This window comes from Nothobranchius furzeri, chromosome 1 (genome assembly GCF_043380555.1).
Source record: "Nothobranchius furzeri strain GRZ-AD chromosome 1, NfurGRZ-RIMD1, whole genome shotgun sequence".
NCBI classification, from domain to species: Eukaryota; Metazoa; Chordata; class Actinopteri; order Cyprinodontiformes; family Nothobranchiidae; genus Nothobranchius; species Nothobranchius furzeri.
In genome coordinates this window covers 34521883-34592291 of record NC_091741.1, presented here as the reverse complement: position 1 = coordinate 34592291, position 70409 = coordinate 34521883, and the positions used below count along the sequence as shown (strand labels likewise).

At 45.3% G+C, this 70409-nt stretch overlaps 2 protein-coding genes and 1 long non-coding RNA gene across 3 annotated transcripts; 1 reads left to right on the top strand and 2 right to left on the bottom strand.

Moving 5' to 3' along the window:
• Positions 1 to 22760: 22760 nt before the first annotated feature.
• ifng1 (interferon gamma 1) lies at positions 22761 to 26723 on the bottom strand. Its single transcript, NM_001360735.1, has 4 exons — positions 26423 to 26723; positions 25777 to 25848; positions 23411 to 23686; positions 22761 to 23090 (listed from the first exon to the last, which is right to left on the bottom strand). The coding sequence occupies exons 1-4, from the start codon at positions 26540 to 26542 to the stop codon at positions 22950 to 22952; spliced, it is 609 nt and encodes a 202-aa protein (NP_001347664.1). The 5' UTR covers positions 26543 to 26723; the 3' UTR covers positions 22761 to 22949.
• Positions 26724 to 30934: 4211 nt separating this feature from the next.
• LOC139062225 (uncharacterized) lies at positions 30935 to 43507 on the top strand. The gene is made up of 3 exons (XR_011515829.1): positions 30935 to 31038; positions 35591 to 35710; positions 43171 to 43507. It is a non-coding gene; the product is annotated as an uncharacterized lncRNA (long non-coding RNA).
• A 6823-nt stretch (positions 43508 to 50330) lies between these two features.
• On the bottom strand, positions 50331 to 56459 carry LOC139070630 (uncharacterized). Its single transcript, XM_070553255.1, has 6 exons — positions 56237 to 56459; positions 55245 to 55319; positions 52949 to 53064; positions 52611 to 52860; positions 52258 to 52371; positions 50331 to 50980 (listed from the first exon to the last, which is right to left on the bottom strand). The coding sequence occupies exons 1-6, from the start codon at positions 56360 to 56362 to the stop codon at positions 50870 to 50872; spliced, it is 792 nt and encodes a 263-aa protein (XP_070409356.1). The 5' UTR covers positions 56363 to 56459; the 3' UTR covers positions 50331 to 50869.
• Between the last annotated feature and the right edge of the window lie 13950 nt (positions 56460 to 70409).

Here is a 70409-nt window from a genome sequence, read left to right as displayed (position 1 = left end):
GTAGGTGGCGCCAGATCCTACACATAAGGGAAACTGCATTAGAAAATACGTTTAGATCTCATTAGTGTCTCTGTGGAGAAAACGAACGTGTCCACACTAAAGCAAGGATAAAAGTCCAGAAAAGAGCAGAAATGTTGAGAATAAGGCCAAAGAGTGTAAACGTCTGCTTGTTTACTAAACACACTAGATATGGAGACAACGGTGAACGAGTCTGGAAATAATTAAACATTTTGATGAATAAAAATAAGAAAACAACAAGAGATTAAGTCGAAATGTCGACATAACATTTCCAGTAAAAGTTGGAAGTGGAAAGGGAAATCAGTCAACTCCATTATTGTCCTGAACCCGACTCTAAAGGTTCTGTTTTGCACCGTACCCGAGGGTTCTGGGTCAGACAAACGCAACAAAATCACTCTTTTTAATTAATAACAGCTACAGAAACACGCCCTAGCATCCAGGTGGAGCTGCTCCTCCACAGAGACTGGTAAATGACCTGCTTCTAAAGTCCTAGAACCCCCCAAGGTGCTTTACAAACAAGTCATTCACACATGTAGCCCCAGCAGCCCTGGGGAGTGCCCCAGCTTCAGCCTCGGTCTGAGGGTCTCTGAGTTCAGGACCAATGGAAAACTCTGTGTGTGTGTGTGCGTGTGTGTGTGTGTGTTTAAGAGGTGTCACATTTGTGAGGCCAGAGGTTAGTGTATTTTTAGTGACTGTCTTCATCAGGCGACGGCCTCCTGCACGCGCTCAGTCCGCTCCGACAACCTGAAGAGTGTCAGAAGTTTCCAATCTTCCAGCTTCGTTTCCCTCAGAACCAAATGTCTTCAGGATTCGTCTCCTGGAGGTTTATCTGGCAGAAAATGTGTTTTAGTCCAAGCAAGGCTTCAATCATGGACTCTGCTGCCCTCTAGTGGTCAAACACTGTTACAACTTTAGGCCCCTGATCCGAACCAGAACTCCTGAGCTGGCCCCCTACCTCATTCCTCCTCAAGGTCCAGATGTTCCTCTGTTCTTTTGCAGTTGTTTCTGTTTCCTGTCCAAACCTCTGCACAGGGTCCTGACTTCCTTTCCACTAAACACAACATTTTGAGCACAGCTCACTTCCAGCCTGGACCCAGCGTCACCAGGCAACCACCCACTGCCTGTGGGACAATACCATTCTCACCTAAACTTAGAGATCAGTACAATTATGAGTTTTTGTATCTGATGTAAAGACAAATATAGAGACGTTTTATAAAGTTTAGTTTGGAGTCAGCTTTTGTTTTCCTCGACACACACACACACACACACACACAAGATCGTTTGGGTGATGTAGAGAAAGGAAATATAATGCTGTAAAATATTAATATTATTCTTATTTATTATTACTGCAACAATCCAACCAGGCTTGTGTTTACAGAACATGTCCACTAGGTGGGAGAAAAGACCCAGAACCTTTGGAGAACCTGGGTTCTGATTTCTTTGGTTTATCTTTAAGGTCAAAGCTTCAGATTCTGAGTTTTAGGGTTTAAAATGACAGAAAAGGCTTAAAGTGACACGATCCAACGTGTTTTTTCTTTTAACTTCAACCTGCTCCACCCAACGCTGAGCACCCTAACACCTGGTTCCAGAGGTTTGGTGTGAGTTAACTTTTAGTTTAGGTTAGTTTAGTTTCGGTTAGGGTAAGCACGGTCAAGTCTTTAGTACAATAAATTGAGGTCCACCTAAGCATATCAATACAAGTATGTGTGTGTTTTTGTGTGTGCGTGTGAGTGTGTGTAAAGTGTGTAAGTGTGTGTGTGTGTGTGTGTAAAGTGCGTGTGTGTTTTTGTGTGTGCGTGTGAGTGTGTGTAAGTGTGTGTTAGTGTGTGTGTGTGTGTGTGTGTGTGTGTGTGTGTGTAAAGTGCGCGTGTGTGTGTTAGTGTGTGTGTGTGTGTGTGTGTGTGTCTGTGTGTGTTAGTGTGTGTGTAAAGTGTGTGCGTGTGTGTGTGTGTGTGTCTGTGTGTGTTAGTGTGTGTGTGTGTGTGTGTAAAGTGTGTGTGTGTTAGTGTGTGTGTAAAGTGTGTGCGTGTGTGTGTGTGTTAGTGTGTGTGTGTGTGTGTGTGTGTGTGTGTGTGTGTGTGTGTGTGTGTGTGTGTGTGTGTGTGTTAGTGTGTGTGTGTGTTAGTGTGTGTGTTAGTGTGTGTGTGTGTGTGTGTGTGTGTGTGTGTGTGTGCGCGTGTGTGTTAGTGTGTGTAGAACACAAAGGTACGGTCTCACATGAAGTCTGTTTTAACACATTTGCGTGAACATCATCACAGAACCGTGGTTCTGATGAAGATCTGCTGATGTAGTTGGGTCATGGTTCTGTTTCTTGACCCGGTTCAGTCCAAGCTTCAGACAGAAGGTCTCATTAGACTCTCGGAGGCTTCGGTCCTCAGAAGTGTTCTGGTGGACTCGGTGAGTCGTGCTGCAGCAGAACCAGCCCCAACTGGGTCCAGTGCTTCACGGGTAACCATCTCCACTTCGGGTCATTGTTCCATATCTCCTGTTGGTTCAGATGGAACTTTTCCAGTCAGGGTCAGTTTTATGGGTTCACCTGGCGTAAGTGCTCCTCGTGGTGGGGAACAGACTCAAATCCAGCAACAGAAGCACGACGACTGGAGTTAGATGTAAAATACACAAGTAGGGTTAAATGCTTTAGATAGTTTTGGTCAAAAAGAAAAGTGCAACACGTCCAGTCAGAGGAGGACAACCTGCAACAACCAGCCTGCAGAGGGTCAAAGGTCATAGATGGCAAACACATTGATCATAGCAGCTATAGGGATCAGGTGTTTTTGGTGGTTAGATAGTGATCTCTGTGTTTCCTGCTACTCTTACTCTTGTTCAGTGTCTTGGTCTCGTTTTGATGGACTGGGCCAACTTTATCCTTTAGTAGTTTCTGGCATCCAAACTGGGAAACCTGCAGGACCAACAAGATTCCCGACGTCAGCATCAGGAGTGGTTTAACGATAAGGGACGGGTCTACCGGGCTGCATGGTGGGCTCTATGTACAAGTGAGTGAGCGAGTGAGTGAGTCTGGAGTCAGCAGCTGGTGGCTTTGTGGGGCAGCAGCAGCTCAACAGGTTGAGCGGATTGTCCAGTAATCAGAAGGTTGCAGGTTCGATCCCGGCTCCAGACGGAGAATTCTACTGTTGTGTCTTTGGGCAAGACACTTAACCCACGTTGCCTGCTGGTGGTGGTCGGAGGGACCCATGGCGCCAGTGCTCGGCAGCCTCGCCTCTGTCAGTGCGCCCCAGTGCAGCTGTGGCTACATCGTAGGTCATCACTGAAGGTCCAGCAATGGTCAGTTTGACCCTTCAGCATCTGGTCATGAAGGAGACACGAGACTGCACGTGTTCCCTTTAAATCGGCCTGCCTTCATCCCATCAGCTGGAGCTCAGAGCCTCTCTGCAGCTCTGAACACATGATAACGAAACGTTAACAATGATGTTCTCTCCTCAAGGCCCATCCTTATCGTCCTACAGGACTCTTCGTGCCTCTGATTAAGGAACACTCACAGCTCGGATCAGGTGCTAAATCAAAGAATGATTTCTTAAATTAAATATGAACTTCTACAACTTATAAGCTAGATAATCAGTAAATAAATGTTTGTTTATTGCTACTTATAATAATTATAATATAATGAAATGCTTTCATTACTCTGTGCTCAATGATTGAAGGTTGAAATGAATGTTATGTTATGGTTACAGTGATTGCATGTTTATATGACAAGGTCATCACCATTTGCACTCACACAAGAACAAGTAAGGTTAAGTTAAACCCAAAACACGTAAATAGCCTTTACCCCAGATCAGAGCCTCCGGATCAAAGAAGGCGTGTTTCTGAGATTCTTGGTAACATTCCTCAACATGTCAACCTCTGGTTGGCTACACAAATCATATCATGAGAACATTAAAACCAGATTACTTGTGTTTTTCCTCAGTTCTAGAGAAAGCTTCAGACCGGCCATCTGAAGCAAAACCCTCTTTAACCATCAAAGCTTTTGACACCTCATCAAAATCTTTTTGCACCTGTGAAGCTGATACAACAACAGTTCCTGCAGAACAAGCTGATATTGACTGGACCCCATAAGAGTCCCAGACGCGCGGTTCCATCCGTCTGTCGTGACCCGAGACATCTCTGGACTGAAGGGTCGGTGCCACGGTATTCATCCGACCTCTCTGACCCTCAGATCCACAAAGAGGGTATACGAGAACGGGTGAAGTAGACACACAGATAGCATCTGATGTGTTTTTGATCATAATCAACTTCATAGCTTAAGGCAAACCAAATTCTTTTACATCCAGAACTCAGCTCTCTTAGACACGGAAGTTCTGATAACATCGCATTCACACACAGGTTCATACATCACATCTAGTTCCATCCATCACAGTAAATGTTAGTTAACCTGTCATGTTTTAATTGTTGGTAAAATAAATTCTTACTTTTATAAACCTGACTGTTTTCTGAATCAAAACGAAGTGTTTACAATTCCCTAATAAATAAACAATCCTAGAATCTTCTGATTAAAGCCCAATAAAGACCAGCCAGGGTCATATTCTATATTTAGATAGAGTATCACAGCTTATTGGTCATAAGTAGAGGTTATATATATATATATATATATATATATATATATATATATATATATATATATAATCAAAGTCATTTATTGTCATTTCTACCACGTGTGCAGGACATACAGAGAAACGAAATTGAGTTTCAGTACACACAATTCAGAGATCAGACATACGTGGGTAAGACACATAACAAGAATTGGTGACTGTGGTCATTCGCAACATGAGTCGCGCTACCTTAATAGATAGATGAAAAGGGTGTTACATGAGGATAATTGGGGGTAGGTAAAAAGGCATAGCAGAGTTAGCCCCAGCGGGGAGTAACTATTATACAAAAAAACTCCTTAACATGGAAGCACAAACAGCACAGATACAAAACATCAGAGTCCGATGGGGAGGCGGGGTTGGGTGGGTTCCTGAAGCCTCCAATGGGAGCTGCCACTGCGGCGCATCGACCAGCTGCAGACCAACAGGTGGGAGGGAGAGATAAGGACCAGAGAGCACATTGAAGTTTCCCGCAGACGTCTCAATCTGAAGGAAGAGGGTGAAGGTCGGGACACAGCATCTGTCGGCATTCCTCCTTTCGTAGGGGTGAGTTGAAGCAGCCTTGAGAGGCTGCCATGGCGTCAGATAAGGATAAACATGACTTTATATATATATATATATATATATATATATTATTTATATATATATATATAATATATATATATATATATATATATATATATATATATATATATATATTGCGCTCTTAAAGCACCCAATTTACCAAACCCTACATCAACATCAGTGTGTGAACGGATGAATGATGCACTGTAGTGTAAAGCGCTTTGGAGTCCTTACTCTGAGAGGCGCTATACAAGTGCAGGTCATTTATCACTTGAGCCTGAAAGCTGCAGCACAAACAACCTGATCTGTGGGAGGCCATGCTGCCGCTTGCAGACATGCAAAAACTGTTTTGTGTTCTGCTGCAGCACCTGCACAAGCTGCCCCCCCCCCCACCACCACCACACACACACCACCACCACCACCACACACACACACACTGAGAGAAGCTACAGAAACAGAGGTGGGGGTAAAAGTTAACTCCTGTCTCTCTGTTATGGTTTCCGTCTTGGTCCTGCTGAAGTGCTCTTGTGCAGCTCAGTGGCCCTTTCCCCGATGATGAATGACATCCTGTGTCAGTCTCAGCTGCAGCCGCCTCGTTTGACATCTCTAGAAAACTATTTTTATCTCCTGACTGAGCTGATTTCTCCTCACTGTTGCTCACAGACGTTTCAGATCCTGCGGTTTTGCTTCTGATTCTGTTTTGGACCAGATCGAGTCTTTAAACGATCATTTGTCCAGCAGCTGAGAGGCGCATTGTTGTTGTCTTTTGTTTCCTTGGAAACGATGAGTAAACAAGGGTTGGGCGATACGGCCTCAAATCAATATCACGATATTTTGAGCAGTTCAGCGTGAAAACTATAAAACGACGATAACTACCCGGACAGCGGAAGTGAGAGGGAACAGTGGCATTTGGTTCAGGAGGATCCGGTTCCCATAGCAACTCATCAACCACTTGGAAACACAGCTTCTGCCCCACCCACTGCTAACAACCTCCCAGCCATACATCAGAAATTAGCTCTAAACTTTTCACACAGATTCACTCCCACAAAACACGACTGGAAATGTTTCTTCTTAAAAACACATTTTGATGAACATAAACTAACTCTTCATTTGAAAAAAGAACATTTCTTTCTCTGCACACACTAACTTCACCCAAACACTGGACGTCTGACTCAAAGTGAAATTATTCTGTCCAAAAGTAGAACTTCTTTTCACTTCACAAGACACATTCAGCCAATCAAAGTTCACCAGGTTTCCAAATCCCGACAATTTCGGTTTTGGAGGTAAAACATGTAATCCACCGCTGTTGCACGACATTTCCGGGTTGTGAACTGTATGTCCACGTATAACGCGCACATTTCAAAGCATTCCAGTAAAAAGCTGATTACTGTTTATTTCAGGAGGTGCAGCAGAAATAATGTTTACAGGATGACATAACAGAAAAAGTTCTACAGTGTTGCTTGTAGTGAACAAAATATCAATGAAACAAACAAGAGCAAAAAACAAACAAAAAAAAAGGAGCACAGAGCGCAGATAGAAAGGAGGCAACTACAAAACGCACTGAATTACTGCGGCTAATCTCTGCGATCTTCAGGGTTAGGCCACATAATTTCATCAACGTCTTCCAAAGCGATGCACCTGGGATAAAACTGCCTGCTATGTCGGATCCACCTGTGGCAATAATCAACCGTGATGTCCCTGCAGCCAGCATCCATAGCTTCCAGGAGGGACATGTGGTCATGTGGCTGATGGTCATGAACCTTCCACCTCCATGCAGAAAATAACTCTTCTATGGGGTTGAGAGAAGTATATACTCTATACCTGGACATATAGCTGTTGTAGCTCCATGACTCTGTCACTGTTCCTCTCGGTGGAGAGCTGCTGTGTTTGGACAATGTCCCTGTAATGGTTGTGAAGCTGATGCTATCAATATTGTCAAATATCTCATGGTCCTCCACTATTCTAGTCTGAATTTCATGCAGTTTTATTGCATTATTTGCAACTGGCATTTCCACTATGGCAAGCTCTTGATCATTCCTGAGGAGCTTTCCTCTTCCCCCAGAGGGTGGACGACGTAGCGTTCTTTAGAGGGAAGCAGCATTACTGTATGGTCTTATTTATACTTTGTAGCGTCCAGCAATGGCCAGTTTAGGTACAGCCTGACCTTCTACCGTCTATTCAACATCTGGTCAGAAAGGAGACACAACAGCGCTTGTGTTTCCGTTAAATCTGTCTGCGGCACACCAGCTGGGATTCAGACTGTACTAGTCTGAAAGATAAACAATAACTGTTTCTCCCAAGGTCTCATCTGTCTCATCTGTCTGCCTCCAGAAGGAAGAAGAACTCCAGTTCTTCATTCATCCAAAATCGTTTACTAAATCAATATGAACTCCTTAATGAATTATAATCTAGATAATCATTAAATAAACATTTGTCTATCACTACTGATGATAGCTATAGTATAATGAAATGCTTCATGAATCTGTGCTTACTGAATGGATATTATGTTATGTTTGTATGTATGTGTTTGAGAAGGTGTGTTTCTGGATGGTTTAGTGGATTTGGAGAAGGCTTATGACCGTGTCCCCAGGGGCACCCTGTGGGGGATGCTCCAGGAGTATGGGGTGGGTGGCTTTCTGTAAAGGGCCATTCAGTCCCTTTACCAGAGGAGCGTGAGTTTGGTCCGCATAGCCGGTAGTACGTCGGACCTGTTCCCGGTGAGGGTTGGACTCCGCCAGGGCTGCCCTTTGTCACCGGTTCTGTTCATTACCTTTATGGACAGAATTTCTAGGCGCAGCCGTGGTGTGGGGTGTGTCGAGTTTGGTGGCAGGAGAATCTCGTCTCTGCTTTTTGCGGATGGTGTGGTCCTCCTAGCTTCATCCAGCTCTGACCTTCAGCGCTTGCTGGGTAGGTTCGCGGTCGAGTGTGAAGCGGCTGGGATGAGGATCAGCACCTCCAAATCTGAGACCATGGTTCTCCACCGGGAAAAGGGTGGCTTGCCAACTCCGGGTCAGGGGAGAGGTCCTACCTCAAGTGGAGGAGCTTAAGTATCTCGGGGTCTTGTTCACGAGTGAGGGTAGGAGGGATCGGGAGATCGACAGGCGGATTGGTTCGGCGTCTGCAGTGATGCGGACGCTGAGCCGATCTGTCGTGGGGAAGAGGGAGCTGAGCCAGAAAGCCAGGCTCTCGATTTACCGGTCGATCTACGTCCCAATCCTCACCTATGGTCATGAGCTTTGGGTAATGACCGAAAGAACGAGATCGCAGATACAAGCGGCAGAAATGAGTTTCCTCCGTAGGGTGGCCGGGCTCAGCCTTAGAGATAGGGTGAGGAGCTTGGACATTCGGGAGGGACTCGGAGTAGAGCCGCTGGTCCTCTGGATCAAAAGGAGCCAGTTGAGGTGCTTTGGGCATCTGGTCAGGATGCCTCCTGGACGCCTCCCTGGGGAGGTGTTTCGGGCATGTCCTGCCGGCAGGAGGCCCCCGGGTCGACCCAGGACACGTTGGAGAGGTTACATCTCCAATCTGGTCCGGGAACGCCTTGGGGTCCTGCCGGAGGAGCTGGTGGAGAAGGCCGGGGAGAAGACGGTCTGGAGCTCCCTGGTTGGGATGCTGCCCCCGCGACCCAGACCCGGATAAGTGGAGGAAGACGACAACGACGACGGCTTCATTAATCTGTGCTCACTGAATGGATGTTATGTTTGTCTACTAGACTGCAATGTGTTCACCATGTTTTGACGACAAGGTCCTCACACCTGCTCCACACAATAACAAGTCCGGTTAAGTTAGACTACAACACGTGACTTGTTTTCTTTACCAGTCAGGACTTCCATTTTAAAGAAGGCATGTTTCCGAGTTGTCTTGGTAACATCTCTCAAACCTGTCAGCCTCTGATTGGCTGTGAAAATCATAACATAAATTCTTTAAAACTAAATCACTTTGAGTGATTTGCCAGTTCTAGAGAAAGCTTCAGACCGGCCATCTTTAGCATATCTCTTTAACCATCAAAGGTTTTGACACGTCATCAAAACCTTTTTGCACCTGCAACGCCTGCAAACAGTTCCTGCAGAACAAAGCTGATGTTGTTCAACTCCTTAAGAGTTATTCCTGAGACGCAAGCTGATTCCAACCTGTGCTGCCTGGTGGCATCTTTTGGACTGGAGAAGTTGGTGCTTGCGGTCAATCTACCGGACCTGGGTGCCCCGAGGTCATCCGACCTCTCTGACCTCCGGATCCGTGATGAGGATCATCAAAGGGTGAGGTAGAACACAGAGAGATTGCGTCTGAATGTGCTTCTGAAGATAACATCAAAGTTTAGAGCACACCAAATTCTTTTTTCATCCGGAGACGCCGCTTTCCGAGATTCGGAAGTTCTGACCAACACGGCATTTACATTGGCTCCATCCATTCACAGTAAATGCTTAGTTCACTTGTTGTGTTTTAATTGTTTCTAAAATAAATTCTTACTTTTATAAACCTGACTCTTTTCTGGATCAAAACGGAGTGTGTATAATTACTTAATAAAGCAAAAATCCTAGAATCTTCTGATATTTACAATAAAGATCATACAGAATATCAAATAAGTAATACACATTTGCCTCCGCAACAACTTCAAGTGACAATAGAAGCAATCCATTATAAATGCAATACTTACCTGTTGGTTTGTTGAAAGATGCGTACAATGGAGGCAACCGTTGACCGACTCAAATTGTACTGCACTCTTTCACCAGCCTCGGTCAGTGATGGTGGCACAAATTACATCACTGACTGCTGTTCTTGCAGCCCTTGGAAGGCCACCACCTCGCTTATAACGAGTAAGTCTCAACACTGACAACAATGTACTAAAACTATAATCAACATGCATAAACAGACAGATCGGTCCAGCCCACTTACACTGGGGGGGGGGGGGGGGGATTGGAGTCAATCTGAATCTGGGGGGGACAGGTCCCCCCCGTTCTCCACCCTATCTGCGCACCTGGGTGTAACATGTCCTGCTAGAGCAAAATGTCGTGCAGTCTGGCTCACTGACATCTTGTGTTGTACAGTGTTCCACCTTTCAGGAGTTCTCACGGTGTGACGTGAGCAGTCCTGTGCAACAGCCAAAAAGGCTCAGTGTCGGGGCTTAACCTAACTCTTCTTCTGGTCCCTCCTGGTTGTCCAAGCACCTCCCCTTGTGTCCAAGGCAGACAAAACTCCTTTCTGCATTCATGATAAGTTTCTGCCCGGTTCATGACCATCATTGAGGATTAGAACGATCTTCAGTTCTATTTCGTCTAGTCTTAGCCCTTAAGCTAGCTGCTATTGGAAGGATGATCTCCGCATCAGCCAATCATGAAGAGCTTAAATGTACGCCCACCAATAGTGGGCCCCCTCGTGGTATATAACCGCAGTGACCCCACTGCTCACCTCCTTTTTCTCTTCATGCCAAGCTTGAGAGCTTTATTAAAGAGCAAATATTATCTCAAAAGAGCAAATTATCCGAAGACGACTTACCAGCCATGTCCAGCGACACCAGACCCTGCCCGACCTGCCAGACGGGCTCCATTTCCAGCGGCGACCTGCACGCTAAGTGTGAGGTCTGTCTCAGGGCTCACCACGCTGGCCTGGCCTTGACCCCGCAGGCCTCGTGCCCGTTCTGTGCCGCTCTGCCCGTGGCGGAGAAGATTCGCCGGGTCGAGTATTTCACTCCCGCCGCCGACGAAGAATTTCCGGTGGCTGACTCCTACCCGCTGGACAAGGCTTTGGTTTTCTTCGACGCCGGTCAGGAGCCGGCTGGCTTCAACCGGCTGGATGACGTCACTGACAGCGAAAACTACGATGAGGCGGCGTCCCTCCTAGACATAACGGAGGTCGACGAGCTTCGCTCAGCGGGTCCTTCTGCCCCAGTGGCTTCTCGCTCCTCCCTGCCAGCAGTAAGAGCACTGCTCCAGGAGCTGCCCGCCATCATTTCTGCGTCAGCAGCCCGCAAGGGGCTAGCTGTGCCAGAACCGGCCCTGCCTGAAGCGGATGATTTGGCGGGAATTTTCGGGGCAACTCAGACACGCTGTCCAGACCCTGTCTGGCCGCGCTTCCCCGCTGCTATGAGCTGCTGGTCTGCCGCCTTCTCCGAGCCTGCCAAGCTCAAGGCGCCAGTCTCCACATATGCGCCCATCACCAAGGTCGAGGGGTTTTCCGACCAAGGCTGGCCGTCCGTTCCTCCACTAGAGCCGGATTTGGCCTCGCTGTTCGGCGCCAAGAACCACCTCGCTGGCCCGCGAGCTGTTCCCGCTTCAAAACATGACCAGCTGCTGACGCGGCTCACCGACCGCGCACATCAGTGTGCCTTTCAGACCGGCGCTGCAGGGAATAACATCGCCCTTCTTGCCTTCGGCGTCTCCAAGATGATGGAGGAGCTGGAAGCTCCCGAGGAGTCGAAAGCCGTCATAACTAAGACTGCTGATGCCATCCTCAATCTGTGTGCTGCTGTGCTCACCGGTTCTGCTCGCATCGCTGCCTGGCAGACCCTCATCCAGCGAGCGATCTGGCTGAAGGCCCTGCCCTCCATTCCGGAACATCTGCAAAGGGAGATGCTGGATGGCCCCATCACCACCGATGTTCTGTTTGGTCCCCATCTTAGGGGCGTCATTGAGAGGGCTCAGAAGACGGCCGAACTATCGGCTACGGTGCGAGACCTGGTCCACCCTCGGTCAGCCTCGCACTCCGGCCGTTCAGCCAGAGGATGGGACGGACGGCGCGGAAGCTTCAGACGTCCAGCTGCACCGCCCGCTCCACGGAGCCGGCCTCCCGCTTCGGCTCCACATCAGCGGGACCAGCGAGATGGCGGACAACGGTTCCGGCGGGGCCAGCAGACGCCGTCTTGGCAGTCCCAGGTGCAGGAGCCTCACCGAAAGCAGCCACGGAAGTGACTCTTTGGGGGGAATGTGTGTGTTACTGATTGTTCTGATGTTGTTGGTTTTGAAATAAAACCCAAAAAACGTCACTCAAAGAGCTCAATCCTACAGTCCTCCACAGAATCCTCTGCCGAGTTTTCACACATGTTCCCCACACCAAGCACTGCTGCACGCACACATGTTCCTGCAGGTAGTCATAATACACGGCCAGCCGTAAGGGTGCGCTCCATTTGCGCTCTGGCCCCAGCATCCGGCCAGGCCCAACTCGTCCCGCTCTCCCCACGCCGTTGGGTGGGGCGGGATGTCATGTCGCTGTCTCGACCACGCGCGGCGGCACAGTGCGCGGCTCCATCCGCTAGCACTCTGTCGCCCCCGTGCACAGGCCCGGCTCCCACTCGTCCTTCACTCTCGGACTCCACGCTCCGCGGTGTGGACCAGCCTGTTCCAGCTGTTTCACACTTGCCCTTTCGAGCGCAGCCCTCCATGGGTCGCCCCCAGTTCTCTTGTACGGGCGACGGCGGTAAGGGCGCATGCACAACCCTCAGACGTTGTTCACGTGACGGCGCACACGCGTCCACTGTCGGAACGCGCGCACGAGTGGCGCCGCCTTTGCATCATGAGCAAATGGATTTCGGACACCATTCATTGCGGTCACACACTTCATTTTCAGGCCACTCCACCTCCCTTCAACGGGGTCGTGGAGACGACGTTCACATCGCAAGTACAGTCTCAGGCGCTAGAGCTGGAGCTGCGGGAACTTCTGTCCAAAGACGCTATTTCCCGAGTCCCTCGCGGACAAGAACTCTCGGGTTTCTACTCCCGCTACTTCGTAGTACCGAAGAAGTCGGGAGGAATGAGGCCGATTCTCGACCTGTCCCTGTTCAACTGCTCCATAGCAGTAATGCATTTCCGCATGTTAACGATGAGACAAGTCCTGGAATATGTGCGCCCCGGGGATTGGTTCACGTCAATCGACCTGAAAGACGCATACTTCCACATACCAGTAGTTCCAAACCACCGGAAGTTTCTGCGTTTTTCGTTCAAGGGAGTTCAATATCAGTTCAATCGCCTCCCTTTCGGCTACTCGCTAGCCCCGCGCACTTTCTCCAAATGTCTGGAGACCGCGCTGCAGCCACTGCGCACGGAGGGAATGAGGGTCTTATTTTACCTGGACGATCTTCTCCTGTGCGCTCGGTCCGAGGACGAGGCGTCACAGCAAACCAGGAGGTTGACAGAGCATCTGTCAACCCTAGGGTTTTCTATAAACTGGGAAAAGAGCTCCATCCTTCCATCCCAGTCGATTGTGTATCTCGGGGTGGAGTTGGACGCCTCCCTAATGAGAGCACGTTTGTCGCCTGCAAGAGCGGCAGATCTCTCCACGGTGATCTCCCGTGTTCAACCCCGCAAGATCGTGAGAGCCCGGTTAGTCATGAAACTCCTGGGCATGATGTCCGCAGCCCATTCAGTAGTGCCGCTAGGTTTGCTGCGCACGAGGCGCTTGCAACGCTGGTTCGTCCGCCTCCGGGTACACCCAATACGTCAGAAGAGACGTATGTTGAGGATTCCCCCTTCAGTGGGCGGGGACCTCGCTCACTGAAGGGGGAATCCTCAACATACGTCAGAAGAGACGTATGTTGAGGATTCCCCCTTCAGTGGGCGGGGACCTCGCTCACTGGGGGAACCCCTGCATCCTCTCACGCGGGGTTCCCATCGGACGTCCTGCGTCACACGTATCTGTGTTTACGGATGCGTCACTGTCGGGGTGGGGGGGCACGTGCTTGTCCCACACGGTGGCAGATCGCTGGCCCTCCCACACGCACGAGCACATAAATGTGTTGGAGCTTATGACAGTGAGGAATGTGATCAGACACTTCGCTGCCCTTCTCGAGGGCCGTCATGTCGAAGTTCACACAGACAACCGGGTAGCGGCAGCCTACATAAATCGCCAAGGGGGAGTTCGATCCCTCCCACTGTTGCGTGTCGCCACAGATTTACTGTGTTGGACACATGTCCACCTGCTGTCCATCAGAGCCATCTACATTCCGGGGGTACTGAATGTAGCGGCAGACATCCTGTCGAGAGGGGGACCCCGCGACTCCGACTGGCGTCTACATCCTGCACTGATATCACAGATCTGGATCAGGTTCGGGGAACCGTCTGTGGATCTGTTCGCGGCTCGCGATAACGCTCAGTGTCGCCTGTGGTTTTCCCTGAGTCCCCGGGACGGACCCCCGCTCGGGGCGGACGCCTTCTCACACCAGCCCTGGCCTCGAACGCTCCTTTACGCGTTTCCACCAGTCCCTCTGATTCCCCGTCTCCTGGACCGAATTCGGTCGGAACAGCTCTCGGTGATTCTGGTGGCTCCCAGGCGCGTGTCTGCGTCATGGTTTCCGGACCTGCAAGCGCTAGTGTCCGGCTCCCCGTGGAGGCTCCCGTGGAGGGCGGACGCCCTTCTCCAGGTGGATGGGATAATCAAACATCCTCCAGAAATAGGACAACGGCTGTGGGTCTGACCGCTGAGCGGTCACGCTTAGAGGCTTCTGGGCTGCCGCATGATGTGGTGGCCACGATTCAGAGTGCGCGGGCGCCCTCTACCATTGCCTCTTACGCTGCTAAATGGGCAGCTTTCCAGAACTGGTGCGCAGAACGGAATGTTCAAGCGCTCTCCTGCCAGCTGGCGGATGTCCTATGGTTTCTGCAGATACTGATGGACAGGGGCCTCGCATTCAGCACTGTTAAGACATATGCTGCAGCTATCTCATCATGTCATCAGGGTTTTGGAGATAGATCTGTTTTCAATCATCCCCTCACAAAACGTTTTCTAAAAGGTGTCAGAAGGAACAGACCTGTGTCCCGCCCGCTTTTTCCCCAATGGGATCTAATGGTGGTTCTGCACGGCTTATCTGAAGCTCCATTTGAACCCTTGGACCAGGTCTCACTCAAGTTCCTGTCGCTTAAAACTGCATTGCTGCTGGCGTTAGCATCAGTTAAGAGAGTGAGTGACCTAACCGCCCTCTCAGTGGCTCCCGCATGCCTCAGGATCCGGGAGGATGGCGGGTCTGCTGTTTTATGCCCCAACCCAGCCTTTGTGCCCAAAAGCATTAATGATTCCTTCAAATCCAGGTCAATTTCATTGGCTGGACTTTTTCCTCCTCCCCATAATTCTGAGGAGGAGGCGGCTTCTCACCTTCTCTGCCCGGTGCGCGCGCTTGCACGATATGTGTCACGCACTTCAGGGATTCGTCGCTCACAAAACCTGTTTGTGCACTACAGGGAGTCTTCCCTTGGTCAGGCGCTGTCGGCCCAGCGCCTTTCACGCTGGCTGTGTGACGCCATTTCCCTCGCTTACACATCATCAGGGCGGGATCCCCCTGAGGCACTCAGGGCTCACTCGGCCAGAGGGATTTCCTCTTCGATGGCGCTCCTCAGTGGTGTGTCAATGGAAGACATTTGTCAGGCTGCTTCATGGGCTTCACCCTGTTCCTTCACTCGTTATTATTTACGAGATGTGTCTTCAGGTTCCATCACTCATTCAGTGCTTGGACCCCAGCAGGGTAAATGAGTGCTTATGGCACCTCATTGGCCTTGCTGAGATGGATTTTATCCTCTTGTGGATGATGTTTTTTAGTGGGGGCCCCTCTCTTATCGTGCCTGCCTCAGTCTTTAGGCCTGGTCTGAGGCTGAACGTCCCCCACTAGAGGAGATTTGATTGGGTGTGTCCATTGGTTGTGTTAACCAGTGGGGCGTAAACCCATCCAGCTGCGCTTTATTCCAATAGCAGCTAGCTTAAGGGCTAAGACTAGACGAAATAGAACGTTGGTTACGTATTGTAACCCCAGATTCTATGAGTCTAGTCGCAGCCCTTAAGCCACTGGCCCCACTGGTTATGATGGAATAAGAGCCATTGGAGGTGAGCAGTGGGGTCACTGCGGTTATATACCACGAGGGGGCCCACTATTGGTGGGCGTACATTTAAGCTCTTCATGATTGGCTGATGCGGAGATCATCCTTCCAATAGCAGCTAGCTTAAGGGCTGCGACTAGACTCATAGAATCTGGGGTTACAATACGTAACCAACGTTCAGCATCCACGTCTCTGCAGAAGCTACTCTGATCTCTAGCTTCCTTGAGTTTGGAGGAACTGGTCCACATCCCAACTTTCTCAGGAACGTAAAAAAAATATTTGTGTAAAACTTGGAAAATCTTTTCAACTTTTCAACCAACTCGGTTTGTGACAACAAAGATCATTGAGTTATTTGTAGTTTCCCAGGTCACCTCCAGCAATAATAATGTGAATATGGTAAAACACCTACATCTATATAGAGTCCTAGAACTCCCCCCCCCCCCCCCCCCCAAGGCACTTTACAACACCACAGTCACAAACACACATTCACCACCAGTCCTTATAACCACCAGCAGGTGAAGAGGATGACGTGCCTTGCCCAAGGACACAATGACAGACTGAGGGGGTGTGAACCAGCAAACCTGCAAAAGTGCCACAAAGATTCTAACATGAATATCTGCTGGATATTAAATTAAAAGTGCTTGAGGACTGAACCCTGGGGAGCTCCACACGCCCCGTTTTCACTTTGTAAAAAACCCGAAAAACTCAAAACAAACTATTTTATTACACACACACACACACACACACACACACACACACACACACACGCACGCACGCACATGCATGCATGCACACGCACACACATGCACATGCATGCACGCACATGCATGCACACGCACACACACACATACACGCACGCACACGCACACACACACACGCACATGCACACACACATACACACGCACATGCGCACACGCACACACACACACGCACACGTACACATATGCTCACGCACACGCGCACACACACTCACATACACACACATGCACACACGCACGCATGCACGCACATGCACACACACGCACACGCATGCACACACACACTCACACACACGCACATACACACACGCGCACCCACACACACACACACAAATGCACACACACACACACACACACACACACTCACACACACATGAACATTCATACACACACACATGCGCGCACACACACACGCACGCACGTACACATACACGCATGCACATATACACACCTGTGCTTACACATGCACACACACGCACACACACACATGCACGCATGCACACACACTCATACACACATGCTCACACACACACACGCACACACACACCTGCACACATGTGTACACACACTCACTCACACACTCACACACACATGCATGCGCACACACACATGCATGCGCACACACACACATGCACACACTCACACACACACACACGCACACAGAAGCACACACACACAAACACACACTTTCTGACTGCGGTGGGGAAGCACAGCTCGAGTTCTTAGAAGTCACAGCCTCACACACAAACACACACAGCACTGCATTGTGGGTAAGGGCAGGACTTACTGTAAGACACTCAATAGGGTTACCATAAGTGATGTCACAGGAAATGATGCCACAGCTGTAAGTCTGAGGTCCGCAGTCTGGCCTTTTTGAAGCTGCAGAAACTCCTGAACCAGTGACTCAGGCAGCAGAGGGCCACGGACACAGGCTGCTGGGTTAATATAGGATCTTCTGGAAATGCTTACCTCTTTATCAAATCATCACACTTTCTTCAGCAACTAAGATCAGAGCTGCTGGTTAGGTGTCAGCCATCTTCCTTCTTCCTGGTTCTGATGAAATGATGATCGCATTGTCCCGATGTTCTCCAGAAGACTTTAAATAACATCTTCACTGGAAGTTGAAAACATCTAAAACAGAAATAGAAAACACGTCTTCGTCTTTCATTCTGGAGTCCACCCCAAAGTCCGAAACAACGATGTGTAACAAGGTCCATCACACACAGCTTCACATTTAGATACTCCATCATATCGTTGCTTCTTCCAAGTCGACTTTGATGGATTGTTTTGCTCCCGTCTCATTAGCAGAGTTTAACAGGATTATTGGTGCCACGTCAATCTCAAACTGTTGTTTCGACCTTCTGCCTGCATCCATGTTAAAAGCTGTCCACCCTGTCACTGACCATGGATTCACACCATCATAAGCACATCACTGGCCTCTACTGAGAAAAGCAAAGCCGAACCCTTCAAATTTAAGTGATTTTAGACCTTACCTTTCCATTGTTACCATTTCTTACTACAGTTATTCAGAAGGTCGCTGCCAGACAGCTCAGTACCAGTTTAGGTAAACATGATCTAGTTTTAGTCAGGTTTCTGAAAAGGCTTCACAACAGAAAAGTTAAAGTCATCATCACCCTCTGTTGAAATTCATCTCCGCATTTGATCCATCCCCGTGGGGAGTGGTGAGCAGCAGCTGTGGAGACGCTAGGGAACCATCTCCAGACATTTAGAACATTGCATAATGAAGACCCTAGTGACACTGCAGACCTACTGACCCACGATGGGCCGATTATGTCACTAAAGTTGGGCAGTCAGGTGTAACGTCCAGAAAAGGGCAATTTTGACCAACATAGTGCCCTGCATAGTGACCTAGATAGTGCCCTGCATAGTGACCTAGATAGTGACCTACATAGTGACCTGCATCTGCATAGTGACCTACATAGTGACCTGCATAGTGACCTACATAGTGACCTGCATAGTGACCTACATAGTGACCTGCATAGTGACCTACATAGTGACCTACATAGTGACCTACATAGTGACTGGTCATCTACAGACATAATTCCACTATCTAGGTAGATTTTGTGTTCTATCTTCTAACACCCAGAACATTCTGCAGGGCTTGTTGACGGTCCATGAAGACAAGATTGTCAAACTTATCTCAGACTGCTGGATTTCACTCTCTGGATGAAAAGTGAACTTTTACAACTCATAAGTTAAATAATCATAAATAATCATATGGGTGAATGAACCAGATGTTATATGAAATGTTTGAATAATGTGGCGTCCTGAATGTCCTGTTTATGACCTAAAGGTCATGATCTGCTGCGTCTGCTCGAGCAGAGACATAAAGTCTCTGACAGGCTAATCTACATGAGATAGTGGCCAAGGTCTTTCATGCACTCTGCTCAACTGAACTGCTTCACCTCTGTTACAGCTCAAGACGAAGATGAAGAACTCTCTTTTGATAAACACATAATCAACAATTTGTTATTACCAATAATAATGTGAGTCCAATGTTCAATCAATCTGTGAAATGACAATGTTATTACTTGATATTATAATCCTGTGATCAGTAGTATTTTACAAGTTATTATAATCCTGGACATTTGCACTAGACACTGATGACACATAATGCTAAAGTCACATGACACATTTCCTTTTGTCTGATCCAATCAGAACCTTCGTTCCTGGCTAGGCGGGGTTATCTGTGGTGTTTGTATAAACCCTCTTTTGCATGTCAGGTTCTGATTCGCCAGTAAACCAAAATATGACAATTATAAAAACTATCCCACGCCACCTTTTCTTTAGTTCAAGCGTTCTAGAGAAGTCTCGGACCGGCCATCCGGACTTCCTCTTCAGCCATAAAGAACCTCGACAAGCTGGATAAAATCTGTTGCACCTTACACCTGACCGCAACGGTTCCTTCAGAATAAAAGCTGAACCTCACGACCCCTTCAGGCTCTCGGAGACGCCAGTGATAACCTGTCGTGACCTGGAAGCATTCCAAGACTAGTTTGGTCGGCACCGCTGCTTTTCTACCGGCTTCGGTACCAAGGAGGGTCCAAGAGGACCTCGGCATTCTGGATCTAACGGAGGCTTCCCCTGGGGTACGTAGACCGACAGACGGCGTTTCATGTGTGTTGTAAATCTCCGACTAAAGTTTAGAGCGAAACATTCACTCCCACTCAGAACTAACTGCTTCTCCAGATCCGCTGGTTCTGAATAACATTCCACACACACACACACACACACACACACACACACACACACACACACACACACACACACACACACACACACACACACACACACACACACACACACACACACACACACACCATCATCATTCATCTCGTCTCACTCCACGTTAGTCCATCAGTACACAGAGCGTTAAAGTTAGTCTTGTTTAAATTGTGTAGAAATAAATTTCTTAACTATTATAAACCTGACTCTCTCTCTTTACTTGGAGTTAATACGAAGTGTCGCTTAATCCCTGCAATAAAAAGTTCTGATCTTCTGGTTAAAATAGTCAAAGATCCATCAGATTGATGTTTCATATTTCTATGGAATCTCACATTTTATGGTTCATAAGTAAGATGTAAACGACCCATTCTTTACAATAATCTGTGCCTAATTCAGTGAAGTTGAAGTTATAATGACCCATTTATACCATATGATCAGTACTATTTGATTTAACAAGTGAATCATTATCTACACTCATACACGATGTTCATTAGAAGCAAATACAGGTTAAGGTCACCTCACATGAAGTTTAAAGATTCTTTATCCACAGAACTAGAACAGCTTGTATCTGGAAGGTGTGGCTTTCTGGGGGATGTTTGGTAACGCCGACAAACGTGTCATATTCTGATTCACAGAAATCAAAACAGGTGGATTAATAAAACTAGAGTGGCTTCCCGAGTTATTCCGTTTCGAGCGGAACTCCAAAGTGGCCAATTTGGAACCGGCCTCCTTGAGACACCTCCCTCTTGGACGCACAGTCAGTCCTGTTGGCACACTGCCAGCTGACACAGCCACACGGCTCCTTAGGAGCACATCCGTGTTAGACACAGCGAACCTTCCTGTCTGTTGTGACCTGGAAACATCTCTAGACCGGACTGGTCGTACTGTGGTTATTCTACAAACTTCGTTGCCTTGAGGTCCACCCGACTTCCTGACATTCCGGATCTGCTGGGGGTCTCCATCAGGGTTTGTAGACTCAACAGACTGTGTCTGATGCTGTTTCATTAATAATAAACTCTCTAGTTTATAGCAGACCAAAATTCTTTAACACCCAGATTTCACAATTTGTTTCAGATACAAAGGTTCTGATAAACAACTAGCTTACACCACACCACCTGCACATCACACTCCATCACCTCATATCCACTCCATCACATCTCATCATTCATAGCTTGTCATGTATAATCATTAGTTTAGAAAAGAATAAAACTCCTTTTTAACTAAATGCTGACTCTGTCTGGATTAATACGAAGTGTGTTTATGATCCCTGAATAAGCAAAGAATCCTAAACTCTTCTGATTAAACATTCAAAGATCAATCAGGTTGATATTTCATATTAATATGGAATCATCACATCTTATTGGTCATAATTAAATATGCAGTCGTTACGCTATAAAGTGTGACGCTACACAGGACCTGTTGGTTGTGCACCAGGGTGAAAATAAGGGGCTAGCGTGCATTTTCAGCTTTGCTCCTGCGCCACGGGATGCCATCCCAGCAACTCTAAAGTGGGTAGACGCAGTGGATCATACATCATTTTACAACTGGTGGCGCAGTTGTTAGCACTGTTGCCTCGCAGCACGAAGGTTGTAGGTTCGAAACTCGGCAGCAGCCTTTCTGCGTGGAGGTGCGTGTTCTCCCCATGCATGCGTGGGTTTCCTCCGGGTACTCCGGTTTCCCCCACAGATCACAACATGCCCTATAGGATATAGATTGTAAGTCGCTTTGGATAAAAGCATCTGACAAATAAATAAACAAATAAACATAAACATACAACTGCTTTTATTTGATTGTTCTTATTCCTACACTGTTTCATTGAGCCTGCTTATATAACTCCTGTCTGTTCTTTACTAATAGTGTTACTTACTTACTACCCATCTTTCACTTTTTATACTTTCTGGAATTAGTAATGCATTTCCATACCCCCCCCCCCCCCCACACACACACACACACACACATCTTCACAGAACAAAAAAAGTCAATGTCAAGTTCACTCAGTTTTATTCAGCCAATCAATAAATACACAATAAATAATCAGTGAAAACAGCATGACTCATCATTAAATAAACGTTAAATATTAAATAAATATCGCAAAACTGAACCGAGTCAGTGACATGAAGGAATCGTGGACTAGTGCAGGTCTTCTCCTGAAACAGAACCTCAGAGCTGGACTCAAATGTTCAGAGATGGAAAGGAAGTTAAACTCGTGAACTGTAAACGTCTCTTTGGCACCTCAGAGAAAAACAACAAGAGACTTGAACTTTTTCACTCAAACTCTGGCCCCGCCCACCCGTCCAACAACATCCAGTCACAATAAAGCAACAATGATTTGCATTCGTTGTAAAAGTGAAATAAAGCAACAATGATGAATATCGTCTCTGTGAGTTTCTCCTTTTGAATCATCTGCAGAGTCGATGTTTCATGTCGAATTAAAAATCAAGTATTTCCAGGTATAGGCTTAAACATTTTTATCTGATAGGGCCTATGGTTAAAATCTGATGTTAGCCCAGATCTGGAAGAGTAGGGGAGTAGAGGGAGGTGGAGTTTACAGTCGGTAAAGACGGCTCTCCCTTGCCCTGCCTCCATCTAAAAGGCTTGGTTATCCAGAGTTATCTCTGCATTTATGCTGCTATAGGCTTAGACTGCTCGATGCGACCTGCTGGGTTCCTTATATAGGAAACTTGTAACTGATTGGCTTAATGACCTGACCTGTATTGGAATGTTTACTGTGTGAAGGTCCTTGAGACGACTCTGGTCGTGATTTGGCGCTTCATAAATAAACTTGAATTGAATTGAAGTCCAAGTGATATTGAGTCTGTAGAGTAAAAATAACCTTATTAATTTTTGCAAAAGTACCATATTTATCAGGCTCATTAATGTATCAGAATCCATGAAATCCAAGTAGAGATGATGTCTTTCTTTAAAAGCTGACGTCCTTATCCTGCTGGCGTTGCCTTATGGATCCGAGTCTAATCCTTCAGTCGAAGCTTGGTCCTCGCCTGACGCCGCCGCCTTCTCCTCTTCATGATGTTATCAGCCAGCGAGCTCGCCTCCTCAAAAATCCATGGCAGTTCCCACAATGCTTTGCTCTGGACCCTGGTACTGTTTGTCTGGAGAAGATGGTTATTTCAGTTATTAGAGACAACAAGACATGAAGACATGTTGAAGACTATTCCCAGTCTTTTAGGCGGAGACACAAACGTTTGTCAAGTCGTTTATTGAGCTTTGCCACTATTTACTTCAAAACCTCCTGACCTCCATTTAAAAACGTTCTAAGTTAGGATCCTGGTATGTGACTTCCTTCGTGTCCTCTCTAAGGACCGTAATGCTTCCCCATACGCTTTCACCAAGGCCTGAATGAGTCCTACTTCTGGGTAAAACCTCCTTCATGGAGCTAAACATAAACTTCCAGAGACGGAGGTCTACGTACCTGAACATGCCGAAGGCCCTGGAGTCCATGCAGGATCCTCATCTGCTCCTGATAGCGGTGTTTCTTCAGCTCCTGGATCTTCCTCAGGATGTACTCCAGCTTTGGTCTGACTCCGTCTGTGGCCTCTGACCTTGAAGAGCTGGAGGTGGCTGTGACGGAGGAGGAGTGTTTCTGTTTGCTCGTCAGTGGAGGACTTGGAGTGGGCAGCTGCCTCAACATGTGTCCGATCAACTTCTCGTACGCCTCCAAAATACCTCCCATGTACAACATCCTCGACTGAAAAACAGAACAAACGTGAATTTGGTTCAGCTTGAACCCAGAGTGTTGATCTTTTCTTTGTGTTTCACAAGCTCTTGGAAAACGGTTGATAAATAACTTGGTATTGTTCTGAAAAACATGTTCAAGCCCCCAATGTGCAAAGAGCTTTTCACCCAGAGGAAAAACTCTGTGGTTGAATGAAGAGCACTGAGGGCCTAAAAGGGGAAGGCCACCCACTCACCGTTAAACGTCAATATCAAACTTCTGTTTAACTGGCAAACTCGTTCTCGAGCCGGCTTTCAACTGAATTTGGTCAAGATCGTGCATGTCTGAAAGTCATTTTTAAAAGTTAAGCCCGATGAAAACTGTAGGTGAGTTTCACTTTGAGTCAGGGGGTCTTAAAGCCTCGGAAACAGGAAGCATCCTAGCATGCTAATAGATTTTGTTTTCATATAAACCGTTGCTTGTTTCCTCTTAGGGTGTGTAAACTCAAATGAGTCACAATGAACCTTTGGAAGGGAAAGAATTCACAACCGTGTGGTTGAGTAAAGGAAAAGCTAGGTGGAAAAACCCTGAAAGGTCATGAGATAAAACTGCTGAAGGAGGCTGCTGTAGTCCACATCATCAGCATGACTACATGATGTACCTGTCCAAAACCTGCTAATGGACCTGAGCGACATTCAGCAACAGAACCAACAAACGTGTTTTTACGTGTTTGCTTCTCACGTCATCCTTCAACACCACCTTCTAAGACACGTCTAAATGAAGCTTCAACATCTTTCGACAATGAGATGTTTAGTTTTGGACCAGGTGTAAAGTTATTCAGGTACACAATCTAAACCAGAAACAGATGAAAATCTTTGGAAGAAACTTGGGAAGACAGCCGCTGAGAACCACGTGAAACGTTCAACTGAAACCAGCTGCTTGTTCAGCACTCGAAACCGGGTTTGGATCACAGCTGATGGCAAGTGAAAGCATCTTGTGGAGTTTGAAAGTCATAGCAGAAAGGCTGCAGAATGCAGGAAAAACCACATAAACCTCACAGTAAACAGCAGGGCGATGTTTGAGCTGCGACAGAAACCGGAGGGAAAGCTAACTACCGTCTGAGTCAGCACAAGCTAGCGTAACAGCCTAGCTAGCACAAATAAACCACTGAATACTTCCACTTTCAGCAGACTCACAGTCTGAACACTGTTCCACCTAAAGTCACCTTTAAACCGTAAATCTTAAAATTTGCTGGTTTTCCTCCATTAATGTAACCCCATGCAGTTAGCCTGCGTTAGCATGATGCTAAAAACACGTAGAGACATGTTGGGTTTAAATGTTAGAGATGATGTCTCTGAAGCTGAATGATTGTTAAAGTTGTTTACTTGACATTAATGACATCGTTTCTGTCGCCTCGCCTCTGTCGGTGCGCCCCAGGGCAGCTGTCGCTACACTGTAGCTCATCACCACCAGCATGTGGATGGATGACTGATTCACTGTAGTGTAAAGCACTTTGGAGTCCTCTGACCCCTGAAAGACACTATACAAGTGCGTGTCATGTATCATTTAGGTGCTTTAGTGCCGTTCCCTCCGGCCACCACCAGCAGGCAAGGAGAGTGAAGTGCCTTGCCCAAGGTGCCTATCTCCAGAGGTCAATCTGCAATCAGGCTGGGTACACCCTGGACAGAGAGCCAGTCCATCGCAGGCCAACACAGAGACACACAGGAAAAACAATCATGCACACACACACACCTAAGGACAATTCAGACAGACCAATCAACCTAACAGTCATGTTTTTGAGAGGAAGCCGGAGTACCTGGAGAGAACCCACGCATGCACAGGGAGAACATGCTAACTCCATGCAGAAAGATCCCAGGCCGGGAAGCGAACCCAGGACCTTCTAACTGCAAGGCAACAGCTCTGACCACTGCGCCACTGCGCAGCCTTATATTATTACATTATATTATATTATATTATATCAGTATTATATATATATATATATATATATATATATATGTGTGTGTGTGTGTGTGTGTGTGTGTGTGTGTGTGTGTGAAGTCTGTAGTCTAACTATTAAACATAACATTTCAGAGTTTTTCCCTGTTAAAATTTCTTTCAGTTACCTCAATCTTTCCTTTCAGAGGCTCCCTGGAGAAGACGTGTTTCCCATCAAATTGGTCTTGGTTTAAAATGGTCTGTGAAAAAACAACAACAACGTTAATTAATGTTTCCACTCTGGTTTAGCATGAACTGGCCTTAATGATGCTTTCAGGGACAGTTAGCCAAGTAGGTGATGTGTTTAAAGACAATCGAGTTACCATTAGGGGTGCCTTCGGCGACCATCTTTAATCTGAGGTTCATAGTTTCTGGCAAGGTCTTCAACAAAATAATCTGAGCTAAATAGTAAACATGACCAAAGCATAACTTGTTCCTATCACTTTATGGGAGAACAACCAACACTTTTTGGTGCATTCAGGAATGCTCATGGAAGAAACAACTTTTAAACTCAGATTATGGATTAGCTGTTTGAGGATTTTTATAAAGTAAAATGAAGATGACATCTTTTTATAGTTTGGATGCAAGAAAACAGAATAGTTCTTTTACATGGTGGCAGATGTGTGTGTGCGCATGTGCATGGATATGTGTGTGTGTGTGTTGAGTGTGTGTGTTTGCGATGAGAGCATCAGGAAACAGAAAGTGAGCACCAGAACAAAGAAAGTTACTCAGAACTCTATAGAACAGGTAGATCTGAGTCCCAGTAATACTCACGTAGTACTTGTTGAGGTTCTGCAGAGTCCTGTTCATGTCCTGAGGGATGTAGGAACCGCTGACCTGAGACGCAGACAGCCAGACGGACAGACAGACCACCAGTCTCATCACAGCAGCCATCGTTTTTCCTCCCCGAGCTCCTGTCGGCCACGTGTGCTAGGCGGTTTTCGATCCCTGTTGGAGCGGTTCTGAAGACGCTCTGCCACTTGTGTGTCTCTTGCCCTGAAGTTCGCTCAAACTGTCTGACTCTTCGTGAAAGCATTAATTTATATCAGCGTGAGAGAGAGAAGGTGCGCGACGCAGAGATGCAGCAGTGATCTAAGTGTGAAAACTGTGGTTGTCAGTTTCCTTTAAATCACCAAATTTCATAGAAGTGGGTGAGGGGTCTCCCACTCACGCATGTTAAACAAAAATCATTAACTAACTCGCTGATGACTTCCACTTCACCCAGGTGTTTTATTGGAATTTCTCATTACACAGTTGTTGCAGGACTCTTACAATGGCTGACGGTTAGGCTGCAGCCTGCATCAGAAATCATCAGATGCAGCAGAAACACAATGGAAACCATTACCAACCCAGAACCGTCTGATGAACTTCAGGTTTAGCCGGGAACTCTGATGAGTGTCTGACCGGACGCTAAAGCTAACTCCACCTCACTGGTTTCTTCAGAAGATGCAAAGTTGTAGAAACTGCCTAAAGTCTTTTGAGGCCACAGGAAGCCACAATCTGTAAATATACATAAAGATGTACATGTACATCTACATGTAAATATACATGTAGATGTACATCTACATGTAAATATACATGTACATCTATATGTATATTTACATGTCATGGTGATGAACGGTTCTGGTTCTGTCTGGCCATTGGTCTTGGGGTGGTAGCCAGAGGAAAGGCTGGAGGTGGCGCCCACCAGACGACAGAATGCTTTCCAGAGTCGGGCAGTGAACTGAGGCCACCTGTCAGTGACAATGTCCGATGGGAAGCCGTGCAGGCGCGCGATGTGCTCCAGGAACATTTCGGCAGTCTGTTTAGCAGTAGGAAGGCCCTGGAGTGCAACCAGGTGGATGGCTTTGGAGAAACAGTCCACAATGGTGAGTATAGTGTCAAGGCCATCCACCATGGGGAGACCGGTGACGAAATCCAGACCCTCATGCGACCAAGAACGTTTGGGAACGGGCAAGGGCTGCAGGTCGCCAGTGGTGGGCCGATTGGAGGTTTTGGACCTGGCACAGACCTCTCAGGCAGCAACGAACTCCTCCATATCCTTGGCCATAGAGGGCCTCCACAGGGACCGCAGGAGCAGTTGTAGGGTACGAGTGGGTCCAGGGTGCCTGGAGAAGGGAGAAGAGTGAGTCCACACCAGGGCCTCTGATCTGCAGGCAGAAGGAACATACAGGCAATTAGTAGGTGTTTCAGGGGGAGCAGGTTCCCCAAGGACAGCTGCTCTGATCGAGTCCTCCAAGGGCCAACGTAAAGGGACCAAGAACCGTTTGGCAGGGAGTACATGGGCTGGATCAGGGTCCGTGGGAGCCGACATGTGCTGTTGAGCGAGGGCATCAGCCTTAGCATTCTTAGATCCAGGGCGGTAGGCTAGGTGGAAGTTGAAAGGTCTGAAGAACAGAGCCCAACAGGCTTGGCGGGGGTTGAGCTGTTTTGCGGTCTGAAGGTGGATAAGGTTCTGATGGTCCGTCCATATACGAAAAGGCTCAGCGGTCCCCAGAAGCCGGTGACGTCATTTTTCCAGTGCCTACTTTATGGCCAGAAGTTCCCTGTCGCCGACTTCGTACCGTTCTTGGGTTGGAGTGAACTTACGGGAGAAATAGCAGCAAGGGTGGAGCTTGTTATCAGACCCCCGTTGGGACAGGACCACTCCCGCTCCAACCTCGGAGGCATCCACCTCTTAACTTTTCCAGTCAACTCCAGGGTTGATTTCAAGATCCTGGTTCTGGTCTATAGGGCCTTACATGGACAAGCACCATCTTACATTGGTGATCTTCTTAGTCCCTACACCCCCAGCAGGTCCCTGAGGTCCAGTGACCAAAGCCTAGTGGTTGTGCAGCACCAGGCTAAAGGTCAAAGGTGACAGATCATCTGCTGCTGTGGCCCCCAGACTCTGGACCTCTCTCCCCCTGAGCCTGAGATCAGTGGGCTCAGTGGTCTCCTTTAAAAAGCAGCTGAAGACTCACTTGTTCAAGCTGGCTTTTGTATGACCTTCTTCACCTCTCTCTCTTTGTTCTGCTCTCCCCACCTATTCCACCTTCCTCAGGATCCACTGATTTCCCTCTTTCCTGTTCACTCTCTCTCTTTCTTTACATTTTTAATCACAGTTGTCTATTTTTTGCTCATTTTAAATATATTTTTAACCATTATCTAACTTCTTTTTTATATTTTTTCATTTTTTGTTTTTGTGAAGTGCCTCTCTGTTTTTATCTTGAGAGGCGCTAGAGAAATGATATTTTCTTCTTCTTCTTCTTCTTCTTCTTCTTCTTCTTCTTCTCCTGCAAACCTGTAATTGAATTAAAAGTTTCAGAGCATCAGAAAACATTTAAAAACACAACAGCTGAAGTTTCGTTTACCTTTTAGAACCACATAAACATGATAAACATGCTGCTGCAGCTCTTTCTGGCCACAAATTTCACATTAAAGCTAGTTTGAAAAACAACCTCAGTAGTCAGTTTCTGTTGAATGTGAATAAAGGATGGACACATTTATATAATTCAGACTGCCCCATCCTTTATGGAAGTAAGGATGAAAACGGCTTCTTCACATTCACCTGGACATCAGAGCTACATAAGCTATTATTGTGGAACAACTACATGCTGGAGGCAAACTGAAATGGCAAAGGCTACTTCGAGGTGTTGGTGCTGATGTGTACATGTTGTCTAGAAGCCTTCCTGGGGTGGTGTTATGGGCATGTCCGCCCAGCAGGAGGCCCCTGGGTTGACCCAGTACACGTTGGAGCATGCGCATGTCCAATCTGGCCCACAATCTCCTTGGGGTCCTGCCGGAGGAGCTGGTGGAGGTGGACGGGGAGAGGGCTGTCTGGGATGCCCTACTTGAGGTAGGCCATACCGTGAAGTACGATGCGATCCAGCAAAGTGCAATTCCAGAGATCCCAACGCCAATTTTTCTTTATTGAAGCAGGTCACTGCACATGCCACAACTGCTTATTAACATGATAACTTTCCAGAAAACTCATCACACCTTTGCAAAGAGAAAACACAATAACAGTACAGATAACATTGAATTATGTGGACAACAGCCTAAGCATTCATGGAAAATTAACTGTTCCTCATTCAGTTTAAAGGAAACAGAAATACCCGCCTCTGTGCCTGACTCTGTGCAGTAGAAGTGAAAACTCCCTGGAAACAGAGATGAAGCACTGGGCAGCAGAAATATAAATGCAGCTGATGTGAGGGTGTGGTAAAATACCTGCTGCATGTTGCATCAAGAGCAAAGAGGAAATCCAACCACATCAAAGTGTCTGGGCTTCACAGAAAGTGTTTTATTGTAAATGAGCTGATGCATGAAAAATTAAACTACAGGTAAACACAAAAAGTTAACAAAAGTTACGTGCTGCATCACAGTTTTACAGAAAACACTGAGACTGCAGAACTTTTAGCCATTCTTTAATAGTAATCCACATAGATTATGTTTTATTGATAATAAATATGCTGCTGGTAATAAAACATGACCTTGCAGGTGAATGTTGTGTAGTGAATAGAGTTGAAACATCCTCCCCAAAATAAAAACCAGTTCAGTTTTGTGCCTGTGATACTACTACCTAATACTTTCACTGCAGAGGCATTGTTTATGTTTGCATTTTGCAACTATTTTTATTCAAAGCAATTTAGTCTTACTTGCAGCTGATTTCGGACCTATGACCATCTAGCTGTGAGGCAACAGTGCCACTAACTGCACCACCATGCAGCCCAAAGACTGCACCTAGAATTAATTTGGGGCAATGGCCATCAACAAGAGATAAATCTGTTCATGAGGGTAAAAAATATTTATTTTCAAACTTAAAACAATCCTACATTTTTATTTACCTCTTCCCAGGGTTTACAGTCTTTAAAACACCTTAAGACTTAATGTGCCTAATGAAATTATGACCTCATTTTGATACTTGTCCGACCATTCGAAAATCATCTTCATATCAGGCTATTTGTTCCCTATTTTCTGCTGTAACAGCGCATTTGCAGAAACTGTACGGCATACATATTACAAAAAGCTGTAAATAAATAAAAAATACAAATTAAAAAGGTAAAAAATAAGCTTTTTTCCTCACAACTTGAGAGGACCAGGTGAAATTAAGTGGATGAGGGGGGAGGGGTGTCTGTTACACCAGTTTAAATTTAAGCCCCTCCTAAATATGACAAAACTGTAGCTGTTATATTAAATCACTGGTATACCTAGTATATGTAATGATTTTACGTTCGGTAAAGCAGTTTATGTTTTCAGCAGAGAAAATGATAATTGGTTTGGATTTAACCCCCCCCCCCAAAGTGGACCGTACCAACTCAGAACTGTACAAATGTCGGTCCAGCAGGCGTCGTGTTACATTTAATTAAGACGTCAATTTTTCTGCGGGAAAAGGGTAAAATAGACTCAGAGTAAGTAAACAAACAAACGTTTAAACAATATAACTTTCAGTTGTACTTTTAGAATATCTCAATTCTAGGCCGTGTCGAAAAGGTAAAACTAGCTAACGTTATTGTTAGCATTAGCCAGCTGTTTGCTATGATTTGGGTTTGAAATATTAAGAGACAAAACGAATTCATCAAGTTGGAAAGCTTTAGAGAGGAAGCCGAATAATTTCGATAAATAATAATAAACACTTACCGTAAAATAAATTTGATCCGTTTTCTATCTGATTTACTTGCACATTTTTCTCTTGTCATGAAACTGAAGTTGGCTCGTGACTGGGGAGTCCATCTTGGATCAACTCCAGCGTAGTGGCGCTAGTCCGTCCTGTTCTGCGTTTGTGGCAAATAAAATAAATGGATTCTGACATTTTTAATCCTTCAAACTTTCAACAAAAATAAATTAGAAGTAAAAAATGTCTTTAATTGGCTTGTACACCCAGTTTTAAACCCAAAAGACAACTTAAATTAAATTAGAATTAGATTTGCTCTCTACGATTTATTGTGAAATATAATATATTCGAAAGTTTAATGAAGACAATTTTTTGTGGTTTCCTTTTCATGCTTCTGCTTCAGTTCAGTTTAAAGCACTGAATTGTTTCTCTTTTGCTTTAAGTGTAAATTATTATTTAATTTAATCCATTTTAAAACAAACTACGTGTTATAGTGTGTAACCCCTACTTCTCACTGGAAGCATCAGGGGCGTGGAACGGCAGCGGAACGTAGCTGTTTCAAATACAATCCATTATAGCCTGTGGGGTTGATTCACACCTGCTACAACACAGCAATTTCAAGGAGCATCCCAGAAGCAGCACGCCGCACCGCTAAAGTTAGGAATGGGTTTTATTGTCGCAAGCCACTTCTTAGACATGTAAATTTCTACGGTTAACAGTAAATCACATAGGTTTCAGTGTAAAACGTCCAGCAATTTTCTAAACAATATCGATGTAGATTATGTGTGACCTATCAGCTTATTTTCGAGAAGTGCAACAGTGTGCTTTTCATGGGTTTAATTCTGGCGGTGGAGAGAAATGTTATGTCATCAAACAGCTATAGAGAGCCAAAGTCTCCTCCCTTTCCGGTCGGCTCATGGGTTCTCGGAAGAACAAGAAAATGAATGCAAGTCAACGAGGCTAAAAGAGTTTTTTTCTAATCAAATCATATCAAATCAACTTTACTTATAAAGCGCTTTCACATGTCCAAAAGGACAAACAAAGCACTGTACACCATTAAAAACACAGCAATAAAAACAGACATACATAAAACTAATAAAATACCATAAAACATTCCCAAGTACAGTTTTAGCAATCCAGACCGGTCTTGTTACTGCAATCAGATCAGATAAATAATCAGAGTGAAACTATTTTCTAATCCGCTTTGCCGCATGCCCTGGATCGCACATATGTTGTAATTATATTTAAATGAAAACTAATGATGGGTGTTTGGACCACGCCAGTCACGTACTTTGTGATTTATCAATTTGTAAACATTTTGCTGTTAGCATGACTACAAATCCAACATTGGCACGTCGCATATACTGTATGACGTCACCACAGAATCTCCTCTCCCCTAGTGTAGCTGCTACTTACCACATGACCAGATTTATGGTGGTTCTGTCCTCCTGAAGGAAGGATTTAAAGTTTGCTGAACTTACAGCCATTTTCCCTCAGTTTTCTCCGTGTCTGGTTCGATCGTCACTTTCATGAAGCGCATCTATAGTCCTGGACTTATTTTCACACAAAACCTAAATTAACGTTTCCCCCTGTTCAGAAATAAGCGGGTTCATGGTTTCAAAATGCGTCTTTAAAATCCACAGACATCATATTCCACATCCATGGCACAAAACAAGCGGAAGCAGAAAATAGCGTTTTTAGCTCCATTGTGTTCATTTCTTCCGGAGACCCGTGGTCCAGAAGTAGATGGGTGTGACTTAGGCTCCTATAAGCGTGACTTCCTTATTTTTGGTTTAATGGCAGCCTGCATGAACAAACAGTGACCTTTGAAGGCTTGAGGGATCTTGTAATCTTGCGAGTAGGGCTGTCGCGGTTGAGGAATTCCCCCTGCGGTGATTCAGGGTGGCTTAATATTGCGGTGTGCGATATTATTGCAGCCCTTTTTTTATTGCAGTACTATCTAAACATAATGTTTACACATTTAAAAAAGGTTAAAAATTGCCGTGCCTTCTTTTATAACACTTTACTGAATGCAGCTCAAAGGCAGTAACAACTCAGATCGCAGTAACGTTTGTTTCTCCGACAGTCGGAGTCCGACTGAACTTAAAAACAACAAAATTCAGGAGAAGGTTAAACTTTTAAATGCAAATTTGGCTGCAGCATCTAACAAATAAGAAACAAGTCCCCATTTTGTTTAGTTGTTTAAAATCAAGCATAAAAAATAACATGTACCGGGCGCGCGCGCGCCAGGGGGCGGGCGCACTATCATTTCACTTTCACACACGAATGACGGTGATTTATAGCTCGGTCACGTCCTTGTTACCCACAAGGAAAACCAGCATGTTAACCATATACGGTTTGAGAGAGGATCTGAGAGGGGGGGCAACATTTCCAGCAACACTGAAAACCTTCTCGGATGGTGCTCTTTTTGCACTAACGCACACGTACTTGTGTGCGACTGGCGAGCAAAGGGAATCTCTCCTGGTTGTTGCTCCACCATGTCAGGGGGGTTTCTTTAGGGTGGATGCGTTCCTCCTGCAGGTAGCGAGTGAGCTTCAGCTCGGCTCAAACTCTCTTCGGGACGGTTGCAGAAGCAGTGCTTGTCCGGGACTTCAGCAGGTCTCCGAGCGTTTATTATTATTTATTTTTGCCGCTGGTGGCAGCTCTGTCTCGGCCAAGGACTCTGGCTGCGCAGCAGCTGACGTACTGAAAACCAAAGTGCTCCCAAAGGAGCAAAGTAACGTTTGGTTTTGATACCAGTGCAGCCATCCTTCTCAACATGCATCATTGAGTTGAACCAAGTTCAGTAATCGCGGTGGCGCATGATGCAGCGCGGTGGGCTTCTTCATATCGCGATATTTCATTTTTGCGGTTACCGCGACAGCCCTACTTGCGAGTCCAGCGATGTGGACAGTGGAGAAGCCGCTCCTCGGCTGAGACTCTCCCAGCGTGTACGGGCTTGCAGCAGAGCTTGAGAGTAAACCGTTCCGCTGCTGTTCGGCACCACTGATGCTTCCAGCATGAAGTAGGGGTTAGGCTTGGTTATCTTTTGGTGTTTGGCTTTTTTAAACAGGCCTATCCTAACTTAGGCTTGATCAGATTTCCAAAGTGCAGCTCGTGGGCCATTTGTGGTCCTCTTGAGTGATTTGGAGTGACCCGCGGTTGCAACTCAAGAATGGTAAAATTCGGCCACCCCAGCACAGGCTTGTGATGCTGATAGACACATTTTGATATTTTTACAGTATTTTTCTAACTAATGTGAATTCTAACTCTAATACAGTAATACAGTAAAATTGATTGCTTACCTTATTGTCAACAACGTAATTAGCTGTGTTCTCTGTCCTTTTCCTCCCTTTCAGGGCACTCATTTTTTCTTTTTTGCCAGCCGTATCCTACCTGTTATCTGCACTAGGGGGCTAAACTACATAACATTAGCTGTTAGCAGCATGTCCGCCTGGCTGCTACTGTGCCATGTGGCTCTACCCCAGCCACAGATTGGTCCAGCAGGGAGCAACTCAGGCCTAGTCCACACGTAGCCGGGTCTTTTAAAAACAAATATCCGCCCCTCCAAAAACGTGCATCCACACCACCTCGTTTAAAAAAAAAACTCTGTCCACACGTACCCGGATAAATACGTTGTTAAGGACATGCCAGACCTGTAGACGGCAGTACTTCCCCCGTTCTTAACCTCGTCCTTCGTCTGTGGTCTTCCGCAAGGAGCAGTAATTCCGCTTGCAAAAACAAACGAGCAAAAAGCGCTTGGACAATTGATAAGGCGAGCGCAGCTCTGAGGGCATCCGTGCTGTCGGCTAGTGTAAACACAGGTCGCACACGTGATGTCAGCATTTTTTTGTCGCGGAAAGTGACGTTGCGGACCTTAAAACTCCGGTTATGTCCGTCCACACGCAGACACCCAAAACGGAGAAAACGCAGATCTTCACTTTGGCCGGAGTTTTTAAAAAGATACGTTTTCGTGTGAAAAAACTCTGTTTTCATGTGGATGACAGGCCAAAACGTAGAAAAATATCTACGTTTTGGCAGATCCCCGGCTACGTGTGGACAGGGCCTCAGTGTTCCTCATGGGCTCAGCCGTGGCGCTGCGATGCTGAAATTCCAGCGCCACGCCCACGAGCACATATGGGCATTTATGTTAAAAAGTCTGTTCCGGTTTTTCTCCTGAGGATGGGAGGGAACGAGTAGAGCCTATTCAGTTTTATAATCTGTTGTTGTTTGAAAACCTTTTAATGTTTCTGTTGGCGTTTACACAGAATTCAGTTTTACCTCTGCTTTTATTTAAGACTACAGACCTGACAGCTGAAGAAAATGTGTTGTGCTTCTGTTACAAACAGCTCCATGGTCTGTGGTAGGTGGTGAGTGAGGAGAAACCATTGACCTTTGGCCTGTCTGAAGGACGCTTGCATCAAGTTTGAGCTGAGCAGGATTGAGACACATCAGGAAGAGGATGAGAGGTAAGCTAAGGTGATGATAGTCATCTGCTAGGATGTGTGGGTTGTCCCTTACTCCAAACGTTGGGCTTTCACAGGAAGAAGTTTTTCTGTTTTTAATAATTCATGGTAATGTTTCTGCAGCCATCAGCCTGAACTTTACTATCTCAGAGCTGAACTTCTAATAAACATCTAGGTAAAGTTCTCTCACCCTTGAAACTCTGCTTTAGTGTATTACTGTCCCAAACGTTAGCTTTAGCTTTTGAGGATGGCGACTGTTATCAGGTTTAGGCTTTTGACATGCAGTAAGTAGGGATGGGTACCTTTGACATTTGAATCGATCCGGTACTAATTCCCGGTACGTAGGAATCGATACCGGTACTTAACGGTACCAATTTTCGATACTTTTGAGTGTTTAATATTTTAATTTTCTTTTATAATCAAATATATATTTTTCTCAATATATAACCATATTTGATAAATATCACGATAAATAACATACAACTGTTTGTATTTTAACATCGTCCTTGTAGTTTTATAAGCTGATAATTAAACTGAAGCAAACATCTTTACTGTGAACTAAATTTACTGTGTATCTTCATTCCTTTTGCCATCTTTTTTCTTTTGATTTTTCCTACTGGGAAGTTAGAATTTCCGAGGAGAAAGCGAACGCACCATTAGCTGATAACATTGGTAGCAATGGAAGCTAAGATATCAAGCTAACGTTATCTTAAACAGTTTATTTAGCTGCTGGAGCAGATTAAAACGATGATGCCTCACACTTAGATCGCTGTCGCTGGTTTCATCTTCACCCAGTCACCCGTCGCATTTAGTAAAGTGAAGCCAAACTTTAGAGCGTGTTCATGTTCTTCTAGTCGGAAATTCGGAGTTCCGAGGAGAAAGCAAACGCACCATTAGCGAAACGGAAGCTAACATATCAAGCTAATTATATTTACCTACCGGAGCAGATTAAGATGAGGATGTCTCACTTAGATCGTTGTCGCTGGTTTCATCATCACCCAGTTACCCATCACATTTAGTGAAGTGGACCCAAGCTTTAGCGTGCGTTCTTTCTACCATGCTGCTCTGTTTACAACTGGCTCGCAGGGACCGACGACATAACGCTCTTGCGCATGCGCAGCTGTCTTGGCAAGTTCTCGTTATGAAGGACGGGTACCGAAACGAGGCACCGTTTGAAATTACGTGAATCGGTGCTCAGTCGGTACTGTGGAATTCGGTCGGTATCTTAAAAAGTACCGAATTCGGTACCCATCCCTAGCAGTAAGGGCTACACAGTGGGGCATTTGGCCCTCTTACCAAGACAGTTGCAGGTTCAAAACCCAGCTTGCACACTGTTGTTTGTGTTTTTTTCTTCAGAAACTCCATAAGTATATTTTCATTAGGTCAATGAATGAATGAAATACGTTAAAAGCACATATCTTGAGACTGGATGACAGCTTTGATCATCTTTTCAGCTTGATTTTATTTGGAATGGAGTGGAAAAATTACTTTATTTAACTTTGAAATGAACCCTGAAGTTGACTGGCAGCCAGTGAAGCTGGAGGAGAAGCGGGGTGATGTGGGTGTGTTTGGAGGACTTGGTCAGAAGCCGAGCACAGGCGTTCTGAACCACCTGTCGACGGTTCAGGGAGGTTCTGCTCAGACACGTGAAAAGAGAGTTACAGTAGTCTAAGTGTGAGGAGATGAAGGTGTGGAGAACTGTCTCAAGTTCAGAGCGGGACAGAATGGGACTCAGCTTAGCAACGTTCCTGAGATGGAAGAAGGAAGAGCGAACAAGAGAACTGATATGAGAATCCAGGGTGAGAGCTGGGTCAAAGGTCACACCAAGATTCCTGACGGAAGGTTTGGTGTGAGAAGCAAGCTGACCAAGAGAGTCTCTGACTTTGGGAACCAGCTTGTCTGGGGCACAGATGAGGATCTCAGTCTTATCTTCATTCAGCTGAAGAAAGCTCCCACCATCCAGGCTTTGATAGAGTCTAAGCAGGTGTGTAACAGCTGCAGCTTAGACATCTCATGGGGCTTAAAGGAGATGTACAGTTGGATGTCATTATATCAACAGTGTTTAAAGGGTTAGTTAGACAGGAAATCACACATGGTCAGTGTAAAGCATCTGGTACATTTCAAAATAAAAGTATTGCAGAGCTACAATTTCTTAAGCATGTGAACAATATGTCATTACCAGTGACCGAACAGCTTCTCTGCATCCTTTGAGGAGAGCATTGATTATATATCCTGGTGGAGGAGAATCACAACACAGTTTATGACCCACACGTACGTTTTACAAAGGCAACACAAAAAGGGAGAAGACATGGACCAAAATATCTAGTTATGGGGGTGGATGATGGGTTTAAAATACTTATACTAGAAATAAAGTTAATTTAAAGCAGACAACATCAATTCTCTTGTTTTTGTGATGTCGCGAGCCCAGCTACATGGACCGCAGCACAGCAGATCCGTATCTGACACACTCCTGGTGTCAAATGACATGCTGCAGAGCAAATCCAGAAACCGTGCTGGTGCACATGATGTGACCTGGGGTAAGAGTTGAGCTCAGAGCACACTGAGAGGTGATAACTAACCAGTTATTTGCAATTTTATATTCCTGTTGATTTTTATACTTGAACTGTGTTTTTTCAACAAGATGGAAATCTTTGGTTCATGAAGCCTTAGGTGTGTGTTTTATTTGATTACGTGACTGAATTTTTCAGCTACCTCTTAGAGGTGGAGGGTAACACTTTAGTTTTACTTCTACCATGTGGGAATATTAAGATTTTAATTCAGAAACTTTTTCCAGTTTCTTTCTATTAGAACATTTGGTCTTCATAGCACAAAACACCTGTGTTTTTGAAACAAGGAAGTGTGAATGGGTGAATAATTCACTGTAGTGTAAAGCGCTTTGGAGCCATATGGCTCAGGAGGAGTTATACAAGTGCAGGTCATTTGTCATTTCAAACAGTCATCTTTAGCATTTATGTGTAAATTGTTACCACTGTAAGGTTCAGGAAAATTTTGACAACTCATCCTGAAAGTTCTTGAGAAGGGCTTGAGTTTGACTTAGTGAAAAGTGTAAGAAACCTGAGTTTGGCCAGGTGTTAAGTCCTGGTATCGGCACTTTGAGGGGATTTTTCACCCACAGAAAAGAAAAATTGCACAGAAGTGCATAAATTAGTTGGAAGAGGGTTGTATAAGGTTATATCGAGTTTTCTAATATCATTGTTGACTATGACGTCAAGAATTGTCTTTTTAATCAGTGAATGGTGACAGCCATTTGTATAGTAAACACACTTAGACCATTAATATTTAAATACATAATGATGAAAACCATCTGACCAAAGGCGGGACCAGAAAACCTAAGGAAGACTTGATGATAAAACTTTGATTTAGCTGCTAAATGAAGCAGCTCACCGATGGGAAAAGCTGAAACGATAAAATGTTAAACTAGCTGCAGAGATATCTGCTAATTCGGTCAGAGAGCACAAAGATGTTCTTCATTTCCATCCATCAGCAAGATGAGTCAGTTTTTCTAAACCTTGGAGAAAGGACACTTTTTTTCAGCCGTCATCTGTTCTTTGTCTGAGAGAGAAAATTCCCATCGTCAGACTGTACACCTGAGGCAAAATGTGGTTTAACACGCCATTCAGCTTCTGTTCAGTGTAGGTAGGTGTCAAGAGAAGGGAAAGCAAAGCATCAAGTTGTTTTTCCTATAAAGTTGTCACGATCCGAACTTGGAAGACCCGTGATGACGCCAAACACAGTAAAATAAAAAGTCTAGGGCTGCAGCTATCGAATATTTTTGTAATCGAGTACTCTATCGAATCTTTTATCGATTAATCGAGTACTCTAAATTACTCTTTTGCGTTTTTAAACCATTATATCAAATAGCATGTTATAAAATATGAAAGACCTCTTGAAATGAGAAAGCAGTTGCCAGTTATTCAAGTTTTATTCAAAATTAGTTTTCAAAACTTCGGCACTTCAACTTTACCTCACAGTAAACAAATGCGAGCGGCTGTGGCCCAAACAGCACCAGAACCGCTCACGGCGCATGCTCAAACATGGCTCGCCAGCTGTTTCCCTATTAACACACGTTCGTTTTAATTTCTACACTTTTTTTTGTCTCACTAACAAGGATTGTCGAAAGCATGTTTGCCGTGGTTATGTCAAATTATATTGATCATAAAACATTTATTTACTTTCATTCGTTTTCCTGCGCCACTCATAAATACCCGCGTCCTCCTGCAGCAACCCCGAGGGACAACAGACATCAATAACAACACAGTAAAAAGTCAGACGTGTTGTAAAAACAGCTATTTTTAGCACATTTTAAGACCGACGTGTTGCTACCAGACGTACGGTGTGAGCTGAAACTGAGTGCTACAAATGAAAAAGTCGCACAGCATCTGCAGAATATATAGAAATACAGGCTAACATGCATTATCTTGTAGAGGCTCCGAGTCCGCTTGCAGAAGTGACATTTACATGTGGATGTTTCCTGGTCAGGTTGCAGCATGGAGGATGTGGTGTTGTGGTAGGCTACATACGTTTTACAGTATTTATACTGGACTACGTTTTCCGCCTTACGACGTGAAAAATGGTCCCACACCTTTGACATTTTCTGTCTTTTTCGCCCTCCACCGGGGTCCACGTTGTCCGCCATGGCTTAAGAGAAAGTTGAGTTACATTCGCTACTTGCGTGTGCATTCAGTGCAGTGTGTATGTGCGTCACTTATTTCGGTCCGGGTGAAACATGACCACGGGCGATTGTAAAGCCATGAATTAATTAAACATGAATTAAACGAAGCTTCGAGGCAGAGAATTTGACTCGAGGATTTTTTGTACTCGAATTATTCGAGGTACTCGAGGAATCGTTTCAGCCCTAAAAAAGTCTTTATTAGGAGTGGAGTTACCAGAGGTCTGAGGTGGGAATTGTCCGACAGGGAAATCCAAAAGGCAAGGTCGGTGACTAAGCAGGATCAAAGCCAGAAGATCAGAGATGCTGAGGAACAGACAGGGAATTCCAAAAGGCGAAGTCGGGGACAGAGCAGGGTTCCGGATCTTCGATGGCAAGGTGAGTAATGGCAGGAGAATTTACTGGCAAGAGGCGTTCAATAATCTGGCGGTGACTGGGCGCTAGATGGTTCTTATATAGCAGGAGGAACAGGTCTGGTGAATGAGGCTGATGACAGAAACAGGTGACAAGAATGGAGTTGATGAGGTGCAGGCTGAGGTTGCTAGGAAAACTGGGCTTGGCTGGAGCTTGATGAGGGGACCAGGTGTGCTGCATGAAGGCTGAAAGATAGGGAGTCGTGACAGACCCCCCCCCCCCCCCCCCCCCCCCCCCCCACACACACACACACACAAGGGCAGATACCAGACGCCCACAGGAAACCAGAGCAGGGCGAGAGGAGTGGGACCAGGAGGGAGGGCCAGAGCAGGGCGGGAGGAAGGGGACCAGGAAGGAGGGCCAAAGGAGTCTGGTGGGCCGGCGACGGGGAACCCGGAGATGGGACTGCGGGAGTCTGGGGATTGGGGACACTGGAGGACGAGGACAAAGAGGGGACTCTGGACGAGGACGAGGAAGGGACTCTGGACGAGGACGAGGAAAGGACGAAGAGGCCGAAGACCCTGCAGGAAACTCTGGAGACTGAGGGGACGGAGGAAACTCTGGGGATGGGGACACAGGAAACTGGAGGATAAGGGGACTCAGACTCTGGAGGATGATGAGGAAATGAAGTCTCTTCAGGCCAAGGGGACGAAGAGGACTGAGGATGGGACGAAGACATGGACTCTTGAGACTGTGGACAGGACGAAGATGTGGACTCTTGGACAGGCTGAACGGGAGCCTCTTGGACGGGAGCCACTTGGACAGGCTGGACCGGAGCCACTTGGACAGGCTGGACCGGAGCCACTTGGACAGGCTGGACCGGAGCCACTTGGACAGGCTGGACCGGAGCCACTTGGACAGGCTGGACCGGAGCCTCTTGGACAGGCTGGACCGGGGCCACTTGGACAGGGTGGACCAGAGCCTCTTGGACAGGGTGGACCAGAGCCTCTTGGACGGGAGCCACTTGGACAGGCTGGACCGGGGCCACTTGGACAGGCTGGACCAGAGCCTCTTGGACAGGCTGGACCGGAGCCTCTTGGACAGGCTGGACCAAAGCCTCTTGGACAGGCTGGACCGGAGCCTCTTGGACAGGCTGGACCGGAGCCACTTGGACAGGCTGGACCGGAGCCTCTTGGACAGGCTGGACCGGAGCCACTTGGACAGGCTGGACCAGAGCCACTTGGACAGGCTGGACCGTAGCTGGACCGGAAACGGGGCTTGGCTGGAGCTTGATGAGGGGACCAGGTGTTCTGCATGAAGGCTGAAAGATTGGGAGTCATGACAAAAGTAGGGAAGCTTTATTTATATTAACCAGAGTGGCACATAGAAGCAGAAATCAACATCAAAATTTTATTTTTTTAAAATACACAAGTAAACACAAATGTCATGACTTGAGGTATGTGTTTAATTCAACCAGTTCCACGAGTCAGTTTCTAAAAGTCTTGGGTTAAAGTAAAAGTCTTTATTATAAGGAGAACAAAAAGAGCACAGGGAAGTCCTGTGGGGTAGATCGACCTTAAAAAGGCGTTTCATGCTAGAAAACCCTCAAATTAAGCTGAATTACAACAATTCTGCAAAGATGAGTGGGCCAAAATTCCTCCAGAGCGCTGTAAAAGACTCATAGCAAGTTATCGCAAACGCTTGATTGCATTTATTGCTGCTAAGGGAGGTCCAACCAGTTATTAGGTTCAGGGGGCAATTACTTTTTCACACAGGGCAATGTAGGTTTGGATTTAGTTCCCTCCCTAAATAATAAAATCCATAATTTCAAAACTGCATTTTGTGTTTACTTGTGTTATCTTTGACTAATGGTTAAATGTGTTTGATGATCAGAAACATTTTGTGTGACAAACATGCAAAAGAATAAGAAATCAGGAAGGGGCAAAGAGTTTTTCTCACCACTGTACATGGACAATTTGTCCTGGATGCTGGAGGCTGAGTCTGATATCACAGATTTTGTTTAAAAGAAAAGTTCTGTAAGTCGGTGCATAACTCAGCAGTGGGAGTAAGGCCAACAGACTCAGTTAAAGATAGTACAGAGTTAATTGTGCCATACAGTTTCGACTGGTCTCCATCCTTAGATCCTTAGGGAACAGTCAGCTGGTAGAAACCCGGGTCACAACCAATCAGGGTGAAGCTGCTTTTAGCTACTATGCTGCTCACAGACGGAATCAGCGTCCTCATCGATCAATCAAGTTTTATTTATATAGCGCGTTCCTCAAGTGTGCCCAAACTCTAGTAACGTTTAAATCAAAATAGAAAACCATTTTGATTGTATGCGTGGCTCTTTTATTGTGAAGGAAACATCAGAATGATCATTTTTATCTTTTATATGTCCTCCTGCCCTCTTTACTTTCAGCATGCAGCAGAATTACTAGAGAAGGAAATCAGCGGTTTGGGGAAAATCCGACAGGAAGTTGGAGGCTGGGGTGATACCGCCTTAAACAATTACAGGTAAACAACACGTGCTCTCCTCCACTTTCTATCACTAAAGTGATTTAAATAATAAGTTTACAAAACAATGGAAAGTATCAATGTTGACATCATTATCTTTAACAATAATAATAATCATAAAAATAATAGTAGAATTACTGAAACAGTCTCTTGGGCAGCAGTGAATGTTTTTTTAAACATATTTTTATACTATTTATTTGTATTTTTACTCAAATTTCTGCACATTTGGACATATTTTATAAACAGAGAACATATTAAGCTTCCAAACTTTGTTGCTAACTGATCAGAAGTGGGTTAGATAATAATTAGTGGCTGGTTTATTCACAGGATGCTTCAGAGTCCAAACTCGTCACCTCATCATAAAAACTTTTATTGTTACATGTTTATCTTTGTCCATTCGTTTATGTGGGGACACTCTTTTCTAAACAGAGGAATAAAGTGATTTTTTAAATTTTCACCAGACTTTAACCACCCAGCCCACCTCTGAAACTTTCATTACATCATGAACCAGGGGGGAAATCCCTTCCTGTAATTGGTGAATAGCTGGGGAACACGCTGATGTAAGAGTGATGTCACGTCACACCCTCTGTTCAGTAATTCCACTCAGAAATGATTTCCTTCCCTTTTCTTCTTTGGCTCATCACTTTTTGTTTTCTGCTCATCTATGAAATCAGCCTTTTGTTTCATTAGTTTAAAATGTAGGTCATATTCCCATTTTTAGTGCTGATGCCTTTCTAAAACGAGCAAATGTTTACTTTTGAGGCTCAAATGAAACTGAGAAAAGAAATAAAAAGCTAATCAACTTAACCAGGATCAATTCGTTCTTATTCAGTTAACTCTTTCCTCTCCTAATTAATTATGATGAAAAACCAAACGTGTTAAACAAGCAGTTGGGGAGATGGCTGGATATTTTAACATCACTGAATCAACTCGTAGGTCAGAAATTCATAAACTAAAACAAAAGACCAATAATAACATTTATCTTTAGCTATGGGTTACTGGAGTTTGGTAAAAATGATAATCACGATTATTTAGATTGAAATCAAGATATTGATTATTCAACAGGATCGTTATTTAGCATTAATAACACATTTATTGAACATTAACAGTGGCTTTTAGGATTCCAGACTTCCAGATTTTTGAAAAATTGTTCTCGCATGGGAGTCAAAAGTTAGACTTCGTCTTGACATCAAAAGTGCTAATACTGATAATAATAAAAGACAGATGTACAATGGAAACACTTGTGATAGAAAACTCAGTAGTGAAATAGCAGTGTGATACTGCACAGCCAAAAAAACATATCACCATCAAAAATAAACGTCTCACACTTAATATTTGGTTGGGCTGCCTTTAGCTTTGATTTCGGCGTACACTGGCTGTGGTGTAGTTTCTATGAGCTTCTGCAATGTCACCAGACTTATCTCCGTCCAGTGCTGCATTAATTTTCACCAAGATCTTGCATTGATGATGGCAGAGTCAGACTGCTGCACAAACCCTTTGTCAGGACCCAGGGCTGTGGGTTGTGTGTATATTTCCTAAAAGGAACTAAAGGAGTCAAGGAACCAGCCACTCAATGCCAAAGCTGGCGCATTCAGCTTCTCAAACCTGCCTGGCCAGCTCTCTACCTCACCTCCAGAATTACAGCTGTATAACTTCTCTGGCTCCTTGGATCACCTCCCGTCCCTCCATCCTCTCGTCCTCCCATGCGTCTTCTGCCCACCCTCCAACGCTGTAAGCCATTTCCTCTTTCATTATCATCTTTCTCCTATTACCTGTTGCTCACCTTTAAGTTACTCTCGTCCCTGTGCCTGCCCGGACCTCCTCATCTGCCCACGACCACGGTTCCATATCACCTCTCCAGCACTCTCCTGCCATCTCATCCCAGTCAGAAACCTCATACTTATAATTCTATTGTCCTTCTCATTCCATCACCTTTACTGTTATTCGTTCCAATGGTCCATTCTCTGGCTTCTGAACCCAGCTTGTTACTAACCAGCCCTCTACCAGTTCCTGACATTGAAACTTTTTTTTTTATATTCTTCCTGGTCTCCTGAGAGTTAAGCTTGTGGGTCAAATGCATTCCAAAAACAGTGACAGCCTTCCCCAGCACATCCCAAACACTCTCAATGGGGTAAGTCTGGACTCTGTGGTAGAAAATCCATGTGTGAAAATAATGTCACATACTCCTTGAACCACTCTTTCACTGTCTGAGCCCGATGAATCCTGGCATTGTCATCCTGGAATATGCCTGTGCCATCAGGGAAGATGGAATAACCTGGACATTCAGTACATTCAGGTAGTCAGCTGACCTCATTCTTGGAGCACACCCTATTGCTGAACCTAGACCTGACCAACTGCAGCAACCCAAACCTGCCAACCTGTATGCATTTTGCGTAGCCAGTGCGCAATTTGGCATCTAATAATGCTGGTACGACTCACCCCTCTAAACTACGCAAAAACTCAACTCAACTCAACTTTATTTATAAATCGCGCCTTACAGGCAAAAAGATGCCACCAAGGCGCTACACTGATCAAATAAAAACATAAAACAGTAAGTCCAGAAAATAAAACATTGTATCACACGATACAGATAAAACTAGTGAGTAAAATCGCTATAAGTAAAACAAAAAAACTAGTTAGAAAGGTTAAAAGACAGGTCATAAAAATATGTTTTTAGCCTTGCCTTAAAAACTGCAACAGAGGTGGAGGCCCTTATGCTGAGAGGAATCTTATTCCAAAGCTTAGGACCTGCCACAGCAAAGGTCCTATCACCACGCGTCTTTAGGCGCATTCTTGGGACCGAGAGGAGCATGAAGTTCTCCGAGCGGAGTGACCGTGAAGGGGTGTATGGTTGAAGTAGTGACACCAAGTAAGGAGGGGCTAAACCATTTAACGTTTTAAAAACTAGTAAAAGTATTTTAAAATGAATCCTAACATCAACGGGCAGCCAGTGAAGCGCAGCCAGGACAGGAGTTATGTGGTCAAACTTGCGCCTGCCCTCTAAAAATCTGGCAGCAGCATTCTGGACCATTTGCAACCTGGCTATTGAGCCCTTGCTCACACCGAATAGAACAGAGTTGCAGTAGTCCAATCGCACCGTAATAAAAGCATGGACCACCGTCTCAAGATCATGACGTGACAGAAATGGTTTGATCTTTGCCAGCCGGAGCCAGATGAGAGGTTGGACGGGGAGACTCTTCCGGATCGCTCCAGCTTCATGGGCACCAGACTGGCTGTGTGCTCCCACGGAGCTGGCCCACGGCGTGGGGAAGGATGCCGGGCTCCACCGCAATCCTGTGTCCCAGGACGGAGCCGCGAGCTCGCCGCTGCCCCGGCTTGGCGCACCTGCTTGGACCCGCCCCCAGTCAGACCAACAGTCCCATCTCCGGTCCAATCCGTGCCTCCGTCATCTGCAGGCAGAGGAACCACGCCCACAGCCCAGCTGACAGAGCTTGCAGGTCTCAAGGCGGAGCTTGGCCGGATCAGTCAGCTGGTCAGCCTCAAGGAGTCCCACCTGGACACCCTGTCCTCCCCGAATCACCAGGAGAGGGTTTCAGTTCAGCCCGCAGCTCCCTCATCTCAGAGCCAGAGGAGCAAGCCTGCAGTCCACCCAGCAGAGCTCGTCGGTCTCCGAGCTGAGCTGGCCCAACTCCATCAGAGCCTCAGTCTCCAGGAGCTCCAACTGGACACTCTATCCTCCCTCCTCTCCCCGTTTCTTGCACCACCGGTTCAATCGCATCCTGTTCCAGTGGTGGTCCCGGTGGATGCACCACATCCTGTTCCCGTGGTGGTCCCGGAGTTCGCACCGCATCCTGTTCCAGCGGTGGTTCCGATGAATGCACCACATCCAGTTCCCGTGGTGGTCCCGGAGGTCACACCGCATCCAGTTCCAGCGATGGTCCCGGAGGTCGCACCACATCCGGTCCAGCCTGTCCAAGCGGTCCCTTCTGCAACAACTCCTCCTCCACTTCAGAAGCCGGCTGTCCAGAGGCCGGCGGTCCAGAAGCCGGCGGTCCAGAAGCCGGCGGTCCAGAAGCCGGCGGTCCAGAAGCCGGCGGTCCAGAGGCCGGAGGTCCAGAAGCCGACGATCCAAAAGCCGATGCTCCCGGACCAGAAGTCGACGGTCCAGAAGTCGACGCTCCCGGACAAGAAGTCGACGCCCCCGGACCAGAAGTCGACGGTCCAGAAGTCGACGGTCCAGAAGTCGAGGGTCCAGAAGTTGAGGGTCCAGAAGTCGAGGGTCCAGAAGCCGACGGACCAGAAGTTGACGCCTCCGGACCAGGAATCGACGCCCCCGGACCAGAAGTCGATGGTGGTCGACACCTCTTCCAGTCCTGTGGTCGACGCCTCCTCGTGTTCTGAGGTCAATGCCTCATCCGCTCCTGAGGTCGACTCCTCATCCGCTCCAGAGGTCGACGCCTCATCCGCTCCGGAGGTCGACGCCTCATCCGCTCCGGAGGTCGACGCCCTCTCCAGTCCGGAGGTCGACGCTCTCTCCAGTCCAGAGGTCGACGCTCTCTCCAGTCCAGAGGTCGACGCTCTCTCCAGTCCAGAGGTCGACGCTCTCTCCAGTCCAGAGGTCGACGCTCCCTCGTGTCCAGAGGTCGACGCTCCCTCGTGTCCAGAGGTCGACGCTCCCTCGTGTCCAGAGTTTGACGTCCCCAGTCCAACGTCTCTGCTGTCTCCAGTCCTGTGGTCGACGCCGTCTCCAGCACAGAGGCCGACGCCGTCTCCAGCACAGAGGCCGACGACGCCGTCTCCAGCCCAGAGGCCGACGACGCCACCTCCAGTCCAGAGGCCGCCGCCGCCTCCAGTCCAGAAGTCAAGGACGTCTCCTCCGGCGTCCCTGCCTCCGGTCACTGCCAATCCTGCCCTCATCAGGCGCGGCCCCCCAAGAGTCCATCCTCGTCTCCTCTGTCCCAGACGCAGGCCTCCTACAGCTCGTCGTCGCCTCCTCCTCTGCCCCAGACGCAGGCCCCCGAGAGCCAGTCGTCATCGCCTCCTCTGCCACAGACGCAGGCCCCCAAGAGCCCGTCATCACCGCCTCCTCTGCCACAGACTCAGGCCCCAAGAGCCTGTCGTCGCCTCCTCTGCCCCAAGTGCAGGCCCCCGGACTCTACTGGTCCCTGCCTCTTCTTCAGCGGGCCCTCGGTCCCTCTCGGCCCTCCCTCCGGGTCCCCTTTCTCTCGCCCTGCTCTATGTTCCTGTGGGCGTCTGGAATCCGCCCTTTGAGGGGGGTACTGTCACACCCTGTCCTCTCTCCCCTTATGGTTTAGTCTTGTCAACATAAATGCAATTTCGAACCTTTAAATTTGGAAACAAACTTATTTCTGCACTAACACTGAATGTGGAATAAGCAAATGACACACGAGCAAGTCAGTTTTAAATAAAAGGCATCAGTGGTATTCATTACTTGTGGTATAATCAGCATTTTTAAAATCTATTCAGGATTTATGTTTTCTTGTTTATTCATTTTTCTTATTTTTTATTCTCCTTTTTTCTCCTGTAATACGTGTCATCGCTGCTGTGACGTCTAGCTTTCCCCACTGAGGAACAATAAAGGGATTTTCTATTCTATTCATCTATCTGCAGCCTTTCCACTTCCTGTTTACTGTAGGTTAAATCTTTTCTCACGGGCCAACAACAACATAAAAATATCATTTTATCTTAAATGAAAATGCAACATCTCACCTGTTAACTTTCATGTTTTGGAGCAGAAAAAGAGCATCAAACCAACATATTTAAAGCTCAGTTTGCTCCACTGGTTTACTGTGATGCTCACCTGTTCCAGCCAGATACCTGCATCATGGGGTTGATCTGAGCTGAGGAGGAGACTCCTGTTGTTTTGTTCATCTTCATCATAATAATGACAACATTAGATGACAACAGGTGCTCACATAGGTTTGTGCTGATGAACATGTCTGAGCAGCTTGACCACGTTGTTGTGTGTCGGGGAGGAAACACAACGACAGAGCCGTGCTGGTTTGAGCGTGTCGCTGCTCGCTGGAGTTATATCAGCTCTGTCTGGACGTTAGTTGGAAACTTTCTCTTTCAGTCGTGAACACATTACTGAGCGGCTAGAATCTCCGTTTCTGGGCTTCAACGTCAGAAAACAGCTGAGTGAACTCGGCGCTGAGTGAGAGGAGTGTAGTTTGTCCGAGACAGCGGAGCTGCAGACACCGGCAGCAGGCGCTGGAAAAACACAAAAGAGGGGGCGCGTCTGCTCCACGCTAATGACGCAAAGCATCATGGGAGTTGTAGTCTTTGCGGTAAAATCGGCCAGTGGGCTAGTTTTAATATATTTTTGATATTTATCTCGCGGGCCACATAAAAATGCTCCGCGGGCCGCATCTGGCGGAGGAGGAATGCCGGGACCGCAGCAAACAGAGGGATGAAAGTTTTCCCAAATCTACTGCCTCGGAGATCTACGGATCTCAAAGCCTGACGAAGATCCAGAAGGGTGAGTCGATCATAGGTAATACTCGAACTAGAAACCACCAGCAGACAGCTTGGGAACAGAAGAACAACGAAATAATCAGGAAGGGTAGACGGCAGGCCAAAATCACAGGCGCCATCCTGAAAAAAGGTATGTCCTTCATTCTCCTCCACCTCTTCATGCAGTTGCCACCACTGGACCATGCTCTAAACCCACATTTATCATCATTTCCATCCACGAATAAAACATTTGCTCCATATTTTTGTACTCGTTCAGTCACGGGTAAATAAACGCTTATGTTTACAGACTTTATTCACTATGTTGTGTTCTTCAATCTGCCACAAAATATTGCTTTACTCTTTGACGGGGCAACGGCGGTGCTGTAGACGAATTTACAGGAAGCGTCGTCCTCACCAATCACAATCTTGTCACTTTTGACGAATAGTTAAAAGTTTGGGCATGTCTCCGTCACCCTCTGCCATCCTGTAGGAGATCTCTTGTGCCGACCACTAATGGCGTTGCATGCATAAATGAGGCTTTAGTCTCTCACTTGCTTCCCTAATCTAGACATACATAAAAGTACCTCTTTGTGTTTGTAATGTGTCTCATAGGTTCTCACACTTCGTCCCTTGGTTGGTTGGAGGAGTCTTGAGTTTATTAGAGCTGACAAGTTACGAGACTTATTATTTTAATGTGAAGAAAAGAGGTTTTGTTTTTGTTTGACAAAAGAAGGTATTTTGTGGTTGTTGACTACAGTTGTTTGTTTGTTTCTTAGTAACGGGTACGCTGCTTCATCATGATCAATATAAAATACAGGCTGGCTGAATGGCAGCAGCAGGATTCCTAGTCTGAGTATATTTATGATGGGAAAATTCCACAAGAGTATGATTCAAGTGGTGCTGGTTCATGTTTTATTGAAATAGAAAGTTAATACGTTATTTAAATACACATAAATAAATTATTACAGAAATAAATATAACCCAGTTAGGTGGAGCACTGTAATGATATACGGCAACATGTGGAAGAATAAATTACTGTGAAAATGACCATTAAAACCTGAAGCAGCTTAACACAGTAACAAATAAAAAACTTCTGTTAGTAAATAAACAGTTAACACGATGGAGTTAGCTCCTGGTTTGTTCCCAGGGTGCTGGAGTCAGAAGGACTGTCATGCTGCACAATCAGCCCTGGCATGATGAAGAGTTACAGAAGCTGCTTGGTAGACCTCCAGGAACTCAGCCAGAGCCCTTTTCTGCACCAGCGGCTCATCGCGGGTTTCCTACAGACAGAATACACCCAGTTAGTACTCCCCTATTTACTTTTCACTGAAATCAGATAGTTCATGAATGAAAGTGGTATTGGTGGGAAACATTTTGCCTTGCTCTGTGTGCTTGTTGGCAAGATATCTCATGAAACACTATTTTAACTCAGAAAGGAATTATTGGATGAACATCTACAGCTGTTCAACTCAAGTCCAGTTGGTCATTAATATGAATCAGCAAGAACAATGTTAGCCTGGTTCCTGGTGACTGCCACATCAAACCAACATTAGCAAACACTAAAACGTCTCTGACTCGGTTAGATTTAAAGGTATGGAGTGTTTTGGTGGCTGAGGCTCATTCACAGTTTATCCTCTCCATGATTACATAAGGCGTGAGATCACACATATCTAAAAGATTTGATCTAAATCATTTTTATCTGTTGGTCTGTTTGGTTTGAAAGGAAGAAGATCACAAATGAAAGGCTTTCAAAATCTATGACATAAATAAACTTGCAATAATGAAGTTTAAGTTAGAAAATGAAAGATAAACCATCCAGCTACGCTTTACTCCTGGTAAACTTCTGCTCTCTGTGGGTTTAATCTATAAATTCAGCTGGAAAATCGAAGGCCTTCTAGCATGTGTTTGCTGCTACAGGACGGCTTTTTAAGTCCGCTAAAATCCAGGGTGTTTCTCAATGCCAAGGAACCTCGCCTTGATGTCTTGGCCCCGCCCCGGTTGCCTAGGAGATACGTCATCGGGAGCCGCCAAGACGTGTTCCAATGTTCATGTTCTACCGAAGCGTGTGTTCTCTGTTTGTTAGCCGTTTAGCTAGCTGAGCGAGGATACACGGGAGGTGTCTTGTAGCCTAGCCTTGGTCAAAAATTACCCACAATACACCGCTGCATTTTCAAAAGGATGGCGGATCAGAAGCCGGCAGCTACTTCGGGGACAATTTTCAAGTTTAAATGTAAGACAACTAATTTAAAATGTTTTTTTTTAGATCCAAAGAAGTTATCTATGGTTGGTTAATTGCCTAGTAGTTGCAGCTTCGGTGGCTAGCGGGTAGCAACTCACTTATATATTTAATTTAATAAGCATATACACAATTTAAAAAGTAAAAGCTTGTTATATATTTATATTGAGACTAATACGTATAAAATATAACGTTGTCTCCCGTGTCATGTGACATTACGTGACCGCCGTGGAAGCCGTGGTCACGTGATGCAAGTCTGTTCCATTTAACCGTTTTCTTTGACCAAGGAAGGACCGCGTCCTCGTAAGCAAGGCGCCTGGCCTCGCAAGACATCGCCTCGCAAGGCCAGGCGCCTCGACATTGAGAAACACCCTCCTTTCCCAGTGAGAATGACCTGCTACATACCCATCCTGTTTGTGTGGTGCTGTAGTTTGGCTTTTACGTCACAAGGACTTAAATTTTGACCGAGTTTGGATAGAAGAGCTGCTGACTCTGCACTTGAACTGTCACTGCAAAGATGTCATGAACCAGTTTGACTTTTTAAGTGCTTATTGCTAAGACAAACGAGAAGCTAAAAGGGTCGTTTACAGTTTTCTCAGCAACAAACAGTAAGGTTTACAGTGATGTGAGAAAACAAGACTACCTGGGGCTTTGGAGGGTGAAGAAGACGTTACCTTGATTTCATTCAGCCTGCTAAAGGCATGCTCTCTGTCGTGATTCACATGATTCAGATGTTCCTGCAGCTTCTTCATCTTTTCTTGGAGAATGATCAGATCTGTCCTTAAGCTGGACCTCTTAGACTCATCCACTTGGTCCAGCAGGCTCGACGCCTGGGAGAAGATTTGCATGTAGACTTCCAGAGTGGTTTTCATCAGCTGTACACCAGATGCATGTTTCTGTGGACAGTCAGGATGCAGGGATCGCCTTAAGTCGCAGCAGAACAAAAAACGGAGCAAAGACCAACAGTCTTGTAAATTAATTTCAGAGAACCGTCGACACGATGGCTGAATACGTGGTAATAAATGGATAAACCAGATCTGATGATATCAGAAGCGTTCTCGTTGGTGCTGGTCGGGTTGTTTGGAGTTCCTTACTGTTAAACTTCTTACTCAGGGCTTTCCTCTGCAGCTTCCAGTGAACATCAATGTTTTCTTCCAGCACTCAGTTCTTATCTACTTATTGTCCTTAAATAAATATTTTAGTTTAAAAGGAATTTGAAGTTGCTTCCTTTTTCGTCACTACTTTTATAATGTCGCTAATTTTAACCCCGTTAAGCCTGAATTTGTATTGATCTTGATGAAACTCTAGATTGAATTGGAATTTAAAATTTTCTTTTTCTATTAAAATGTATTTGTTAATTCAGCAAAATCTCATCACTTGTACTAATATTAACATCACAAAGGAGCGCTCGGATCACCGTAAGTCCAAGCCTGCTTTTATGTTCTGAATGATCTGCTTCTAACGGACTCTCACTGCCCTTGGTGTGTTCAGATGATTGGTGTCCGGAGTACGGAGGAGCTGAGAGCTCAGAACACTCGGAGATAAATTATATATAATATAGTTTTGCTGTCAGCCTGTAGAAGTTGTTGCTGAACTTTACTCAGTTTCATGAACCAGGGTGGCCTGAATTGATGTTGAATTCAACTTTTAAGAAAACTGGGAGGAAACTTTAGTCTACCTTTGAGTTTGATGTTTACTTCTTGTTTGTTTGTTTCTTCTCCTCAGAGACACAATGGATATAAGGAGATGATAAAAGTCAAAATGTCCCCAAAGGAGGGGTTAGTTAGCTGGTTAGTGAAAGGGAGTTAGCTGTCATTTGACCCTAATCCAGCTCACTGCCTCCTGCTGGTGTTATTATTATTATTGTTATTATTATTGTTGTTGTCGTCGTCATCTTCCTCCGCTTATCCGGGTCTGGGTCGCGGGGGCAGCATCCCAATTAGGGAGCTCCAGACTGTCCTCTCCCCGGCCACCTCCACCAGCTCCTCCTGTAGGACCCCAAGGCGTTCCCAGACCAGATTGGAGATGTAACCTCTCCAACGTGTCCTGGGTCGACCCGGGGGCCTCCTGCCGGCAGGACATGCCCGAAACACCTCCCCGGGGAGGCGTCCAGGAGGCATCCTGACCAGATGCCCAAACCACCTCAACTGACTCCTTTCGATCCGGAGGAGCAGCGGTTCTACTCCGAGTCCCTCCCGAATGTCCGAGCTCCTCACCCTATCTCTAAGGCTGAGCCTGGCCACCCTACGGAGGAAACTCATTTCGGCCGCTTGTATCCGCGATCTCGTTCTTTCGGTCATTACCCAAAGCTCATGACCATAGGTGAGGATTGGGACGTAGATCGACCGGTAAATCGAGAGCCTGGCTTTCTGGCTCAGCTCCCTCTTCACCACGACAGATCGGCTCAGCGTCCGCATCACTGCAGACGCCGAACCGATCCGCCTGTCGATCTCCCGATCCCTCCTACCCTCACTCGTGAACAAGACCCCGAGATACTTAAACTCCTCCACTTGAGTATTATTATTGTTGTTATTATTATTATCATCAAATATAAATAAACTTTTTTATTGGAAGTTTAGGATTCTTTACGGTTTGAGTGTTTTCAGCAGCAGAGCCTGGTTTGTGCTTCGTTACATTTCTGAAACCAGACCATAGGGTTCAAACTAAACAACGGACCAGGAGGTATTCTGGAAAGCGAGATTTTCCCAAAACCAAGCCACGGTGTAACCGCCCCAGTTTTACAAACGTGGCTAGCCGGAAGCCCCTCCCATTCACCATGGTAACACATGCTGGAGAGCAAACCTTAAAGTAGTACAAGAATCTCAACTTCATGTAGAATCAGGTGGGTCTGAGCAGGGACACGTAGAAAACATGCAGCCACTGTGGCCTCCAAGGACCAGGTCTAAAGTGTGTGTGTGTGTGTGTGTGTGTGTGTGTGGCTACTTTGCTGCTGAGGATGTGTGTGTGTGTGTGTGTGTGTGTGTGTGTGTGTGTGTGTGTGTGTGTGTGTGTGTGTGTGTGTGTGTGTGTGTGTGTGTGTGGCTACTTTGCCCAATGTGGAGTCGCTGAGGAGGTGGGTGTGTGTGGGTGGGTGGGGGGTGTCTCATCTTTTTCACCCTTGACCCTTTTTCAATCTTCTTTGTTTTGTGCGAGGTTGTTCATAACTTATTATGATTTGACCAAAACAACTTAAACTCCATGATTTCTTAGCATGAACCGACTTTAGATTAAAAGTCTGATATGAGAGGAGGTGGGCGTGCGCGTTCCTGTGAGGAACACGAGGGCTTTAATGTTTGCTGAATTCTTACTTGGCAGGAGGTGTTGAGACCTCTGATGATGGGACTGAAGAGATGTTCCCCACCGATCTCTGGCAACTTCAGCCCCTAAAACACAGAAACGTTCAGTTATTACATCTGTTTCAGTTCAAGGTTGTTGTCACTCTCTTGGTTTCTGATCCCACAGATGGTTTGTTCAGTTTTTCTACTTAAAAGCGTTAATAAATGAGATTCTACTAAAGGTGAAGCAGAGACTGTAGGTCACTTATGTTCATTTCACCCAACAAACAAGCAGAGCAGTCTGAAAACCTCTGACATCAGAACATACAGGATTAAATCGATGCTTTTCCAAAATCACTGGTTACAATGTGGATAAAGGAAATTTAGAAAGCACCAATACGTTATAAAAGAAGACAAAGATTTGTGAATGTGTGGAGGAATACTTTTATTTCACAAAGATCTGGTGTAATCACAAATGATCTTTTAAAATGAGTCAGGAGTCTTCCTGTGAAGCTTAGATACGCTCTGGAAGTGAAGCTTTAGTTTGCCACGTCACCAACATCTGCTGATAAAATCTCTGCAGTTTGACACCATCTAGATGAGCTTTCTGAATTTAAGAATGAAATAAAGAAACACACACACACACACACACACACACACACACACACACACACACACACACGTTTTCATTCATTCAGGGTGAAAACAGTCAAAAGCCAGGCTGACTAATAACATTCGGGCCTCTTCAAAGATCAGTTAGAAGAAAGTGTCAGACTGTCACTTCCCCTCAGTCAGAGTTTTCACTGATTGTCACAAATCTGAAGGACGAAATGTAGAGCTCACATTATCACAGCTGATCAGGATAAAGGACCTTCCAGCAGAAGCCACCCATAAGTCACTCCTTTTCATTTGTGCTCAACATCAAAACTTTCTGTACTTAGATAAAAGCGCTTTTTAAAACTGTTACAGGAAATTCAGTCTAACTGGAGAAACGGAGCCCTGTGGGACACCATAGGTCAACTTACCAACTCATCTGCGATGGACTCATGGGTTCTTCTCAGGTTGGTAGGGATGAAGTTCAGCGGCTTAGCTGTAGCAAACACAGCTCCCAGTAAAACCAGTAGACACAATGAAATACAGCAGGAAGACATACTGGAACACCTTCTTCAATAGAAAATGCTGTAATGTTCTGCAATAATCTGTAATGTTTTGTCTTGTCACTGATGTTCTCTTTGACCCGCACCTGTATTTATACTAAGTAGGTCCTCATCTGCACCAGAGAACGTCATTTATGCATGTGTGTGGTTGTGCATCTCTGTGGTCTGTGGGCTTTCAGCAGCAGCTCTAAAAATGGCTGCATTGACATAAGTTTTCTTCTAAAAGTGAGTGCTGCTTCTAAATGTTCACACAGAGGACACTCCTTGGTCAGGTTCCCATGTATTTCCCTTCACTCGCTACACACATACACTGAGCGAGGAGAATCCCTGGTGGTTAACCTGCAGGAAGACCACCACTCTTCACGATAAAATCTGTAGATGTGCTCACTAAACTAAAGTAACATCAAACTTGTGGAAAACCTCAAGCAGCTTTCTGAATGTTTTCTGCCCTCAACTTTTCTTAGAAATTCATTGAGACTCTTAGAAATGTTTGCATTTGGGCTGTAAATTCCCTTTGTTTTATTCTTCATTTATACTCAGTACAATAGAAATTAAACTATTTCCTAGGGCTGGGCAATAAATCTCAAATTTATCATTATTGAAATTTCTGACTTCTTTCGGGAGAATATTTCCCGTGTCAATCAATTAGCTAATAAAAAAAATGAGAAGATGAGAAGATTATGGAAGTTTCACAGTCAGAACATGTATAGAAATAATAAATGTCTTCTTCATACATTCTCCTGCAATGCCCTGGTCCTGTAGAATGAGCCCTGGCATTTTTACTGTGATTGCCTGTTTTTCTGTAAAATCACAGAAAAAGAGAGATGCTTGGGTCGAGCAGGCTGCTTCATGCGCGTTCACGCTCAGGCATCGCCCGTAGCATTTGCTATCCGTAGCTTTAGCAGCAGAGAGAGAGGCAGTGCCACTTTGTCGCTGTTCCTAACGCCTAGTGACAAAGCTAGCTACATTTCTGAGGACCCTTAGCTACTTTCTGTACAACTTTCTTCTAGATATTTCCTGCTAATTAGCAACAAAATAGCCATTTTCACTCCGAACCGTTCTTTGTACGTTGTTTCAGCTGTCATCAAGGATATAAATGTTACAGATAACAAAAACATCAGTGGTGGCTTAGCTCATCGAGTTAGACGTCGGACTCTCATGCAGGAGACCCTGGTTGAATTCTGGGTGAGAACATAGTTTATTTAGAGTTTCTTTTTTACATTAATGGTATATTTTTTTACAGTAAGACGCCCACATTTTTATTTGAGACTCGCCGAACGGCATTGAATTCACAGATAAAAAAGATGTGGGTTCAACTTTCATTTTGGAACAATTTTTCAAGCAAGGGAAGGGAATGATCTTGTCGCGTTCCCGTCCCATTTACCGGTTCCTTTAAAACCCAGTTCCGTTAGAACTTATGAGACGGTGCATCCATCAGGGTTCGGGGGTGTATCGACGAGTATAATCGTACCAGACCCGGGTTTGGACTACCTAATTAGAATCTTGCCTTTTATTTTAAAGGTGAAATGACTTGCACGAATAGCCAGCCCCAGAGTACTACACTTCTTTTAAACTCGTTACCTTTTGGTTAAGATACTAGAGAGAAGTCTGGAGGCAAGCCAAGCCTCTCAGCAATTGTTTGGATTATCCGGAATTAATTGCGCCTCTAACAGCTTATGTGGGAGGTTGGTAACTATAAAATGATTTATGCTAGTTGATCAGGCTATCATAAGTTTATCAATTTATTTATTAATCCAACCTTCCAGCTGATTAGAGACTTTTTCAACCTGCAATCAGAGCCAAAATAACCTCGAATATTTTGCTTTTATCGCCCTTAAGACAACTCGTTACTCGCAAGGAGGGGGAAGTTAAAACTTCCCTTATCTTAAGGTTTCTTTATATTATTCTGTTATAAACTGTAAAGTAAGTCCTGATAATTCAGAGACCGATCTTCGACATGCTTACCTCTGTGCAATTATGGCCAGGGCCCCAAACGTGAAGCTTTAGAGAAAACCTGAAAGAATCAGGATTATGTTTCTTTTTCAAAAAAGGTTTATTACAAAATCAAAATACAAAAATTGGGTAAAGTGAAAAACAACTGCTATCCCCCACGGAGGAATTAGTTCAAAATGATTAAATAAGAGTTAGTTTACACTAGCTCTTGTCTTCTCAGAATCTCCCCAAGAACGAAGCCTTGCTCGATCTGAGCTGCATCCTTTTATATCATTCCTGAGACTGCTCTAAACAATGTAAGAGTCACAAGTAATTCTCTCCTGACAGTTTAGGTCAAGGGGTCATTTACCAGATACACTTTTTTAGCTCTACATAAGACATTTGGTATCATTTTCACTACATGCAGTATTCACATGAGGGCACAAAAGTTACATTCTGCACTCCTGGAATGAGAGCACAGGTCATAAATCTTCATGTTGGTAGCAAATTGTAGATCTTCTTTCAGCATTCCTGAGAGCTCCTGGGTCCAGTTGGACTTTCCTCACTCCATGCCAGTCCTTCTTTTCCCGCCAGAGGTGGAGTTAGGGGCGGGCCCAGGGGTGTGTCCATGGGTGGATCCAGAGAAGACAGCCTGTCTTTTGACCCTTTGCCTAGTTCTGTCCTCACCAGCAAGTCCTGAACTATTGTCCTCTTGACCCTTGTGTGACCCTTGTCTCTGACCACTGTTTCTAAGCCTTGACCGATTGCTCGGACTTGCAACATCCCCCATGGGGACGAACTGAGGCAAAGGACCATAAAAAGATAGAGCAGCAATGCAAGCCTTCATAAATCTAGCATCCATCTCACTCAGGAACGGCTGAACACTCAGACACCTAACTGTGGCCTCCACATCAACCCTCATTCTCATCATAATGCCATCATCAGCTACGGGTAAGCACAAGGTCCCTTTGCGGGTTGTTACATAACCTTTAAACTGCCTCCTTCCATCTGTGGGATCTTCACCCAAGAAGAATAAAGATAAATCCATCACCGGAGCTTCTCCACGTGGAAGCGATCCCATCATTTGAGGTGGGAAGCTGGCGCTGAAAACCAAAACATGATTTTTCGTATCCAACAAAGGTGCGGTCCCAAAAGAGTCACAGACTTCTGGGCCGAACCATCCAGTCTTTACAGACAAAATATTCATAAACTGAAAGCAATCTATAATCTTGCCTTGACAAACAAAGTAACACCCCTTCTGGGATTTAATCCTCCACCTCATTTCTCTCCCAGGTGCAATTCGGACAGGGGGAGGAATGCCTGCTGGCTCACTACTTAGACAGACCATAGGGATTTCACGTATCACATCAGGACACGGGACGCATGTCGAAACTGCCGTCATTACTGATACAACCTCTTCAGCCACGTCAGATGAGGGCGCCGTTGTCAGCTCCTCGTCGTGGGCCTGCTCAAGCAGGGCATCTACTCCCGGGGAGGACAACATTAGTATGTCGTCTTCCTGATCAGTCTCCCGCTTGAATCCCTTTTCCATTTGGTCTGGACGTACTGAATAAACCTGCAAGACACGCAGCGTTTATTCATCGTAGCATGTTCACACTGGAGCCCGATCGTCTTAGTCTGAGGCAATCCATCCCTCCCGCGATTCACGGTGCACAAATAGTATGCGCCATTCAGAGAGAAAACAGTTGATGGACCTGCAGAGGGGATTAATCCCTCTATGATATTCTGCCGAATCGAGTCCATCTGGAAGGAACATAAAATATGTTCCACATGAGATATATAACTCATTCCATGAAGCAATAAGTAACTGCATTACTGCATAAACACTTCTTAATTATAGGAGAAAATAAATCATCAGAAGCTGCAGGAAGAACCACACTACAATTCCTATCTGCAGGCATAGTTTTACAACAATAATCCTCACAACAAGTGTACACCAGTTATGAAATGTCTACAACATCCTAAAGACAAACTGGATAAAATAGTTACAAAATCCTGACATACCTCCAGATTCAGAGCGTCAATCAGCTCAGATTCAGGGTGAGTTTGATGAGCCATTTGTTCACCTCAAGTTACAGACTGACAGTTAAGGAGCAAGTGACACGCGGTGCAGAGAGGCCTGCACTTAAACAGGAGCAACAAGAAGGGGGGCTAATGCTCCCTCTACCTTGACACCTCTCTTCCCATCTTATCTGGATCTACCAGGTCCTTTTTCCTTTCTCCTAACAGCTTTCTTCCTGTCAACTGCCACTTGTTGTTTTTACAGGCCAAAATCATACCGATTATTAAAATAATCACCCCACACATCAATCCTAGAGCGCACAGAGGCCAGAACAGAGCATCCCAGACGGGCCTAATGATGTGCTCTCTAACTCCTTTTACTAACATTCCCATTGAATCAGAAGTTCCTTGAATTACATTATTAGAAACCTGCACTACACTGTCACTCATAATTTCATTTACACCACGTACTATCAGACTCACATGACGTAATGTGCCATTTATGCCATATGCAAAATAATCAAACCAGTCAGCTTTTTGCTGATCTAACGATCTTCGAAATGGTGAGCAAAAACCACTTCTCAGATCCCAATTTGGGAAATTTCTGAAGTTAGGAAACTCTTTGGGTGCATCAGGGTCAATTGTGAATCTTTCAGGTTGAGGATTTTTCCCTATTCTCGGTTCATTAAAACACACATGATGGTCTATGCCTAACCCGTTAAGGTAATTGAAATTGACCAGACTAAACGCTCCCCACTTCGTCGTTCCTGGGGCTGTGAATCCAGGTGGAACTAAGTCTCCAACTTTATCATTCATAATCATTATACGATCTAAAAGACCATTTCCTGTTTTTGTATCATTTACTTCCCAAGTATTTGTTTTATCAGTAGAAAACCAATTTGTTTTAACTCGAAGTTGACCATGTTCCATCACAAGAGTTTTAGTTCCCACTAATTTTCTTTCAAAGGTTTCTGCTTCAATCCTTGTGTCCTGGGGGTAATAATCATATTTTTGCTTATTATATCCCTCTCCATACCAGTATGTCATAGGATATGTCTCGTACATTCCTTTTCTATAATATCTATAATCTTCTGGAATATCTCTTTGCATATAACCACGTAAGACTTTATAGCATAATTCTCCAGTTCCTAAAGTAGCTATGTTTAGATAAGGAGGCCTAGGTTTAAAAAACTCTCGATCTCCTAATGTGTCTGGACGCAGACCTCCAACTGTTAATCCATATAGTTGTGAATACCAAAAAATACACATCCTTCTAGTTAACCCTTTAGTATTATTACAGACTTCCACCTGACATCCTTCAAGCATTAAGGTGTAATTTCTAGCCCATGTGGGACTGTGATAAAAATCTTTCTTATGGGTTGGTCTAATCATTTCATTTACTGCTTCGAAGATGGAGTCTGCCTCAATTATACTATCAGGAGTAGCTGTACCTTTTTGATAATATGCTCCTGCGATCCTTATTCTAAGTGGCTCGCCTCCTTGCCATACAGCGCTATTATTCGCTTTCCTGGTTAAACAGAGTCTAGTTTCCTTATTCCATGCATGAAATCCTGTATCTAAGTTAGTGGGATCAGATTGATCCTTTTTCATCCATTGCACTACTTTTGGGTGTTTAAAATTAGGAACCTCATAAACCCATTCTGTATAAAGAGTGTGTCTTATTGGATGCAGTTCCCATCCTTGTGGCTGAAGGCCTACCTCATTATGGAGGCAGAAAAATGTCCAGTTAAAATATGTACTATTAGTGGGAAGTATATAATTCTGATATCCTGTGTAATTTGCATATTCACTATGACCTTTACGTAAGAGTCGAGCTAAGTCTGAAGTAGATCTCTTACCCCGCACACCGGGCTCTAGAAAAAGAGGAACGGTTTCTTCACCTTCCTCTGCCTCAGCCAGGGGATCAGACATTGCAGGGGGTACTTTTGATAACCATTTAATCACATTATCTTTTACTTTCTGCCACATGTGACTCTCTCCTATCATGGACAAGGAATCATATTTTAGTGTGGTGTTAGGAGGGGGGGTCGGGCAAACATCTCTTCGTTCCCTCCCTCTTGATATTCTTTGATACCAATGCGTAATATTTCCTGTTTGCCAGGAACTTAAACTACTGTCTTTGGTCTGAAAACACCCAAATTCGATTCTACGAGGCCACCACCTTTCTATCTTTATCACTTTGAAAGTGGTGAAGTTGTGTCCCCATTCTAAATTATTTCTAAGGCAATATTTGTAAACCCACAACTCTACTTCACCTGAAGTTTGATTTAAGATTTTCTTTTTCCTTAATATTATCTGACAAGATCGATCAAGCTCTGTGGATCCTGTCTGATCCATTAAGACTGCCATATACTCCGCCCATGGGCCGGTCTCACCACACTCCGTGTCATTCTTCTCCTCCTGCTCTGCTGCAGAAAATGATGTCACGGAGGGTGTAGCCATGATCCGGTCAAATCCATTTTCTCCACAGGGCAAGCGCAGGCAGCCAGTTTTGTTCCCTGTTACACTACAAATCTTGAATCCAATCTGTGTTGCTATCATGCAGGTGATTATATTCTCATTAAAATCTTCTTTGGGCCATAACAGCTTAATTTTTGATACATTCCAATTCCCTACTAATTGTTGTGGTCCTCCGTGAGTTATGTTATATGTCACCGAGGACACATGATACGTTCGGAGATATACATGTACCCCATATGCAATCGCTAAACTTAATCCTATAAGGCTAAATTCGAAAAGGATAAAAAAGGCCCATTTAATCCATTTTATTATCCAATTCTTTCCTTTCGGAATATTCACATTTTTCTTTTTAACTTTGGGGTCAACTCCCGCCGGAGTTGCATACCTGACCACTTTTCGTTTTCTGCTGCTTTCCCTCTTATGCTTCTGAGGAGACAACATCTGTAAAACAGAAGCATAAAAATCAGCAGAAATGAAAGCGCCCTGCTCTAGTTAGAGTCAGATTGGAGACCAGCCTTCTACGAGACATTCTAGTGTGAGCAGTCCCATAAATCTTAGGCCAATATGCCTCTCCTCTCCGGGTGGTCACTATGTTAACAGCCGAGCTGCAAATGCGACCCGACAGGTCTATTACCTCTATCAAAGTTAACTGATAAGGCATGAACTTACGCTCCGCCCCTGGTCCAAGACTCTTCAGCTCAACCAGGTATGATGTCACACGCTTACACATCCCTGGGGGCTCCTGAACAGACAATCCTGTATGCCAGTCCAGAGTCCCTGACAGATAAGTTCCCCATCTGTCGTCTTTATACTCTTGAGTTACCCCAATCTGTGTACCTGTTTCCCATGCATCAGCCAGCGTACCAAATTGCTGTCCTAATATCAAGCTCTTAATAGACTCAAATTTGGACCGAGCCTGAAGCTCTTCCAGTCCTTTTTCTCTGGTCTTGAGCTTGAACACAAATGGATAAGCTTCCACCCATAAATCTCTAACCGGCTTCACCAGGCTAGGATTCCTGAGCAGCTCTCCTACAAAAAACATACTTGGCTGGCTTGTCGGTAAGCAGGTAGTCAAAACACCATTCTTCGTGAAACAGCACCCATCTTTGATTTCACCTCTGTGGGTGCATTCACAGACCTGCCAGGAGATGATGCCTGGATTATTCCTCAAGCAGGTTCCGCAAAAACATATTTTAATGGGAGCAGACAGCTCCACTGCACCTGTATGTAAGTCCGTTCCTCTCTCCAGGTGAGTGGGCTTCTGCTCCCGGAGCCCCGACCATTTAATTAGGGTGCACAGAGATCCGCATATCACGCATGTTCCTGGCCTCAAGCCTCCCCATTGCGCGTAACGATACACATTTGCAGATTCTCTGAAGCCCGGAAACATAGCCACTTTACAATCTCTAACACAATCCCCCTTCGTTAGCAAAATGAGGCCCGTAGCACCTGGGATCTTACAAGTCATTTCTTCACTAGATTTTGGCCCAGCCATGACCTTTAATCAAGTAATTAATTTAAAATTTATTTATTTATTTATTTATTTATTTTTTCAATTAATTACTTTTATTTTTCAGAGTTATTTTATAACTTGATGAGGGTGAACGCGCAAACCAGTGTCAGTTAAAACCACGTTCCCAGTTACATCTTTTATTATAAAGGGACCACTTACGTTATGCTTAATGCAATCTCCTTTTCGAACCGGTCCTCTTTTGACCCAAATTCTTTCACCTTTCTGTAACACAGAGACGTGTTCCGGGTTAGTTTTTTTCTCAGTTCTTTTCAGCTTCGTCCTATTAAGGATCACATTTACAGGTGCTGGCCAGTAAATTAGAATATCATCAAAAGGTTGAAAATATTTCAGTAATTCCATTCAAAACGTGAAACTTGTACATTATATTCATGCAATGCACACAGACCAATGTATTTCCAATGTTCATTACATTTAAATTTGATATTCATAAGTGACAACTAATGAAAACTCCAAATTTGGTATCCCAAAAAATTAGAATATTCTGAAAAGGCTGAATATAGAAGACACCTGCTGCCACTCTAATCAGCTGATTTACTCAAAACACCTACAAAGGCCTTTAAAAGGTCCCTCAGTCTTGTTTTGAAGGCACCACAATCATGGGGAAGACTTCTGACTTAACAGCTGTCCAAAAGACAATCATTGACACCTTGCACAAGGAGGGCAAGACACAAAAGGTGATTGCTAAAGAAGCTGGCTGTTCGCAGAGCTCTGTGTCCAAGCACATTAACAGACAGGCGAAGGGACGGAAAAAATGTGGTAGAAAAAAGTGTACAAGCTCTAGGGATAACCGCACCCTGCAGAGAATTGTGACGACAAACCCATTCAAAAATGTGGGGGAGATCCACAAAGAGTGGACTGCAGCTGGAGTCAGCGCTTCAAGAACCACCACGAGGAGACTCATGAAAGACATGGGATTCAGGTGTCGCATTCCGTGTGTCAAGCCACTCTTGAACATGAAACAGCGCAAGAAGCGTCTCGCCTGGGCCAAGGACAAAAAGGACTGGACTGATGCTGAGTGGTCCAAAGTTATGTTTTCTGATGAAAGCAAGTTCTGCATTTCCTTTGGAAATCAAGGACCCAGAGTCTGGAGGAAGAGCGGAGAAGCACAGAATCCACGTTGCATGAGGTCCAGTGTAAAGTTTCCACCGTCAGTGATGGTGTGGGGTGCCATGTCATCTGCCGGTGTTGGCCCACTCTGTTTCCTGAGGTCCAGGGTCAATGCAGCCGTCTACCAGGAAGTTTTAGAGCACTTCATGCTTCCTGCTGCTGACCAACTTTATGGGGATGCAGACTTCACCTTTCAACAGGACTTGGCACCTGCACACAGTGCCAAAACCACCAGCACCTGGTTCAAGGACCATGGTATCCCTGTCCTTGATTGGCCAGCAAACTCGCCTGACCTTAACCCCATAGAAAATCTATGGGGTATTGTGAAGCGGAGGATGCAATACGCTAGACCCAACAATGCAGAGGAGCTGAAGACGACTATCAGAGCAACCTGGGCTCTCATAACACCTGAGCAGTGCCACAGACTGATCGAGTCCATGCCACGCCGCATTACTGCAGTTATTGAGGCAAAAGGAGCCCCGACTAAGTATTGAGTGCTATACATGCACATTCTTTTCATGTTCATTCTTTTCAGTTGGCCAACATTAGAGAAACAAACATTTTTTCATTGGCCTTTAGAATATTCTAATTTTCTGAGATACCAGATTTGATGTTTTCATTGGTTGTCACCTATAAATATCAAAATTAAACGTAATAAACATCGGAAATACATTGGTCTGTGTGCATTGCATGAATATAATGTACAAGTTTCACGTTTTGAATGGAATTACTGAAATATTTTCAACCTTTTGATGATATTCTAATTTACTGGCCAGCACCTGTAGTTCTGAAACTCCCTCCGGTGTATCCCATCGGGAACTCAGGTTAGTCAGGATGTGATTTTTTATCGTCCTAACTGCTCTTTCTGCTATTCCGTTAGTGTGGGACTCGTATGGGATAGAAAAATTGTGTCTTATCCCCCTTGATTCAAGCAGACAAGAAACTTTGTCATTCTTAAATTCAGGTCCTCCATCCGAACGGAGTGACTCACACGTGAGGGGCAGGTGTAGAGATAAGGCCATGCTGACCGTATTTCCTGTGACACGTTTCAGCGGTATTATCTTGCTCTGATCACCTGGTCCATTATCTTTGATTACCAAAAAGAACTTATGTCCGTTCACTCCTCTAGAGGCACATTCACCAACATCCGTGCTGAAATGCACCCCCGGCACATCACACATGATGGGCAAATGGTCATAAATCACGGGTTGAGCCCCTCCTTTTACTTTACACGACTCACACGTTGCTTTTACTCGTGCTGTTAGTTCTTTCAGCTTTGGTACAGAAATATTTTCTTTTTTGAAAATCTCACGCAACCGTAATACTCCTACGTGTCCGTAATTTTTATGCGCAAATGTCACCAGCTCTTCATCAGCTGCAGCGCTCCTGTTCTGCAAAAACGCTGTGGGTAGAAACAAAGCGCGAGCTTGTACTAATTCATCCACTTCTGCGTTTCCGATCTCATCCTCGCTTTTTCCATTTGTATGGCTATTTACATGTGTCACCTGAATCTGTAATTTTTTCTTATAACACGATACTAAAGTCCACAAGTCAGCGTGTTCCAATCTCTCTCCATCAGTTTTCTGGAAATCTTTAGCTTCCCAAAATGCTAAATGATCATCCAGCCCGTCTTTAACGTATTTAGAGTCTGTGACCAATCTTACTGATCTGAGCTTCAGCTTACACGCGTCAGCAAGCGCCATGACAACGGCCGTCAATTCTGCAGTTTGAGCGGATCCGACAGTCTGTCCAGCTTGTTGATATTTCCTGTCCTTTAGCAGTCTCACAAACCCCCACTTACAGAAGTCTGCATCTGCTGTTTTCTTAGATCCATCAGTGTAGTAAACTGCCTCTGGTTTTATGGCTTTAACAACCTCTTTCCTGTCAGGCTTAAGTTTTGTTTCTCCTTCCACGTGAATCTGCGGGTTTGCCAATAACATCTCCCACTTTGCCCATCTGGGTAAAACGGCCCTCGCCTGTGGGAGGAGATCTTTCCGAAGTTGTTTAATCATATAATCAGTAGATTGAATTATGATTTTTTGCGATCCGGCCAGAGCGAACATCATATCTTTATGTTTCATCAGGGTGGTCAGCACCTTTTCGCTGGGCGTGTAACGGGTCTCTGTTGGTGCGAGTTTATAGCCTTTACATGTTATCAGACTCTTGCTGTCATAGTTCTGAAATAAACACTCTGTGAAATCCTGTCCTACAATCACTCTTACAGCTAACGGTTCATGATGCTCTCTATTCGAAAGATTCACTAGATTAGCACCTATTTTAACCATCACTGCTTGATAAGTCTCAAGCTCCTGTGAGCTCAGTTTGCGGTTGTGCGTCACCAGTTTTTGACCCACTTTGGTTCTGAGACCTTTTTTAAGTGACATTATGGGATCAATGATGTTTCGAAAATCACGGACGTTGCTGGAAATGTACTGAAGCTGTCCGATAACACCTTCCAGCGTCAGTAAGTCATGCGGGGGTGTTATGTTCTGTAGATAGGTGAAAGGTACCGACACTGAATCTGACACCTCAAAACCTAGGAACATAACTTTTGTGCGTCCTAGCTGGCTTTTCTTCAAGTTGAGTTTGAATCCTGCACATGTCAGTCTGGTCACCACCTCGTCCAAAGTTTTCAGGTGTTCGCTTTCACAATCATGCGTGAAAAATATGTCATCAATATATTGAACGACAGGTAAACCTTCCAGATATGACTGTACGACACCTTGAAATTTATTCGCCGCGTTTACCCATCCCATAGGTAGAACGCACCATTGAAAATGCTTTCCTTCAAATGTAAATCCAGTTTTAGCTCGACTTTCTTGCGCTAAAGGTACAGACCAAAAACCGTTAGCCAAATCGATGCATGTTTTATATTTTTTAATAGGCATGGTTCGGAGCTGCATGTATGGGTCAAAAGTTTTACGCACGTCGTGTGGAGTCACTCTATTTAAACCTTTCAAATTGTGTACCAGTCTGTAGGTGCCATCAGGTTTAGGAACAGCTTGAATGGGAAGACAGGTGGATAATGTATCTTTCTCTTCGATTATCCCTTTTTCTTTAAGCTCAGCGAGAGTACATCTGATCTCATCTCTTCCTTCTCTGATCGGATACTGCTTTTCCCTGGCAGGCATCGCTCCTTTAATAATGCATTGTTCTTTTACTCTGCCACAATCATTTTTGTGTGTAGCCCAATTACCTTTTTGGATTATTTCTCTGAGTTTGTGCGGGTCCAAACTAGTCTTCTCCAGTTGTTCTTTAATGAGACTATCCATATCTAATTCACCTAAAAAACTCACATTCAGTGCTGGGTCTTTTGTTATTTTAACTAAATCCTTTAAACTAATTAAGTTTTCTGCACCTTTTATGTAAAGAATTCCCTGTTCATCTTTATGAACTGCCATGTTACGTACAGAGCCGTCTGCGAGTATCACATTCTTGTATCCTATTTGTTCCATCGGATTATTTTCACGCTTTACTGATATTAATGCCCCGGTATCTAAAATGTATTTTTTATTTTCGTATTTTACTTTAAGCCACTCCCCATCCCAATGCGTATGAGATGAGAGCGCCTCAATTATTTCTACTTTTGTGGTGGCGGTCTTCTCTGATTGTGGTATTTCGCGTCCCAATCTTTGATTGATTGGATCAATTTCTCCTTCTGTTCTCTGGTCATCCGGGCCCACTCCTCCGGATTCGCTCTCCTGGGTCGAGCCACAGGGCAGCCGGGGGGTCCCATGAAAAACGGCCTTGCATTTGGGTCCATTTGGCCCCTGGTTCTCTGGTTCTGATTTGGTTCTGTTCTGGGTGGGAGTTGCCTCGGTTGAGAACTCACTGATTGGCTCCCTTGCTGTTGGTGTGGAGGGGGCAGAGGGGATGGTATCTGACCTTTCAATCTGTTTCCGGCCTGCCGTCCTAATTCGTTTTTTGACTGCTTAAATTCCCTTGTGCGATCCCACGCCTGCGCTTGTCTGATTTTTTTCTGCAGGGGAGAGATCAGGCCACATCGCAGCCATCATTAATCCCCCGGGCAGATCAGCTAAAAGTTTTTCCTGCTGTACTTGGGAAAGCCCTGCGATTGTTCCCAAACACCCAGCTAATGTAACTTTTCCTGTACTGATTTCAGAGCTTAAAGCTTTCCTCCGTCGTTCCCCAGAATCCTCACCAATCCCTCTGGGAGAACTCTCCGCCAGGGACATCAACGAGGCTCCTGGGGTTAAACGCAGATCGTTCTTTAATGCTATAACCTGAGAAATTTCTGGACTTGAAAGTTGTTCAATCGTCATACCTCGATCCTGAAGCCGCTGTACATACCCAGCGTCTGTCTCACCCGATGCTCTTTGTGGCAGAATGGTATGATCAAAATGTCCTAAGCTTACTCTTGACTGTTCCTGAGCAGTTTGCCAATATGGGGAATATTCCTGTTCTAGGATTCTCTCTTTAGGCATTGAATTAAGCTGTCCTCCCTGCGGAGTGCTTCGGTTTACATCCAAAGGTTGGGAGGGGCTGCACGGCGAGTAGCAGTGAGTTTTCACTGCCGAATCTCTAGCCATACATCCACCTCGATAAAAATCATATCCTTGGCCTAAATAAGCTTGCTTAAAAGGTTGCCCCCATCCTGGTTGCAACATGACTTCTTCCCTACTTTTTGCTGCTTGAATCGCTGAAGCCATGAAGCCATCTACAGGGTACCAGTCTGGAAAAGGATTTTCTGCTACTTCTCCTGCATAATTCTGGTCTCCCTCTGTATTAATTGCAAACTGGCCTCGTCCTGGTTCTGGAACCGGTCTAACTGGGCCTATGTTAGGAGGTGCCTGAGGGTCATAATATTTCATCTGTACTGGACGGCTTTTCTTATTTAGTCCTCTAATGCCATAAACTATAGGATTTGTCTCATCTCCTTTTTCTGCTCTCTGGGGTTGCTGCTCTACATTTTCTCTGTTCTCACCTTGCTCATGGGCTGTAACT

Coding starts and splice junctions, on each gene's coding strand:
- LOC139070630 (XM_070553255.1), bottom strand. CDS start 56,362: ATGTCTTCCTGCTGTATTTCATTGTGTCTACTGGTTTTACTGGGAGCT. Junction 53,065..55,244: donor GTCTCAACACCTCCTGCCAA/GTAAGAATTCAG, acceptor GTTCACTGGAAG/CTGCAGAGGAAAGCCCTGAG. Junction 50,981..52,257: donor GCGAGGCGATGTCTTGCGAG/GCCAGGCGCCTT, acceptor TTCTGTCTGTAG/GAAACCCGCGATGAGCCGCT.
- ifng1 (NM_001360735.1), bottom strand. CDS start 26,542: ATGGCTGCTGTGATGAGACTGGTGGTCTGTCTGTCCGTCTGGCTGTCT. Junction 23,687..25,776: donor CTCTGAAAGGAAAGATTGAG/GTAACTGAAAGA, acceptor TCTGTTTTTCAG/TCGAGGATGTTGTACATGGG. Junction 23,091..23,410: donor AGGGCCTTCGGCATGTTCAG/GTACGTAGACCT, acceptor CATCTTCTCCAG/ACAAACAGTACCAGGGTCCA.